The 72,089-nt window shown below is 35.6% G+C and overlaps 1 protein-coding gene across 1 annotated transcript; it reads left to right on the plus strand.

Moving 5' to 3' along the window:
* The first annotated feature begins 33,687 nt into the window (after positions 1 to 33,687).
* On the plus strand, positions 33,688 to 37,515 carry MES11 (methyl esterase 11). The gene is made up of 5 exons (XM_078992818.1): positions 33,688 to 34,213; positions 34,990 to 35,226; positions 35,331 to 35,474; positions 35,568 to 35,699; positions 36,906 to 37,515. Exons 1-5 carry the CDS (start codon positions 33,860 to 33,862, stop codon positions 37,176 to 37,178), a joined length of 1,140 nt encoding a protein of 379 aa, XP_078848944.1. The 5' UTR covers positions 33,688 to 33,859; the 3' UTR covers positions 37,179 to 37,515.
* The last annotated feature ends 34,574 nt before the right edge of the window (positions 37,516 to 72,089 follow it).

Genomic DNA, 72,089 nt, shown 5'->3' on the forward strand with positions numbered 1-72,089 from the left:
CATAAATCAGGCAACTCTAGCTTATATTCATGGAGATACCCAACCTACTCTCTAGCATGCAGTTCTAACAACTCAGGAATAGTTCATTTCTTAATACAGTCAAGTAAGGGTATTTTATGAAATCACCGCTTGGGCTCTAGTTGATTGTACACATTGCTTTATCCTGCTTTTCTCTTAAAGTTCTTTACTCTTTTAAAATATTTTTAAGAAAAAGGTTCATTTATTTTTGAAAACTTTTAATCAATTCCTCGGTTTGAGTCCAGGCATACCCGAGGGTGTGCCCAAATCCCTCAAACCAAGGCCCTAATACCAACTTGTAACAACTCAAATTTTAAAACCTTTTTTTTCATTTTTAAATTCTCAAAACATAGTTCATAGTATCAACCCATCCCAAAATGTAATTGTCAAATACAAAGTATCATGAAACAAAGTCAAGTATCCCAAAATCCACATTAACTCTAATCATTAAGCTGGTGGGCACAATCATCTCGGTGCCTTTCTGTAGTCATGTGATGTACCTGAAACACATTTAATCAACACTGTAAGCACAAAGCTTAGTAAGTTCCCCAAAATACCATATAAACAATTAATCAGCCTCTCATGGCTAAACCTCGATAAGGAACCTCTAGTAATGTGTATCAATGAAGACCCTCTGGTCTCACATCTCGGTATGGACCCTTCGGTCATAGCACAATAGATACACAGAATAACATAACATAACAACATAAGGCACAAAGACAGAATGCATAATAACACATAAACAGATAAGACCTCCATTCAGTAATACAATTAAGACCCTTCGGTCCATAGCATGAATAAGACCCTCCGGTCACATAAAAGTTACCACATAGGTAAGCATAGTGAGAATACTTACCTCTCGCTGGAAAGCAATCAATCTCGCACCCGAACTGCCGGTCTAGACTCCGTTTAGTTATGTCACATTCATCTCAAATTAACAAATAATACTAATAACCTCAAAATGCTAGTCTGATTCTCTCTACAGAATCTTAGGAGGGTGAAAAGACTATTTTTCCCCTCCTTGGCCAAAAGTCCACAAATTGACAAAAACCTTAGAAGTCAACGAAATCCAATACCCAGCGAGTATGCTAGGCATACAGCCATCTACGCTTGAAGTACAACCAACCAACCAAGCATCGGGGGGTATCAGCGCTACGATGCATGTAGCTAGGAGTATGCACGATGTACTCCTCATATTTCAACTCCTTACTTCACTTGGTCTTAATCCGTTAAGACAAATGCTAAAACTATAAATCTGAGCATAATAAGGCCTATTACTTCATAAACTCATGGACTTTAAGCCTTAGCTTGGCTGAACAAGTCCCAGACTCACAAACTCTAACCTTCTCAACACAAAAGTCCACATAACTCACACATGGAGAGGTTTAGACGATCAAGTTCCCATTTTTATGAATCTAGAATACCAAATACACTTAAAAGGACAGGAGATATTATCTGGACGTCACCAAACTCACAAAGCTCCAAACATGGGACATAAAACCCTAAAACTGGACCCAAAACATGAAATAACACAACAATGAGCAATTTTCCAACTTGATACCTCTGGAAGATGCACTAACAAGAGTAGAACTCATATACAAGAGCTAGAAACACAAGATATCCTTCCTTCAAGACTCCTTCTTTACCAAATGCTTCACAAGAACACTCAAATGAGCCACAAACACTTACACAAGCTAGGAAAACAAAATTAAGGTTTGAGTGAGGTTGGAGGCTGGAAATTGTTGCTGAAAATGAGGCCACCATGTTCCATAAATAGGGGAACAAAAGGGAATTAAGGTTTTACTTTGACCTTAGTACGTCCAATGTACCCTCTAGTATGCCCAGCGTACTAGGTGGCCTCCTCGATCATGCAAAGTGCATGAGTACGCTGTGCGTACACATGCGTACGCGCCGCGTACTCAATTGCCACCTTTTCTCAATAAGGACTAGTCTTGAAAAATACATAAAATATTAAGGTTAGAGAACTATACCACTTTTCGAGATGTTACACGTGTCCTTAACCGCTTTTAAATTCAAGTTTTCATAATAAAAACGTCAAAAAAAACATTATTTGCTAATATGAAACAATTTCTCATGTATCATCGATTATCATCAAATAGTTCAAACTTTGGATGAAATCTTTTCCAAAATATAAGATTGAGGTGATACAATCTCATAAGTTTTCCCTGTTTTCACGTTTCCGCAAATTATTTGTATTGTCTCTCCCTTATATATATATATATATATATATATATATATATATATATATATATATATATATATATATATATATATATATATATATATGAGACGGTTCACTTGAGATTTACAAAAAATAGTGATCTTGAGATTCAACCTCATCCATATATTTATCATTTGCCGCTCTAACACTTTAGCATACTGGCAGCAAGGGGTAGGCCTAATCATAAATGATTATATCACAGACATGTATAATCATATATGATTATATATGTTTATACGTAAATGCCTAATCATAAATGATTATACATATATGTATGTTCACAGATTAAGTAATTATATATGATTATGTTAGTTAGCGGTAGAAGAGGTGGTGGTGGTATAAGTGATGGAGGTGAGAGTGGTGGGGTCGGCTGGTGTCATACATGGTGGTTGTGGTGGTGGAGATAGTGGCGGAGGAGAAAGGAACGAACGGCGCTATATAATAAGTTATGATTATAACATGCATGTTGCGTCGGAGGGTTAGAGCGGCAGATATGAAATATGTGAGTGAGGTTGAATCTTAAGATATCTATTTTATTTTTAATCTCAATGGAGCCTACCCCTCTCTCTCTCTCTCTCTCTCTATATATATATATATATATATATATATATATATATATATATATATATATATATATATATATATATATATATTAAAAAATTATTATTTTTCTTTATTTTATGTTTTCGTGATTTTTTATGTGCTATTGGTTTACACAAGATGTCTAGGTGCCTATGAAGATATTTTAAGATATTTGTTTTTGGAAAATTGGTTCTTAATTTCGTAATTTTTATGATGCTATTGGTTTAGATGATGATCTAAATATATATGGTTTCAAAATATGATGTTAGTGAATAAATCTATTTATATTGAAAACTAGTAAAGTGGCCCCTTGCGTTGTGGGGATTAGATTGCTTTTTATATAATTATTAAAACATCGCAATGTACTTTTTTTATTTGTGTATTATAACATGCTATAAAAAAAATCCCAAAACTGGTCCTTGTGATAGAAAAACAAAAATATTATCAAGTTTTTCTCCATAGTATAAAAACATTACAGAAATTGTCCATGTTGTAAAAAAAAGTTTACGTAATTGATCCATATATAGAAAAATATTACAAAATCAGAATAGTATGTTTACTTATTAAGGCATTGTACCTCAAAAGGAACAATAAAGTTGCCTCACTAAAAAAACATACATCCACCTAAATTAATCTCCAACCTAAACACACAAAAAAAGTCATTAGTTTCATACCCATCCACCATAAACATAACCTAGGTAACTTCTGTTGGTATGAACATATAAAAGATTCCTAACCAAGTTGTTCTCCGTAAAAAAAAAGTAAATATGCTATTTGAATACAGGGGTATTTCTGTCATATGTACAAATAATGGGTAATAAGCCTTGTCCATAACCTCGATTTTAAACTCTTGTAAGGATTGTCCAGAATGGCTTCACAACCTCTTCACTCTAGTATAGTTTTATTATTTATCACAATTGATACATTACTTTTACCAAAAAATCACAATCTAGATGAAAGAATGATTGAGTATTGCTTTATTAAACTAATTATACCAAATCTCAAGTAAAATTTTGGAACTTAAAGATGTATTTGTTTTTATTATTAAGTTGTATAACAATTAGTATAAGTTCAACAAACTTACTTTTGACAGCCAATATTAGAACTTAAAGATGTAACTATTGTTATTATTAAGCTGCATAACAATTAAAATGAGTTCAACAAAGCTACTTTTGATAGCCAGAACCCCTGAGACAACAACCAATCCAGTGGAATCAAACGCATGCGCAACAGCAAAGTAAGCACCCTCTTTTGACCAGAATGTGGGCATTGATAGCATTCAACAGTTGATGACAAACCTTTGATTTGATTTCTTGAAACGATCCAGGACACTCACATCCATTTTCTTTTTCCTATGAAAAAATATACCAATATCCATTCTGTTTGGAAATAGTCTGAAGAATTCCGAAGACAACATCCAATGGAAAATAGTACAGAAAACTGAACATAGGAACATATATATATATATATATATATATATATATATATATATATATATATATATATATATATATATATATATATATATATATATATATATATATACACACGCAACTGATCTGGAAAATCCTTGTTCTTACATACCGATATTACACCCCAATGAACAACAAAATCATCAGGAACTTGCAAAGGCAAATTCAAAAAACTATACGTTATGTCGGCAACTGCAACTCAATTCTCGGAACTCCATTCTTGAGTTAAAAAAATCAGGGATTACCTAAATAGAGGCGGAATCCATCATCCTACCGAGTTTGAAAAAGAAATAGGAGATTCTGCTTTTAGGAATCCTTAAAAAACAAAACCGCTGACAATCGGTTATTCACAAAGACATTACAGAAAACCCAAAAATGAAATTTAGGTGATACATAATTACTCGCAAAATCATCGATTGTAAAAGAAATTCACATCCCAGTAATCCCGTAAACCTGATCTACTCACCTTTTTTAGACAAATCAGTAACACCGTAAATTTTCAAACAATTTTTTCATTGAATAAGCACATTAATCTCATTACTTAAATCACAAAAGCTTCAAAATATGATTTTACCAAAACACATGTCCATGAAAACAAAATCCACGATCCTCAAATATATCTCAGTCTCGTGTGTACAATCAAGTCGGCGCCTTCCCGTGATCCTAAGAAGTACCTGAAACACATAACACAAAACACGGTAAGCACGAAGCTTAGTGAGTTCCCCAAAATACCACATGCTCAGATAATAAGCATCTCATGGTTACGACTCGGCATGGACCCTCCAGTTGATGGGTTTTGAGCATTCTAACACTTCCTAAGTGTACATGCAACCCTAATAAACCTTGGATCTATATTTTGTCTAAGATACATGCAAATAATTAATTCTCCAAGGTTTATATCCTAGCTAGCATGGCATGGGGAACATGAATCAAATAAAGCTAGAAGAAATACTTACCTTGAAGTTGTAGTTGATTGCTTGGAGTTTTTGAGTCTAGCACCAATAGTGTGGATGCCTCAAGTGGAAATCACAAATCACCACAAACTTGGAACTTTGAGAGAATAGTCACTACTATCTTGAAATTTGCCTTCACCTCAACAAGTGTCAACTAGTCCCTTTTCAAGAACCAAAGCCTCCTTTATATAGTGTGGAGGATTAGGGTTACATCCCTAAAACCCATGTCTCTTCATTTTCATGAGATCCATGGGTTAAAGCTCCATGGAGTATCCATGGACTTTTCCATGCAAGCCTAGCCCATTCCAAATAAGCTTTAGCCCACACTATATAAATATAGAAGCCCATATTTAATTAGTAATATCTTTTATCTCTAAATTAATCCTAGATTAATTATAGATCACTACTAATTAAATAATATGATCTTATATTAATATATTAGAACTTATAATATATTAATAAATCATAACTTGTACTATTCTCAAATATTATCCATAAATTGTTCGGGTGAAGTGCAACCCAAATGGACCATGTCGGGTCGGGTCAAGTACATACCAAATATAGTTATGAACTTAGACACTATATCCAACAGTCTCCCACTTGGATAAGTCTAATAACTATAGTTGCAAGTATGACTTCAGGAAGCGATCAGCAATCGTAGCTCTTTAAACTCTGTTGAACTAGAACGCGCCATTTAAGATAAGTGATCATATAATCCTCTGTTCTAGATATCAGCCGGACAAATACATGGAACATGGTCTTGCTTATTGTCAAGCATTTGTTCCTGATTTTCCGATTTGTTTGACATAGAACTTAACTGAACATATCAATTTAGTTCTGAACGGGCCCGGTACATAGGTCAAAACAAAATCATCGAGGGGCCCAGATATCAGCTTCTAATCCAAGAAGGAACAGATAAACTTCGACTCATATGTTTGTTCTACCACTCATTGAATTACACACAAAAGCACGTTTTATAACATCGAGTTACCAATGCGTTTTCATACAATCAATGCATAACCAACTTGTAAGTAACAAATCATATCTCTAGGTTTGAAGACTTATATGATATTACCGTCTCACGATCACTCGAGATAGAATTTCATGAAGTGATTCCAGTGAGCGTGGGTTGAGTCCAACGCTTAGATCTTATGAGCACTCATGATTGTTGTAGCCATGTCTAACACCTTAGACCTCTGCAACCAATCATGATAGTCTTGATTCATACCTACTTCCGACATATGACCGACTGTGGAGGTTTGAATAATATGATATACCAAACATAATTATTCTGGAAGTCAAAACATGCAAAAAGAAATAAAGTAAACGATCGACAAGAGATAGCAACACTTTACTCATAAATAAAACACCTTTTATTCATCATCAAATGTCGATTACACTTTACAAATTTCATAATTTATCTAACTACTAAAACTTATATCATCCTTCAGCCCTATGCTCCGAGCATGCTGGAGATGCTTAACCCTACTCAGTCCCTTCGTGAGGGGATCTGCTGGGTTCTCATCCAATGATACCCTCTTCGCCACGAGGATTCCTTCTTCTATTCGATGTCTGATGAAGTGATATTTTCTTTCAATGTGTCTGGATCTCCCATGATCTCTTGGTTCCATGGCTAAGGCAACCACACTATTGCTATCACAGAAAATCTCCATCGGCTCTTTTATAGCCGGTACAACTCCAAGGTCTTCGATGAAGTTCTTTAGCCATATAGCCTCCTTTGCTGCCTCGCTTGCTGCTATATACTCTGATTCACAAGTGGAATCAGCCATTGTCTCCTGCTTGGAACTCTTCCAAGTGATTGCTCCTCTGTTTAAGGTAAAGACCCAGCCCGACTGAGAGCGGAAATTATCCCTATTAGTCTGGAAGCTAGCATCACTATACCCTACAACTCTCAAGTCATCACTCCCACCGAAGGTAAGGACCCAGTCCTTAGTCCTTTGCAGGTACTTAAGGATATTCTTTACCGCAGTCCAGTGTTCCTTGCCAGGGTTCCCCTGATACATGCTAACCATGCTCAAAGCAAAGGCTACATCAGGTCGAGTACACGTCATAGCATACATGATCGATCCTACAGCTGAAGCATAAGGTAGTCGACTCATTTCTGCTATCTCAGCCTCAGTACTAGGGCTTTGTGTCTTACTCAATCTGGCATTACTCTGAATGGGTAACTCACCTTTCTTGGAGTTATGCATGTTGAATCTTTTCAACACTTTGTCCACATAGGTGCTTTGACTAAGTCCAATTAGTCTTTTACTCCTGTTTCTCAAAGTCCTTATCCCTAGGATATAGGAAGCTTCACCAAGGTCCTTCATAGTGAAACACTTCCCAAGCCAGGACTTTACTTCCTGCAGAGTTGGGATGTCATTTCATATGAGTAGTATGTCGTCCACATACAGTACCAAAAAACTGACTATGCTCCCACTAGCCTTGATATAGACGCAAGATTCATCTTCACTCCTTGAAAAACCAAATTCCTTGACTTTCTCATCAAAGCAAAGATTCCACCTGCGAGGTGCCTGTTTCAATCCATAAATGGATTTCTCGAGTTTACACACTCTATTGGGGTACTCTGTGCTGACAAAACCCTCCGGCTGAACCATGTAAACATCCTCAGCCAACTTTCCATTAAGGAAAGCCTTTTTGACATCCATTTGCCATATTTCATAATCATGAAATGTAGCAATGGCTAACAGAACCCTAATAGACTTTATCTTGGCCACTGGTGAAAAGGCATCATAATCAACTCCCGGAGTTTGAGAATAACCTTTTGCAACCAGTCGTGCCTTATAAGTGTGTACATTACCATCCATGTCGGTCTTCTTCTTGAAGATCCATTTGCACCCTACAGTCGTACGACCGGGTACATTTTCAACCAAGTTCCAAACTTGATTGTCATACATGGATTGTATCTCGCTATCCATAGCCTCTTTCCATTTAGCAGCCTCAGGGCCTGCCATGGCTTCCGTGTAGCTGTTAGGTTCATCCAGACCTACTAGTATCTCATCACTAATAAGTGTCTCACCTTCCGCAGTAATATGGAAACCATAATAATGCTGAGGTGCATTCCTAACTCTCGTGGAACGCCTCAGAGGTATAGGCACATCAACTGGCTCAACAGGAGTTTCCTCCTCAAGTTGAGGGCTAGGGTTCGAAGTTCCTTCACCACTTGACTCTTGAATTTCTTCAAGATCAATTTGCCTCCCACTGTTTCCTTGGCTTATAAATTCTCTCTCTCGAAAGACTCCTCTTCTTGCTACAAAGACCACATTATCACTAGGTCTATAGAAGAGGTAACCAAAGGATTGTTGTGGGTAGCCGATGAAAATACACCTCTCGCTTTGAGGTTCGAGCTTATCATGAGTCTCGCATCTCACGAAAGCCTCGCAACCCCAAATCTTGATGTGGTCTAGTTTAGGTACTTTACCAGTCCACATCTCGTGAGGAGTTTTGGCAACTTTCTTTGTAGGGACTAGATTAAGAATATGGGCGACAGTCTCTAAGGCATACCCCCAGAATGAGATTGGTAGCGTAGCTCGACTCATCATGGAACGAACCATATCTAACAAGGTTCGATTACGCCTCTCAGCTACACCATTCAACTGTGGTGTCCTAGGAGGTGTCAATTGTGAGACAATCCCACATTCTCTAAGATAGTCGAGGAACTCTGAACTAAGATACTCACCACCTCGATCGGATCGAAGCATCTTAATGTTCCTGCCCAATTGATTCTCGACTTCCTATTTAAATTCCTTAAACCTCTCGAAAGTCTCTGACTTATGCTTGATTAAGTAGACATATCCATATCTACTGTAATCATCAGTAAAAGTCAAATAATAACGATTAGCATCCCTTGTGGCATGTTTGAATGGTCCACACACATCCGTGTGTACAAGGTCCAACAAACTATCACCTCTCTCACAAGAACCTGTGAAGGGTGACTTTGTCATTTTTCCAAGTAAGCATGATTCGCAACTATCATCTGACTTTAGGTCAAATGACTCCAAGACTCCATCCTTTTGGAGTTGGCCTATGCGTTTCTTGCTTATATGTCCAAGACGACAATGCCATCATGATGCTTTCTCCAAGTTATTATTAGTAGTAGAATCAATACACAAAACATTATTTCCTAAGTTATCTACAACAGATACAGCTTCATACACACCATCACAGGGTAATGCTTTAAAATAAAAAAACATTATTAAAGAAAGCATCAATAGAACCAACTTCATTATTAAATGAAAAGGTAAACCCTTGTTTGTACAATGCATGAAAGGAAATAATATTTCTTGCCATTCCTGGCGAGTAACAAAATTTATTCAAATCTAAACTAAACCCACTACTTAGCGATAAAGTATAAACTCCAATCTTGGTGACAGGTGAAGCTTTCCTATTCCCCATGATCAAGTTTATTCTTCCTTGCTCCACATTCTCACTTCTTCTTAGTCCCTGCAAGTCACAACAGATATGAATACCACAACCGGTATCAAGGACCCAAGATTTAGAATGTGGTGAGTTATTAGATAAGATAGTGTAAATACCTGCATGGTTGGGTTTAACTTTCCCATCCTTCACATCCTGCTGGTACTTTGGGCAGTTCCGCTTCCAATGAGCCTTTTCATGGAAATAGAAGCATCCAGCCTCTTTTGGGTCAGAAGAAGGAGTGATGAAACCTTTCTTGGTTCCACTTGAAGAAGAGCCATCAAGGGTCCGAGCCTTGGTACCCTTCGAAGAGCTCTTCCTTTTCTTCCCTCGACTTTTCCCGATTGCCAAAACCGGAGTAGAGTTTGGAGTAGGAGTGTTAACAACCGACTTCCCCTTAAGACCTTTTTCTGCGGTCTTGAGAAGTCCCTGAAGTTTGCTGAGTGTGACCTCTTCCTTATTCATGTGATATGTCATGCGGAATTGATCATAGCACGATGGTAAGGAGTGCAAAATGATATCTATTGCAAGCTCCTCATGGAAGTTCACATTAAGCTTCAGCAATCGATCCACATACCTTTGCATTTTCTGCATGTGGCTCGTGACGGATTCCCCGTCCTTCATCATGGCTGTTATCATTGAGCAGATGATTTCATACCTCTCTTGTCGTGCACTTTGCTGGTATCTTTCCATCAAATCTTGGTTCATTTCATAAGGGTAGAAATCCTCATAAGACTTTTGGAGTTCCTCTATCATCGTGGCCATCATGATGCATGCTACTTTCGTAGCATCCCTTTCATGTGCCTGAAAGTCAGCGATCTCCTAAGGAGTTGTAGTGGTCTCATCAATCTCCTTAAGCTCCTTGTCAAGGACATATTCTTTGTCCTCGTAGCGGGTAATCATCCTGATGTTTCTGATCCACTCATTGAAGTTGGATCCATCAAAAGTGACTTTCCCACACAAGTTCATAAGGGTAAAGGAGCCACTAGGATTAGAGCCAAAAGCAGCATTGTTTGCAGACATCTGAAAATGAAGAAAGAAGGTTTTAGTTTAGATATAGAGATAGTCCTTAATAAAACACCCAAATGTAGTATTAAGGCTAGGATCCAATCACAATATATTATAACTTAGAAGAGGTATGTCGTAATCCAAGCTATAACATATTCGAAAGGTAGGTGAATGACGATTCACCAATTCCCACCACGAAAACCAAAATATTTAAATATTAGGTTTTTTTGATTGGTTCTTAGAAATTCCTAGATTCTTTGAGATTCAATGAACTTTTCAAAGGCATGTTTCAATCTCGAGTGTGCCCTCCAAGTTTTGTGACTGGGATGCCGAGGATCACAAAACGAGGTGTGAAGTAACCATGCAAATTACTTGGTACCCTTAATAAATTACCCCTCAATCGATGTGTCGGTTAACCACACACGCTCCATCGATACTATGATAAATATTAAGTCACCCTTTACCTACCTTGTTAAGTCCAAGTTAGTGTGTCGGTTAACCACACACGCTCCGCTAAAGACTTAGACAAAGTGTAAAGTGTAATTTCATGGATTAGCACCTTATTCACATTTTTCCTAAAGTAACTAAGATTGGGAATTTAATAAAACATTTAGTTACTTTATAATTTAAATGAGAATTTATAAGTCCTTGTCTTACCCGTTCGGCTAACGACCCTCCACCAGTCAAGCAAGCGGTGGGTGAGAGTGGACACCCATTAAGTTTCCATTTTATAGGCAACAACCTTATACCCACCTTATAGATCGGCTTCGTGAATGAGGCGTACAAGCGCTAAGACGACTTTGTTCTTATACATACATACATACATACATATATATATATATATATATATATATATATATATATATATATATATATATATATAATTATTAAATCATAATAATATAAGTATAAGAGTTGAATTTTAACTTTTAAAATTTTAAGGGTTGGAACTAAAGATTAACTTGACTTTACTTGTCCCAAAACTTGAGGGCAAGTTTTGTAAACTTTCAAAACTTTTCATTTCTTGTAACTTATGAGTTTAATAGAGTAATAAAATGAAGACTCTTCATTTTTCTAACTCTTGTGTTCTTTTAATGGTTTTTAATCCAAGTGACTTTTGGTTTTCCATAACTTGAGGACAGGTTATGGACTCCATTAATTCACATTATGATCAAAATTAATCTACCACATAGGTTACAAATAATTCCTATGATCATCTAAACATCATAAGAACAAGAACATGAATATGAACACTTTCATGAATCAAAATCACACTTAAACTTTGTAATTTTGATAACTAGTTGTTGTAAATGAATTAGCAATGACATTACACCATCTAAAAGAAGTTTTCAAGTACCAAAACAGTTTAGGGTAATGTTTCTAATCCATTTCCAGCAACTAAAGTCAAAAATCTGCACTCTGTCGACCCTACTCGCCGAGTGCATGAACCTACTCGACGAGTAGGTTGAAGATACAAGTGAACTCGACGAGTCCCCCCATGGACTCGCCGAGTCCAGCAGTCAGACAGCAAGTTTTTCGACTTTTTCCAAAATATTGCAACAAGTATCAAACAAACAAACCTAGGCTCTGATACCACTGATGGGTTTTGAGCATTCTAACACTTCCTAAGTGTACATGAAACCCTAATAAACCTTGGATCTATGTTTTGTCTAAGATACATGCAAATAATTAATTCTCCAAGGTTTATATCCTAGCTAGCATGGCATGGGGAACATGAATCAAATAAAGCTAGAAGAAATACTTACCTTAAAGTTGTAGTTGATTGCTTGGAGTTTTTGAGCCTAGCACCAATAGTGTGGATGCCTCAAGTGGAAATCACAAATCACCACAAACTTGGAACTTTGAGAGAATAGTCACTACTATCTTGAAATTCGCCCTCACCTCAACAAGTGTCAACTAGTCCCTTTTCAAGAACCAAAGCTTCCTTTATATAGTGTGGAGGATTAGGGTTACATCCCTAAAACCCATGTCTCTTCATTTCCATGAGATCCATGGGTTAAAGCTCCATGGAGTATCCATGGACTTTTCCATGCAAGCCTAGCCCATTCCAAATAAGCTTTAGCCCACACTATATAAATATAGAAGCCCATATTTAATTAGTAATATCTTTGATCTCTAAATTAATCCTAGATTAATTATAGATCACTACTAATTAAATAATATGATCTTATATTAATATATTAGAACTTATAATATATTAATAAATCATAACTTGTACTATTCTCAAATATTAGCCATAAATTGATCGGGTGAAGTGCAACCCAAATGGACCATGTCGGGTCGGGTCAAGTACATACCAAATATAGTTATGAACTTAGACACTATATCCAACACCAGTCTCATGCGTCTCGGTGAGGACCCTCCGGTCCTCACGACAAGGTATGGACCCTTCGGTCATATGTATCAGTGAAGACCCTCCGGTCTAACAACTCGAGCGGACCCTCCGGTCCTAACTCAATAAAGCTCAAAATAATACATAACATAAATCACAAAGACATAATACAGGAGATCACAATACTCAATATAAACTCATAAGACCCTATGGTCACACAAAGATTACAACTCCAGGTAAAGTATAGTGAGAAAACTCACCTCATAAGCAAGCCAACAAGTAACCTCGTACACGATCTCGAACTAGCCTCCACCTAACATATAGGATAAATATTTCTAATTAATACTTTATTCATGACTCTAAATAAACCAAGTGTTATTCCCTCTCTCTCTCTTTAACTTTTGAAATAGGTAAAAGACCATTTTACCCCTCTATGGTCTCCATTACTCATTTTTGACCAAACCCTAAAGTCAACAGAAGTCAAACTCGAGTCAACAATCAACATTGACCCAACTCGTTGAGTGCATAGATGCAACTCGTCAAGTCCCCTCATTTCCTCAGAATTCTTCATGAAAGTCCAATTCAACTCATCGAGTCGACCCTCCAACTCGTCGAGTTATCGCATGATCAAGCTCATCGGGACAAACCCTTACCGACTCGTTGAGTCAGCTCATCGACTCGTCGAGTCCTTTCAGACCCTTTTCTCATTCAGACATTTTTAAGGTAGAAAGCAACCCAAATCTCTAGATCTAACCTCCCAAGGCTCGAATATCACATAAAGTCACAAGCTTTACGTCCATGCATGGCACTTAGGGCTTGAAATGCCAAAAACATGATCCATTAAGGGTTTTTTCACTCAAAAGGTCTACTATGGTTGAATAAGCTAGGACCTTTGGACTCTAGGGACCTCACAAGGTCAAGATCTGAAGTCCAGATCTCTAAATGAACTCAATACAATCAAAGTCCCAATAATACATGGAAAAAGCCCTAAACTCCATAAACATGATATCTAACCAGCATCATGAGAAAGGTGTGGACTTTTTACCATTCACAGAAGCTCTTGACGAAATAGAACCGGATCTAACTAATAGGTTTTGAGCATTCTAACACTCCTATGGTGTACATGCAACCCTATTAACCTTGGATCTATGTTTTCTCTATTATACATGCAAATATTAAATATTCCAAGGTTTCATCCTAACTAGCATATTATGAAGCACCTATACTACAAAGTTCTAGTTAGATGACATACCTTTTGATGTAGCTTGATGTATTCAAGCTTTAGGAGCTTAGCCCAAATAGTGTGGAAGCCTCAAGTGGAATCACAACTCACCAAAACACCTTGGAAGAACTTGATAGAATATGCATGCACACTAAAATCGGCCCACTCTTATGTCCTCACACACAAGTACCATTTTAGGTGCCAAGTACTCCTTTATATAGCGTGGTGGATTAAGGTTACATCCATGTAATCCCTAATACCCATGTCTTTTCATTTCCATGAGATCCATGGGTTAAGCTCCATGGACTATCCGTTGTCTTACCAAGCAAGCCTAGCCCATTCCAAATCAGCATTAGCCCACACTATATAAATACTTGAGCCCATATTTAATTAGTCATACTTATGATCACTAAATTAATTCCAAATTAATTTAAGATCAATAATAATTAAATAATATGATTTCATATAATATATTAGAACTTATAATATATTAATAAATCATAACTTATGCTATTCTCACAAGATTATCCATATAAATTGTTCGGGTGAAGTGCAACCCAAATGGACCATGCCGAATCGGGTCAAGTATATATCAAATATAGTTATGGACTTAGACATTAATCCAACAGTCTCCCACTTGGATAAGTCTAAAACTATTATTGAGTATGACTTCAAAACCTAACTGGAAATTGTAGCTCTTAAAGCCGTTGTCGAACTCTAACCTTGTCAACGAACTCTGACCTTTGTTTATGACTTGTCCATTAGATAGGGATCATATATTCCTCCATTCTAGATATCATATAGACTGAGACATGAATTATAATCATTATCTTAGTCCATTTACTGTTTCCCGATTTCTGATTTATGATGACTGACAAATTGAACAAATCAAATCAGTCCTGGCTTGGCCAAGCCCTCACATGTGTCATTGATAAATCATCGAGGGGCCCACATATACCACTTTTATCCCGAAGGTAAAAGGAATGGATAAAATTTGACTCATATGGCTTGTTCTACTACTTGTTGAATCATACACAAAAGCACGTTTTGTAACATCGAGTTACATAATACGTTTCGTGCAATCAATGTACAACCAACTCATAGTAACAACTCATATCTCTAGGTTTGAAGAATACAAGATATTATCATCTCATGATCACTCGTGATAGAATCCATGAAGTGATTCAAATGAGCGCGGGTTGAATCCAATACTCAGAACTTATGAGCACTCATGAGTGTTGTAGCACAACTTTGTCCACCAACTTGGACCTCTACAAGCCAACGCATGACAGTCTTGATTCATATCTACTTCCAACATATGACCGACTGTGGACGGTTTGAATAACTTAGTCATTCTGGAAGAATAACCTAGTCATTACGGAAGTCAAAACATGCAAAGTGAAACACGAGAATAAATGAATCTAATATGGTATCAAAACCTATGAATATAAATAAAACACTTTCTATTTATCACCATACTAATTACTCATTATTCATTGTTTCAGTTTTATTAACTTTATACTTGAATTCAAACACTAGGTGTCCCATGCTCCAAGCATGTACACTTTGTTTTTTAAACAATAGCTTTGTCATACATCAAGTATGAACTCTATGTTTGTCTATGATCCTTTTCTTTGTGAACTTAGATCAATTGAACATAATTTCAATGATTCTCTTTTCACACTCCCAAATCCTTGTCTTAAATGTAAGAATTCCAAATTCCTATCATTTATCGAAATTTGTTTAGATTTTAAAATTATATGCATTGTTCCTCTTGTAATGATTATGCACAAAGCCACAAAGACTTGGCAATAATCATTACAGAGTATCCCAATGGAAAGCAATTCCACGGAAACGATATCTCAAATTCAAAGCGCATTGCTTTGAACATGCTTCTTGCATTAAGTTTCTTTAACCTTACACAGATTGTTTCCACCTATAAAGACAACTCTATATATCCATTTTGACTATCACTTCTGAACAAGAGTTGCCTCTTTTCAGACTACGTCAATATGGTCCTTCCAATATTAACGGTATACTTCTAACTGTCCTTGAGCAACCAAACTTTGGTAAACCTTAGATTGTCCTCGACAATTGTTTAATCACTTTAGTCATATCAAGTTCTAGACATTGTTCCCCTTAATTCCCCCAAGGCATTTGAAAAATTCATAAATGATAAATATTATAACACATGTAATCGATCTTGTACCTAAAGTAAATGGGACACGATTTATGATGTTTCACATAAAGACATGGTTCTAGACCAATCTTTTGCCACAATAATTTTTGTTTGCCATATTCTCAAATTTTGACTATGAAAAGGGATGCCTTAATAATCGAATTTTGAGAACGCAATATATAGAATTTTCTTAAGTTGAACCAATATAAGCTCTTTAGAATGATTATAAACTCAATCTAAGCTTTTTAGAATTGAAATGAACTATAATTACCTCTCCTTAATTATAGCAAAACAACTTTTTCAACCCCTGCAACCTCACGAATTGAAACTTTTTGTTTTCTATAATTAACATTGCTGTCTTGCAATACTTATCATATTTATCATGCACCCACTAACATGATGATTATTAGCATAACACTTATGCTCCCACTAGCTTTGACATGTATCCAGAAAACAGTTGGACCTCTAGAAGTCAATACTTTATTGACATTCTTACCAAAGTTTAGATTTCTGATACTAGATTGCTTTGATAAGACTTTATCAAAATCATACACCTTATCATAGATAGCTCACAGGTGTGTCTAAAAAATTTCAGAACTATGAAAGGGGATGCCATAATCATAGTCTCAATTGTTTAGACTTTTTGCCATTTCTCATAAGTCAATGTTAGTGTCTCGGTTAACCACACATGCTCCACTAACGACTTTGAGAACTGCAAATATCATAATTGCTATCTACTTAAAATCTACTTAGTGAAAGAATTTCCTCACCATCATTTTCATGAATCAGAGAGAAACCTTATGACACTTAGATTTTATGGTGTATGTGTTCTTATCCGTGTGAATTTGTCAAACCATAATCACAAGACTAGGTTAGTGACAAATCCTAACTCATATGGATTAAACTTGTGCAATCTTAACTTCTTGCCACCTGGCAGCTCAAGGGCCTGCCATTGCTTCCAAGTAGCTATGCAAACATTTGAGAACATGTAGAACTCAAATGTATAGCCAACTTAATTGGAATGGGCACAAAAATGTCAACATGATAGGTTATAAACTTCTAGTTGTGTGCTAGTGATGAAATACAGGTTTTTATTCTTGATTAGTTCTTGAAACTATATCAGGATCTTTTAGACTCCCACTGTCTTCTTGATGTATAAGACCCTCTGGCCAAATATTCAAGAAGTAGTGTGGATTCTTAATCAAGACAAACACTTCACACAATTAGCCTTAGTTGGTCTTTGTTTTATCCAAAACATCACAACTTACCAATTTTAAATGTAAGAGTATTACATTTGACAAGTGTTTTAAACCTTCTTTAAGACATCTCACTCAAGTTACAATCTTAGAGTACAACTCTAAGAATTTTTTTTGGAATGAAGTATGAATCATCTTCTTGATTTAACCACTTCTACAATTCAGAACTCCTCATAACTATCAGAATGCACTTAAAGGATGAATTATGATAAGGTCTCAAAATGATTAAGATGATCTTAAAACATGATACTAAAGTACTCTCCCATCTTTTCATATTTGAGAAACTTTTATCCTTATTCCTAATTTGATTCTTCTTATTCGTTCTGTCATACATTGAAACTTTTCCAATGTCTCAGAATTATACTTAAGCATGTAAGTATAATCATATTTACTAAACCTCAGTAAATCATGATGAATAGTCTTATCCATATTTTTTGGTGAACTTTGGCTAGTGCACAAGAATGTGTACTTGATCCCTTAGTCCTTCTCTTGAGTCACATATACATGTGAACATAGAACTAGTCTTAATTTTCCAAAGTTGAAAATTCTCATACATTCCACTAAACACCTTGTATGATTCCAAGTTTCGGTCCAATTGAAACTTGGATGATGAGAATCTTTCCTTATTTGGTAAATTTAGACACTACCACAAATGAAGGTATCAAATTCATATTTCCAATATTGCTATAAACATACAAACATCAAGTTTTTCATGAATTCCATTGTAATGAGATAAAATAAAGTAAAACAAACTTTTATTTATTTTAAAATGCAGAAAAACTTTTTCCTTACAATGTATCTTGAAATGAAAACTTTGCTATTACATGTTTCCTAGCAATCTATCATAACTCCTAAGAAGTAGCTCATGAATTCAATCTTCAACCAAGCGAAAGAAATCCATCTTCGCGATCAAATTCAGCATACTCTTTCTTTAAGTTTCCTTCCCTTTGCTTGATCCTGCTAAATATCAAAATGCAACCGAGTCACATTTTGGTATTAAGAATAATCAACTGGGAACTTAACAGATTTAGATAGTGGACTTACCTGAAGCAGAGTCAAACTTTTGATTCTTTTTTTTTTCCAGGTAGCTTGGGCAGCTTCGCTTCCAATTCCTCTTTTCTTCACACTGAGAACATATAGACTCCTTAGGAATGGTACACAGGCTATTCCAGACTTAGACTTTCTCTTTACCTTCTGGTCAACCGGGTTGACCAAGGCCGATCCATTTCCATTGGGAAGAGAAAGTTTTTCTGAACTTCCGATGTCACCATTGTCCATGTCCACGGAAGGCTTAAGAAATAGAAATTCCATCCATATTTTCTTGACTATTGTACTAAATCATTTCTGATTCAGCAGCAATAAGCAAATAAGAAAGATCCATTCGGGTCATGTCGTGATCTGTCACATAGTAGTCTTTCTATATGACTCAGGAAGTGACTGAAAGACCCAGTCAATAGCCAACTTCCTTATGACAATGACACCCAACATTCTCAACTTGTCACTATGTGACTTCAGTCCTAAGACATGAGTGCACACAGGACTTCCAATTTTATGTTTTATTGTGAGTAGGGATTGAGTGATCTTCAATTTTTCAAGTCCTTAAACTTGTGGGTCAGGGAGAATAATTGGAGGAGGTGGAGGAAGAGAAGTCTGACTTCCATGAGCCAAACTCGGGAAGTCATATTCATTAGAAAAGCATGATTTGCGAAGATCATTGTTGTCTAAACCAGACATCAACAATGGGAGAAATTCAAGTAAAGTTGATTTAAGTACTTAATATAACACCCAATATGAAATATTAAGGCTAGGACCCAACAAACTATTTTATAACTTGGAAGAGGGATGCCGTAATCCAAGCTATAAAATATTTGAAGGTAGGTGAATAACGATTCACCAATTTCCACCAAGATAAACGAAAAGTATTATTAGGTTTTTAATTGGTTTTGAAACTCCTAGATTCTTTTAAGATTCATTGAACTTTTCAATGTTATGTTTCAATCTCGAGTGTGCCCTTCAGGTTTTTTGACTGGGATGCTAAGGATCACAAAACAAGGTGTGAAGTAACCATGCAAATATACTTGGTACCCTTAATATTTACCCCTCAATTGATGTGTCGGTTAACCACACGCGCTCCACCGATATTATGATAAATATTAAGTTACCCTTTGCCTACCTTGTTGAATCCAGGTTAGTGTTCCGGTTAACCACACACTCCACTAATGGCTTAAACAAAGTGCAAAGTGTAATTTCATGGATTAGCACCTTATTCACATTTTCCTAAGTAACTAAGGTTGGGAATTTAGAAATGTTTAGTTACTTAGTATTTTTCATTAATACTTTTAATGAAGTGAGAATTATAGTCCTTGTCCTACCCATTCGGCTAACGACCCTCCGCCGATCAAGGAAGCGGTGGGTGACAGTGGACACCCATTAAACTGCCATTTTATAGGCAGTAACCTTATACCCCCCTTATAGACCGGCTTCGTGAATGAGGCCTACTAATGGTAAGACGACTTTTTGTTCTTATACACATATAAATATTATTAAACCTATAATATTATAAAGTATAAGGGTTGAATTTTAACTTTTTAAAATTCTAGGGATTGAAACTAAAGTTTTAATTGTGACTTTACATGTTCCAAAACTTGAGGGAAAGTTTTGTAAACATCCAAAACTTTTCATTTCTTATAACTTATGAGTTAAAGGCTTATTAAAATGAGTGACTTTTCATCTTACATAACCATTGTGTTCTTTTAATGGATTTAATGACTTGTGACTTTTGGTAATCCATAACATGAGGACAAGTTATGGACTCCATTAAAACACATAATGATCAGTAATTAAACTACCAAGAAGGTTACAAATAATTCATATGATCATCAAAGCTCATAAGTTCAAGAACATGCATATCTATAATTTCAAGAATCATAAAATTAACCATATAAAACTTGAAATTTTGATAACAACTCTGGAATTGGTTTACCATAATCATTACTATATCAAAAAATAGTTTTTATAAGTCCAAAACAATTTAAGATAATGATTCTAGACCAATTCCATCACCAAAACTCGAAAATATGATGTCAGGGGGTCCAACTCGCCGAGTGCATGAACCAACTCGACGAGTTGGTTGCATTTTGCCTTGGACTCGTCGAGTCCATGAGTGAACTTGGCGAGTCCATTGTCCAGACAACAAGATAACTTCGATTTTTCAGCAATTGCATCAAGTATATAAGAAAACAAGCCTAGGCTCTGATACCACTGATGAGTTTTGAGCATTCTAACACTCATATGGTGTACATGCAACCCTATAAACCTTGGATCTATGTTTTCTCAATTATACATGCAAATATTAAATATTACAAGGTTTCATCCTAACTAGCATATTATGAAACACATATACTACTAAGTTCTTGTTAGATGACATACCTTTTGATGTAGTTTGATGTCTTCAAGCTTAAAGAGCTTAGCCCCAATAGTAAGGAAGCCTCAAGTGGAATCACCAATCACCAAAACACCTTGGAAGAACTTGAGAAAATATGTATTCACACTAAAATCGGCCCACTCTTATGTCCTCACACACAAGTACCATTTTAGGTGCCAAGTACTCCTTTATATAGTGTGGTGGATTAGGGTTACATCCATGTAAACCCTAATACCCATGTCTTTTCATTTCCATGAGATCCATGGGTTAAGCTCCATGGACTATCCATGGTCTTACCATGCAAGCCTAGCCCATTCCAAATAAGCATTAGCCCACACTATATAAATACTTGAGCCCATATTTAATTAGTCATACTTATGATCACTAAATTAATTCCAAATTAATTTAAGATCAATACTAATTAAATAATATAGTTTCATATAATATTTAAGAACTTATAATATATTAATAAATCATAACTTATACTATTCTCACAAGATTATCCATATAAATTGTTAGGGTGAAGTGCAACCCAAATGGACCATGCCGAGTCGGGTAAAGTATATACCACATATAGCTATGGACTTAGACCATTAATCCAACATTAACATCCCCTTCTAATTCATTGCTTGAAACACTTCTCTTCTCTTCAAAAGATGCACTAAAACACTCAAGGATTAGCTCTATAACTCTCTTATCTCACTACAAACGATTAGGGTTTCACACAGGGGAGTTGGGCAGCTGGTGAGGCAGAAATGAGGAAATAAGTTCTCTTAAATAGGTCCTAACCCCAAAGAATTAGGGTTTCTTCTCGTAGCACCAACTCGGCGAGTCGACACTCAGACTCGTTGAGTTGGTTACTAAACCTACGTGGCCAATTTGTCCCTACTCCACGGGTTGAGGTACCAACTCGTCGAGTCACCAAACCAACTCATAAATAAGCATATATAAATATTATACCTCGGAGTCAGGATTTTACAACTCTCTCCCACTAGAATCAGACTTCACCCTCGAAGTCATGCTCTTGAAATAATTATGGGTACTACTCACGTATCTCGTACTTCGTCCTCCAAGCCCACTCTGATCCTCTGTGGTTCTCCCATTACACCTTAACTAGACGCACCTCCTTGATCCTCAGGGTCTTTATTTTTCTACCCAACATTGCAACCGACCTCTCAATATAGTTCGACGATCATCAACCTGAACATCCTCCAATGGTGCCACTGCAGCCTCATGTCATACAACAATCTCTTTTAGAAGACACTAGAACCCAATACAGGAACTCCCTATCCCGAAAAGGATGACTCCCTTTTCCATTGTGGTTCCAGTTCTGACTCTACAAAACCTAGAAACTCTAGTAGTTTAACTCCCTACACGACCGCCCATGCAAGATATCATCATGTCATTCGCTCATCGAATGACCGACCTCAAAATCACACTTCCAGCTCTAAATATCTTGATGCGACTGATGAAATCAGATCACCGACCATAACAATTTTCGAGCACTCATGCCTGAAATATTAGTCGATCCAGATCGTACACCAAAGGAACGAAAGTGTCACATCTCACAAGGGGCTCATCAAATGCACTACTATCAGAACCCATCTGAACAAAATGAACCTCAATACTCTGTTCTCATACACAAGGAAATGATCGTGTTTGTTTAGAAGTATCCTCGGACCTTTGTGAACATAAGCCCCAACTTCCTCTCACGTATTCCTTTCAACACTAAGCACTAGGTCGACTCCTGACCCAGCCATTGAATCTCCAAAGACTACCTATTTCACATCCGATAAAACGACTTTACAAGATGTCTTCTCACAATAACTATCCCGGTCCATTGTGACACACGAGTCACGAAGTGCGCTTTACTTCGAGCGAATACTACAACCCCTTCTAAAGTCGTCTTACCACCAACCCCTGTCGTGTCGTCTACCACTCACTAGCTCTGTACGTCTTGTGGTCCTTCTCAAACCAGCGACTTGACCCACTCAGGTCTAAGACATTAGATAGAAATCATTACCTCTCGTAATGAAATCTATCTGAACATCCAAAATCTCATCCTGTCTACCCAATACACCAATACAACCAAACTCAAACTCGAGAGTCTGGTTCAACAGTAGAATTGGGACCACTCATCTCCACTCTGATACTCAACTCATGACCAATGATCTACGAATTCACACGTACATCATTTCTCCAATCCTTCTGATGGTGACAATCCCACCCTAACACTCAATTAGTAAGGCCACCAGGTCCTGCCCCTGGTACGGCCACCAGGTCCCCGAACACTCAATTAGTAAGGCTACCCAAACCTAAGAACTCCTCCGCGTCATGCTCTGACTGGCGAATACTACGGCTCCCCGTAGTTACAATATTCTCTCTTATTAACTACGGAGTGCTACGGTCCTCCGTAGTTTTAAGAACTCCCTCATTGACTCATGAATGTTACGGCTCCTTGCAGACTTATGACATTCTCTCACTGACTCGTGAATGCTAAGGCTCCCCACAATTTCACAATACTCTCTCTCTCATCTGTGAAAGCTACGACTCCCTATAGTTTCACAATACTCTATTACTCGCCAATGAAAGCTATGGTTCCTCACAGTTTCACAATACTCTCTTGCTCATCAGTGAAAGCTACGACTCCCCACAGTTTGACAATGCTCTCTCGCTCGCCATTAAAAGCTACGGCTCACCGCAATTTCACAATACTCTCTCACTCACCAAGGGCTCACCCCATGGTTTTCTCTGATAATCTCAAGTGATTACTCCCACTTGGATCCACTCACTCTCTTATCACCCCCATAATTTCATCCTAGAATCATCACCCCACTAAGTTCACTATCGAAAACTCCACGGTCCAACATAGACAGGTACACATACCACCCAGGTTACGCATCACTACTCATGACGACAACCTTCGTGACAAAACACTTTGCAATTCACATTCTTAGATAATCCCGTTTGATGATAATTAGCTAAAGGGCTCCCATTGGAACCATAGTCACTTGATACTCCACTTGCCATCTCGTAAATCAAGCCTCAAAATATTCCAAAAATCTAGGGCATCATACTCAGATACCTAGGTATACCATCACAGAACCTCACAACATCTTGCCTCAACCACTAATCTCCCACTCACAACATCATACTCAGATACCGCAATGCACCCTCTCGGAATCTCACAGTGTCTTGCCTTGACCACTAATCTCCCCTCGCACAACTCGTCCTTCAAAATTCTCCAACTCTCAATTTGAAACACCAATGAATCGTCAATGACTCAAAACATGTTGACGACAATACGAAACCCCATCCTCTATTGCTCAAAAAGACATGTGAGAATACAAATACCGAATCTGAAATTTGTTGCCAACACAACTTCTGTCCTTCCTAAAGCATATAACAACCCATACTATGAACTAGAAATTCTAAATCGTTGAAATTATCCTTAATGATCCAGCCGCCTTGAACTCAAACATTACAACCTCAAAGACTTCCTAACCGTCATAAGGTCCCTAACCAACGGCTACTCGCCGTGGATACACTCATCCTTTCCTGAACACGTACAATATGCATTATCTCGCTCTGCACCTTACCTCATCCACCAATAACCCAAGTCTCATGAATTTGTATCGCAGATCTCCATAACCTGCTCTCTAACCACCCTTGAACAAATCTCTAATATGCTTGATAAAACACCCAGTTCTCCCCCACTCAAGGTTTGAACCATCACCAATTGACATACTAACAGACTACACCACAAACTGTTTGATCAGGTACATCACACTTAACTCTTGGAACGTACTATGTGACACTTGATGATCTTCCCAATAAAGACTAAGCAACTCCAAATATCCCATATCTCAGATGAAATCCTCAAAATCCACCCAACGTGACTGCCTCTAGTCATCCAAAATCCTCGTACTGACACACCGCCGAATTTCCAAATTGTCCCGAATTAGTCACGACTCTCTGTCTATAAATAATGCACTATCACACACCTCGTATCTGATTCCTCGACCAAAATTCCATCACAAGAATGATCATAGGAGCAAGATACCTCACTCTCACAGTCAATACACCTCGTAAACCACGAGAACCACCGCCCCTGATGTACTCCTCTTCATTACCTGGAACTACTGCTAAAATACACCTTACTATACTTGGCTAAGGCATATCCTTGTCCTCATCCATCTCAATCCCCTCTGATAACTCTCTATCACAGTATAAGAAATATCTCGCAATAGACATACCACACATACTCTGGTGGAAATATCTCGACTATACGCTACCCCATAGGATTTACTGCTCTACTCTGAAACTGGAAGCTTGTTATCCTTTCCGCTCCACATGAGAAGCGGAAATGGTGATATTCTCTTCATAGAAAGTGACATCTCAACCATCGGTCGATCACTTAATCCAGACCGCAATCCTCCACATTATGTCTTCTCTACTCATCCCTGAGTCTTGCAACTCCAACTGGCATCCCACCAGGAAAATCTCTCGGGACCTAACTCAATTTACCTCTCAAAGTACGCTACTTTGAAGCTCGTCCGATATGGCCCTCTGGTCCCACACTCTATCATATTAATCCTCAGTTCAAACAATCACAATGGGACAACTGGTAAAGTCAGAAGCACTATCTGCTACAAATCATGGTACTCGAACCATGTTATCTCCTCTCAATTTGCTACGAATCATGGTACTCAAACCATGTTATCTCCTCTCAACCCGCTACTTAGAACCTCTAGAATTCTCCTTGTTTCAAGTATGGTTCCTCTACTTTCAGTAGTATGGACCCAAAGTAGCTGCCATATCTACCCATACTTTCCACATGGATCGTCCCAGATTTCCTAAGTAGCTGCTCAACCTTCTCGATCACCAATCCTATTATACCTAGTCGCTCTCCAGCGAATACTCTCCTCTATTAGCGTACTCATCTGATTAAAGTCACTCCCTAGGCTCTTCCTAGGTTCTCACACTTCTCTGCCTTCAACTGCTGAAGAACTCCTTATGATGCCAACCATTTACCTCGTGAATATCAACATATTCACTTAGTAGTTAACTCCCATCATCAAGAGTTCCACAAAGCATGAAGCTAGCAGCATTGGGGAATCGAATAACCTCCACCAGCACAAAACACTACTCGAGTACACAACTCCACTTTCTCTAGTCACAACTCAAAATGCATCGCCGAACTCAGACTATCTTACCTCTCATGGTATCTAACTACTCTTCTTAGTAGACCCCTTATCCTCATCTAGGTATCTCTCCTAGATTATCCCTCATCTCAGAACTCTCTCTAACTGATTCATGCTAGGTACTCCTACTCAACACATTCACAGAGCAATAACAGATAGTGATATCTCCTAGGCTAAGGCATCACACATCAGGTACCTCTAGCCCTACAATCTAAAATACGTAGCCTATCCTATAGCATGCAATTCTAATACCTTATAAATATCACATAGAGTAAACAATTAAGGTATTTTGGGAAATCACCGTTTAGGCTCTGGCCGATTTTACACACTGCTCCTTCTCGTTTTTCTCTCAAAAACCCTTACTCGTTTTAGAAAAATCCTTTATTTTGAAAACTTTTCTCAAATCCTCAGTTTGAGTCCAGCCATACCCAAAGGTGCATCTGAATCCCTCAAACCAAGGCTCTGATACCAACTTGTAACACCGTAAATTTTCAAACAAATTTTTCATTGAAAAATCACATTAATCTCATTATTTAAATCACAAAAGCTCCAAAATCTCATTTTATCAAAACACATGTCCATTACAACAAAATCCAGGATCCTCAAATATAGCTCAGCCTCGTGTGTACAATCAAGTTGGCACCTTCCTGTGATCATGAGAGGTACCTGTAACACATAACACATAACACGGTAAGCACAAAGATTAGCGAGTTCCCCAAAATACCACATGCTCAAATAATAAGCCTGTCATGGCTATGAATCGGCATGGATCCTCCATTCTCATGCGTCTCGGTGAGGACCCTCCAGTCCTCACAGCTCAGTATGGACCTCCGGTCATGTATCTCAGTTAAGACCATCCGGTGTCACAACCCGGGCGGACCCTCTGGTCCTAACTCAGTAAAGCTCAGAATAATACAAAGCATAAATCATAATGACATAATGCAAGATATCACAATACTCAATATAAACTCATAAGACCCTAAGAAGTACCTGAAACACATAACACAAAACACAGTAAGCACGGAACTTAGTGAGTTTCCCAAAATACCACATGCTCAAATAATAAGCCTTGCATGGTTATAACTCGGCATGGACCCTCCAGTCTCATGCATCTCGGTGAGGACCCTCCCGTCCTCACGAACCGGTATGGACCCTCCGATCCTGTGTCTCAGTGAATACCCTCCGGTCTCACAACTCGAGTGGACCCTTCGGTCCTAACTCGGTAAAGCTCAGAATAATACATAGTATAAATCACAAAGACATAATGCAGGAGATCACAATACTCAATATAAACTCATAAGACCCTACAATCACACAAAGATTACAAATCTAGGGAAAGTATAGTGAGAAGACTCACCTCATAAGCAAGCCAACAAGTAACCTCGTACACGATCTTGAACTAGCCTCTGCCTAACACATAGGATAAATATCTCTAATTAATACTCTATTAATGACTCTAAATAAATCAAGTGTTATTCCCTCTCTCTCTCACTTTTGAAATGGGTAAAAGACCATTTTACCCCTCTATGGTCTCCATTACTCAGTTTTTACCAAACCCTAAAGTCAACAGAAGTCAAACTCGAGTCAACAGCCAATGTTGACCCAACTCGTTGAGTGCATATATGCAACTCATCGAGTCTGTGACAATCCGAAATTTTCATTCGTACGAACTCTACTATCCAACACTTCAATTAAAAGTTTAATACTTTTCTGCTAATTTTTAGCCAATTTAAAGTCTGTTTGAGTATTTTAATTATAATTATTCATGAATCGGACGGATAAAAGGAAGTGACTTCTAGTTAATCGGGAATGTAATGGAACGATCAACACCTTGAATTGGTGTTCATGGCCAAACAAATAGATTTTAGATCGTGAACTCTCTTATGGCTGAAAACTCACGCCTTAAGCATGATTTTACTCTCCATTCTACCATTTCCCTTTTTCCTAACTCAAGAACCAAAGCCATTCTCTCTCAAGTAGCATACCGGACTTCACCCGATTGTCCGAAAATGTAAGTATTATTTGACTTGATTTGTTGTTATAACCTATCTCCTAGTCATTATACATCATTTCATCCATTCAATTGTTGATTTTCATTAGATCTTCAAAACACCAAGAACACACACTAGTGTTCTTGGACCTTAAACACCCAATCGAGCTCCGATCTTATAAGTTCACTTGCTATAGCTTCTTGTATGCTTAGTACGACCCTTATAACACTTGAAAATCATCAAGAAACCATAGAACAAAGGAGTTTATGGCCAAGGATGATCTTGGGCCGTAAACCCCTTTCAAGGTGGTAAATTGGACCTTAGCTCCTTCATATGCCTTGGATGCCAACCTTGATCCTTCCTAGAAGTGTTTAAGACCTTAAACAATAATCAAAACAACTCCCCATAGGAGTTTACAGTCGTAATCACCTAAGGAAAGGGTCCTTAGGCCGTGAACTCTACTAGGTAGTGTTATTGTGCCCTTAATGTTATCCTAAGGCTTGGACTTTATCATTTGATGCCCAATCATGACTTGTAAGACCTCAAAACACAATTTGGCACTTAGTACCATGATTTTACGGCCCTAAACTCATGGGGAAATGGTCATGGGCCGTAAACTCCATAAAGGGGTGGTTCATGGGCCATAAACTCCAATGCCATGTCATACAACCCTTAGGTGCAACCCTTTGGTACCTGTAGCACTTGAATCAAAGTGTTTCGATGACCTAGGGTGTCTTAACTTGATTAATTAGTTATTAATTAACTAATTAGATACATATATGTTTGATTATATGTTAACTAGGATCATTGTGTGTACAAGTCCTCACTTGACACTTATCAATCCTACATCGTTCAGTTCATTCAAACCACCATTTACAGGTGAGTTCATACCCCTTAATTAACCTTTTAAATGTTTATAAATGCTTTATGGGGGGAATACAAGTTAAATCATGTTTAGTTATTATATCAATCACATGTGATTAATAACTAGCCTGCATATGGATTTGTTATACGTTAACTGTTTTACCAATAGATTTCTTCAAATGTTTTCCTTAAACGTTTTTATATGGTTAAAACTCTTTATCAAACTGATTTATACACTGTATGTTTCTTTTCAAACTCTGTTACAAATGTATTTCAAACAAAGGTTTTCTTTATACTTAAACTGTTTATTCAAACAAAATACTTTCAAACCATTTTATAAACTGACATCAAGTCGATCTTTTCTTAAGATATTAATCTTTTTCAAAGGTTTTACAAAACTCCTTTTATGCTTTTATATTATCAAATGCATGCCCATATATGTATAGTTATATAAGAAATGTTTAAAGGACTTAGGAAGGCTAACTCACTCTATTTCCTTTTCCTCGTTGGGATGTGGCTATAGGGTATCGGTTATCCGCCCGAATGTTGTCTAAATATTTGTTATATATCATGTATACATATATAGACATAAAAGTGCCTTCAGTTACTTAAGTACCTTTGGCTAACAAAGGTATACCTTCATTGATACTTGTACATTACTAGTAACTATTATAGGTATAATTAGGAGATACTACGTGCTATTCCTATTACAAGGAATTACACCAGAGTCAGCTCATACATGAGTCTATACTAAATGCTATAGGAAGAGATACGTTTACTTGGATACACTTACTTGGATACACTTACATGGATACACTTACTTGGATACACTTACATGATACCTTTACCTAGATACCTTGTTAAAAGCATGCTTGTATATGTATAGTTATATAAGTAATGTTTAAAGGACTTAGGAAGGCTAACCCGCTTTATTTCCTTTTCCTCGTTGGGATGTGGTTTGGTAGGGTATCGGGTATCCGTCCGAAGGTCGTTTAAATCTTTAGTTATATATCATGTGTACATATACGGGCATAATAGTTCTGAACAGTTAGTACCTTTGGGAAGAAAAGGTATACGTTCATATATCCCTAGTAAACTATTATAGGTGTAGTTGGGGCTTATATATGATTTGGTAATTAATATGGATTTCGACCTAGCGATTCGTTATGGAAGTCACCTTTAGTTCCAAATGTAGAATAGGGACTACTAATCATATTATTACTTACTTACAGCGGGTCTCGTGAGAAGACTACTTACTTACTAAGACGGGACTAACCATTCCGGCACCCAACTATTAGCAACAGAGGTAATGAATATCTATGGATGCCTACGGTTAATACTTATACTAGGGTACCTTTACGGGAATAACCATTCCTACAACCTGCTATTAGCTACAGAGGATAATGATCATCTACAGACTTTCAAGGTTAATACCATTTCGGCAGTCGCGATGTCGGGTTGATCCTAATACAAAACGATAACACATACATGGCTATATTTTCCTATTACTTTTATTTTGTGATACATTCACATAAACGACAAGGTAGACTATATATATTGTTAATAGTAGTCATACAAGGGAAAAACCATCTTCGTTACTTACAAAACAGTCTAGTCTTGGTAGAAGACTACTCTTTATACTAATAGAAATCATAGGGATTTGCTAGGGTATTCAAATGTTTTCAAACTATTTTCAAACAATTCATACTTATACAAACTTTTTCCAAATGTTCACAAGTCTTTACTTTCCAGTTTTACAAATCTAAGACTCATTAATACTTATGAATTCACCAGCTTTATTGCTGATACTCGCTTTCAAAATACTTGTATTCTCAGGTCACAAAAAGACAGGTACGACAACCAGGTTTTGTGAAGACGGAGAAATCAAGACTCCTATTTTATTTTCATTGTTCATTATGTTGTCATATACTATGAAAGAACACACTTGTAATTAAAACTATACTATTAATGCAATGGATGATGTTGTTGGTTGTTTACTACTTTGCATTGTTGTGATACATTACATGACGTCCTCCGCCCCAGAACGTTTCTGCCGTTCCGGTTTTGGGGTGTGATAGAGTCCCCTCGTTTCCTCAAAATTCTTCATGAAAGTCCAGCTCAACTCGTCGAGTCGACCCTCCAACTCGCCAAGTTATCGCATGATCATCGGGACAAACCCTTACCGACTCGTCGAGTCAGCTCATTGACTCATCGAGTCCTTTCAGACCCTTTTCTCATTCAGACGTTTTTAAGGCAGAAAGCAATCCTAATCTCTAGATCTAACCTCCTAAGGCTTGAATATTATGTAAAGTCACAAGCTTGACGTCCATGCATGACACTTAGGGCTTGAAATGCCAAAAACATGATGCATTAAGGGTTTTTCACTCAAAATCTCTATGATGGATGAATAAAGCTAGGACCTTTGGACTCTAGGGACCTCACAAGGTCCAGATCCGAAGTCCAGATCTCTAAATGAACTCAATACACTCAAAGTCCCAATAATAGATAGAAAAAGCCATAAACTCCATAAACATGAGATCTAACCAACATAATGAGAATGACGTGGACTTTTTACCTTTTTGAAATCCTTCTCTTCTCTTCAAAATATGTACTAAAACACTCAAGGATTAGCTCTATAACTCTCTTAGCTCACTACAAACGAGTAAGGTTTCACATAGGGGAGTTGGGTAGTTGGTGAGGCGGAAATGAGGACATAAGTTCTCTTAAATAGGTCCCAACCCCGGAGAAGTAGGGTTTCTTCTCATAGCGCCAACTCGACGAGTCGACTCTCAAACTCGTTGAGTTGGTTACTAAACCTACGTGGCCAATTCGTCCCTACTCGACGAGTTGAGGCACCAACTCGTCGAGTCACCTAGCCTACTCATAAATAAACATATATAAATATCATACCTCGGAGTCAGGATGTTACAGAATCTGGGGATGTGACCTGTTGAGAAACGATAAAGTAGGAAGGGGCAAAAATTGAAGGTGCAAAACGGACCTAAAGTTGATCAATTGAGGGTTCCATGATCTCTATCTCCAAGTAGAAAGTTTATAGATGTTTTCTTGAAGTATTGAAGTTGCCAATATCACTTCCTTATCCAGTAGACACCATCGTTGCTGTAGGTGATAGCAGTCCTGCTGCCTTTCTTCTCTTCCAACTAACTATGCCCCAGTTCCTAGAAATCTTTCCTTACAAAAGTAATACGTTGAGCCCTAACCTCTAACTTGTGGTTTTCTGGGTGACAGCTAAAGATGAAGGTGACGTTGGATTTAATAAAGAAGAAGACAAGTAGGAGAGAAGCAACAGGAGGTTTATAGAAGGGATATAGATAGGGGCGGATCTTTTCAAGGGCTAGGGGGTTGTCCCCCCCCCCCCCCCCCTTTCTGATTTTTTGACATAAGTAGTCCCTATTCTTTAACTTTATACATATTTTGTCCAAAAATATAAAATTTTGACTATGGCCCCCCTAGTCACCAATTTTTATACAAATTATATTTTCCTCCGCCACTGGATATAGAGAGATGTTTGGAGAAGAAAAAAAACGATGATTGTCAGTAGAAAAACATAGGAATATAACATGTGTTTTGGACATGTGTCAACTCATTGAACATCGAAAAGGAAGACGAAGATGGTGGATCTGCTAATGATATCACGTGTAAAGGGTCGTAGGTTAAGGGGATAACAGAAAAAACAAATATATATATATATATATATATATATATATACTAGCAGCGTACCCGCGCAAAGCGGCGGGGCATGTAAATTCTTTCGGTGATATGTTTCCTCTACAAAAATGTTATGTTACAAATGAAAGTACATGTCGAAGACAAAATAATCAAACTATGGTGTTATTTGGGAGATGAAGTCATTTTTTGTTCCTAGACGGTGGACTTTATAGCAGAGAAGGGAACAAAGAGGTATATGCGATTGGAGAGATATTTGAATCAACATGTTAAAATTAAGGATATCTAAAATGGTTCAAAATTTGAATGAATCCGGGCCCAAATTGTTGAGAAATATAAGGAGATTTGATGATAATTATTTGAATTCAAAATGTGGTTAAAATTTAATATTATTTTATTAATGGTTACTTGTACTATCAGCTTCATCATTTGGACGTCTTAAAAAAATATTATTATTATAATCAATCTATTTTTAGAAATAGTTAGATTTCTTTTATAAGATAGTAAATATATATATATATATATATATATATATATATATATATATATATATATATATATATATATATTATAGAAATGGTCAAATAAGATTAATTTACTGTTACTAAAGGAACAAAAAAATTAATCAATATATAATTAGTTTAAGAAAAAAAAACTCAAAAATTTCGACTCCAAAAATCCAAACCCAAATTTTTTAGATATCCGAATCCATAATTAAAATACATATTTGATAACAAAATCCGACAAGAAGGAAACATATTTTAAAATGAAAATATTTAATAAATAAAAAAGCAACGCCCATCAATAAGCAGTTGCAAGCAAAAGGCTACTGCGCTTTCTCACGAACTTCCGCAGCGAAGCCGCTCTCTCTCTTCTCCGCCATTGTTGAAACGCTTTTTCTTCATACATAAGTTCTACTTCTCTATCTCGTTTGATGCATTGAATCAACAAGGTGTCAACAACAATGGGTATATGCTTGTCAACTGAATCGCCACCAAGGAAAAACCATTCGAAACGCGTCACAAATCAATCAACTACATCAGCCAATAGCAATTCAAGCAATCGATGGTCTCGCGTTCGATCTCTGTCTAGTAAGAGAGAGAAATTCGATGATGCTATGATTCATGAACATGCAATCGCTGCCGCTCTCCTTTTCCAGCAAAATGGCGGCGTTTTGCCTTTTGATCGATCAACTTCTCTCCGGCATCCTCCTGGCTCTGCGAACTCCAAACGTTACAATCCTCTCCCTCGGAGTTCTAGTACTAGGCCTAGATCGGTTGCTGATCCTCTGCTTCCTCCTCAGCAGCTCCTTAATCAGGTCTGCTTGCTGTCTCCGATTACGATTTTTGGTTGATTATACGCAATTGATGCTTATTTTGATTTTAATTCACAAACACTATAATATTCCGATTGTCATTCCGGTGAAATTAGGGAGATTCACTTGAGAAACAACCGTCAAATTGCCAAAACATGCAGATCACTGCTGTTCACATGTTCTTTCGTTTATTCATTTTGTTGATCTTAAAAACTCTATCAACAGGCCAAGACGTTTTGGGGCAAATAATCGGATTTTGTAACTTGTTTGTCTTTTTGTAGTTCTTTCATGATCAAAAATCTGGTCTGAGATTTGTCGGCAGCACAAATGTCCACTTCTAATCCTGTTTTCTGTCATCACTTGAGCCTGTAGATTCTGTTCGGTGTCCAAATAACTAGAACTTTGGGGTGAAATCCGAAGATGTAATCTCTTTCTGGTTTCATCAGAAATAGGAGCCATAATCAGCAAACAAAGATAAAAGTCCTCATTTGTTGTATTGCTAATTAAATGTTTGTGTTTCGTAGTGCAAAAAAGTATGCAACTTTTTTAATCTAAATATCTAATCAACATAATTACTTACCTACCTGTGACTCTCATAAATGTTTTGAATTATGTATATGTGTGATTATTTAGTTGTCTGTAGGACATTCTGCTGTCTTTCCTGATGTTAAAACTTAAAACTTAAAGTTCTAGTTACATACTTACATACAGATCATTTATTAGTTTGAAATGGCCTATGAAACTTACTCCAATACTTAAATTCTTGATCATGTTCACAGGATCTAAATCTTGATGAACTGGAGACAAGCCACATAGTCCTTGTTCATGGAGGTGGATTTGGAGCCTGGTGTTGGTATAAAACAATTGCACTTTTAGAAGAATGTAAATTCAAAGTTACTGCAATTGATTTAACTGGTTCTGGAATCGATTTGTTTGACACCAATAGCATCAAAAGTCTTTCACAGTATGTGACACCACTCATAGATTTCTTTGAAAAGCTCACAGATGGAGAGAAGGTTGGTTTCTTACTTTCTTATGATCTTATCCACAAATTCACTTCTATTTTCATCTCTTTTTTGTCTCTTACATCTGTAATCCAAATCATTCTTTTCAATTGTAGGTGATTTTGGTAGGCCATGATTTTGGTGGATCATGTATATCATATGCAATGGAGCTATTTCCATCTAAAATTTCTAAAGCTATATTTATTGCTGCTTCTATGTTGAAAAGTGGTCAAAGTACTCTTGATATGTTCTCACAAAAGGTTTGTTCCTCGATATATATAATTTCTTCTACCCTTTATTCTTGTTTTTGTTATAAGTTTAAGAAGATTTCAATATATAAATTATATTTGCAGGAAAATACAAATGATCTCATGCGCCAAGCTCAAAAGTTCATCTACACAAATGGGAATAATTTGCCTCCAACTGCAATTGATCTTGACAAAATGCTCTTAAAGGACCTTCTATTCAATCACAGTCCTCCCAAGGTATAGCTCAATACTACTGTATTTGACATGTATTGGACTATGACTGTTAATGAGACAAAAAGACGAAAACGCCCTTATCATCCATCATCTAAAATATCCCCAAAAAGTTGATTTATACAAAAATTTATTGCCCTTATTAACACATTGTATATACACAACAATTGCTAGTGATTAGGCATGCCTTTATGCTAACATGCTCCTTGCCATTGTGCTAACGTGCACTTAAATAATGTAATCTATAAAAATGACATGTTTAGTTCTTATAGTTTTAAAATGGTATAATTACATGTTTTTGTCCCTATAGTTATGTACTATTGTGGCCATTTTTAGGTTAATTACAATTTTCGTCCTTACAGTATCAAATATTTTTTTTAAATAGTCCCTGCTTCCTGTATTATAAAATATTTGTAGAAATGGTCCCTGCTTAAATGGAAAATTACAGAAATGGTCCTTATGTATCATAAAACTAGAGAAATGGTCCCCTTCTAATATGGAATTCCCAGAAATGGATCCTATAGAATAGTGTAATTACAAAAAAACTCATGTTTCTTAACAGGATTAATCTCATAAAAGACCTTATACTTTATGTTTTTTTCCGGATTAAACCTTATCTTTATATTTTTCATGAAAAAGACCTTATAGTTTTTCATTTTTTTCCGAAAAAATCCCTCAACTTTGTCTTTTTTTTTTTTCCGAAAAAAACCCTCAGCCTTCTAAATGTTTCCAAATAAATCCTCAACCTTTTAATTTTTTCCTAAAAAAATCCTCACATTTTACAACTTTTTTAGAGAAAAATGACTAAAAAGGCCAGATCGAAAAATAAAAATAAAAAAATGCAAGTTCTTTTTCATAAAAAAAATAAAGTTAAAGTTTAATCTAAAAAAAAAAAACAAAATATAAGGTGTTTAATGAGATTAAACTTAAACCCTCTTACACTTACAAAATTGATCCCTACATTTTTTGAAAATCTCAGAAACGGTCCTTGTTTAATTCAAAAAATTTATTCTATTCCAAACAATGTAGAAATTATAAAGGTTAAATCAATCCAATTTTTCTGTGAATGGGACAACGTTTCATTTTTCCTTTTTTAAAAAGCTTGGATATACAGTGACTCAAAAAGACGTAATTACATAAATACCCTTGTTGAGAAAGTTGATTTGTACCAAAAAAGAAAAAAGTCACTGACCTTTTTGAGATTTGATCCAGGATGTAGCATTAGCGTCTGTTTCCATGAGGCCGATTCCATTCCCGCCAGTTGTAGAGAAGCTCTGTCTTTCGGATTCCAACTACGGAAAAGTGAGAAGATTCTACATAGAAACACCTGATGACAATGCCATTCCAATCGCCTTACAACAAAGCATGATAAACCAATCCCCACCTGAAAAGGTATTCCGTATCAAAGCTTCTGATCACTCCCCTTTCTTCTCAAAACCTCAAGCCCTACATAAATTACTAGTCGAAATCGCAAAACTCACATAAAAAATTTTAAAAATTAAAAAAAACAGCACATAAGACATAACCATGAAAAGTAACATTTGCGTAGGTAGAGCATGATTTTGAGCGCCGTGTACATTGTGTTTTACTTCAATTTTCAATTCGTAAATTAAAATAAATCATGTTGAATTTTACGTATAAGAAATTGCTAGAAAATCAGCAATTTTTTGTAGGTAATATTCGGTGGGTTGTATTTCTTTGTCTTTATAATAATATGTAATAAGGATATGAAGTAAGATTGAGAATTTGAGATAGATGGTAGGGATTATGTTTATGTATATTTGAATTATATAATTTCATTTGGTTTTTGTTGCTGTTATTATTCGTTATGTAATGTAGTTCAACGTCTATCTGTCAAGGGGATGAATTTCACATTTATAGTTAGGTAGATATTTATTTTATTGATTATAAAATTCAGAAAGTAAAAAAATAAAATAAGAAACTTGCTATTTTGTAAATAAAAAAAAATCATTTAAAACCGAAAATAGAATATTTCTCTACTGAAACTTGTCTCCGCTATTTTGTAAAAATAAAAAATCAACTATAAAAAACTTTTAAAAAAAAAAAAAAAAAATCATTTAAAACAGAAAATAGAATATTTCTCTACTGAAACTTGTCTCCGGTGTATTGTACTTATCTTCATCTTGGATTATTGTATTGATAACCGACAACCTTACAATATCTTAAACACATAGACACGCGTGCTTTTTGTTAAAACATTTTCTTTTTATTTACATAAAATTCCAGTACTATTTTTCTGAGTCTCTAGTCTCTAAGTCCTCGCACCCAAAAATATATAAATATAATGTTTATGAAACGAAATGATATATTTGAGAGAGTTTTGAAAAAAAGTAGAAAAACCTAGTAAACCTGTTCGTTGAAATGTAAGTCTAAATAACTTTTTAAAAAGTTAGCATAAGAACTTAAATTTTTTTGAAAAATAAACTAGTTTTGTTGTGCCAAATGTAACCTAGAAATCAATGTTTTAAAAACCGGTTTGAACCAGTCTATTGAACCAGTTGGATAGGGAGGGTCGGGCCAAAACGATTGGAGCACGGGGCAAAATAAAAAATGCGGCCCTTTCGAAAATTTTATGTATTCGTATATTACACTACTTTATACATATATAATAATATATTTAAATTCGTACACAATAGAATGGGGAAAACTAAAAATACAATGCTATTAGAAATACAAAACTACTAAAGTTTCATCCCCTTTGTTTCTTCATTAACTTGTTCAGTTATGTTCTTATACATACGTTTTGACCTCCAACTGAAGTAGATTTAATAACCTGGAAGTAGTTGAAAAAACTATTCAACAACAGAAAATTCTATACATAAATCAAAAATAATAATATTAACATTACAAATCGAAGTTAAGCAATAAAGTTCAAGAATTGTCTCTAATTCAAAAATATTAACATTTGATTATGTTTCTAACTTGAACAGCTTCATAAAAACCAAATTTCAAAAAAGAATAAGAAATTTCAAGAGCTATAGAACATACAGAGATTCACAGTCATATTATCATAAATCAATTTCACCTCTAACAGTCGATTCTGCAAAGTGAACCATCAGATTTCTAGAAATTGAGAAAGAAATCCAATTTGAGGCAGTGACTGGAACTCTCGATTAAAACCTCTAGGCCAAATTCCTAAAATAAATCAAATAACCTGATTACTTCCCATTGATACTATATCAGAAAAAGGAAATCAACAACAAGAAAGGAAACAATAGAGTTTTCCCGTTTTCTGAAATTGTGAAAAGAACGAGACACAATCAGTCTCTTAATTCTAAAATAATATTCGATTCACTAACGGTTGTTATGGACGAATTAAGAAAATTAGAAAAGAATGAAACAAATCGATTAACTTGAAATCTTGAATAAGAAATAGAAGAATGATCGTTAACTCTTTCTTTTGGAGAAGACGTCGTTTGGATTTTCCATGGCAATGTTTGGATTTTCTATAGAAATCTGACTGTTGAAGAGTTACGACGCCTTGGAATTAGGACACATGTCAGGTAAGTCTCATTCTCTCCCACGCTCCATCTTTTGGATTAGTTCCTGATCATAGTATTGGGGTTTGAAATAGTCTAATAGGCTAAAAAATAATGGACTGTTAATATATAACCAAAATAACAAGTTAAAAATTGGGGCCCTGTAGTAATTGGGGGTCGGGGCGGTCGCCCAGCTTGCCCATGCCCACGGGCCGGCCCTGTGGACAGTAACCGGGGGGAGGGAGCGGTTTAAGTATCACCGATTTTACGTTGATTTTGGTACTGAATTGAACCGACCGGTTTTAAAAAAACCCAGTTGAACCGGTCAAAATAAACCGGTTAAACTGGAAAAAAAACACATAGAAAATAACCATTTTCATAATAAACTTTGGTGATTTTTTTCAAATATATTTAGTTTTCTTTAAATAAAAACATATGTTATAAAGTTTTTTAATGTGTTTGTATTCATCTAAAATTATATTGTGTTTCAGTATTATACTTTATTTTCTTTTTGACGTACGTAGATTGATGTAAAACACTAAAACTTATGGTCATGTCTTATTTTAATGTATTTGTATTGATCTATAACTTAGTTTTATGTGTATTTTTAATGTTTGAACTTGTAAACGTCAAATTTGTGATTTATATGTATGTATGTGTAGAAAAATAGAAAAAAAAAATATTAAATTAAAGAAATCGATTGACTCGACGGTCAAACCGGTTAAACCGATTGAACTGGGAATTGGTCACCATAGCAGTTCAACTAAAAAAACATGTTTTTAAAACATAGTCTAGTAACAATATTTTTCAACTTATAAAAGTATACAAATGCATTGAACGGGAAAGTAATTTTGCCATGTAGAACCTCAATTTCAAATAGAGTCACCGATTACTTTCTTGAAGAAAAGGCTAAGTTGTTTAAGTTCTTTAATAATCCCCTAAGTAATGTGCATTTGACGAACTTTTTTGATGAAGATTGTGTAATGCACAAAAGAATTATCAACTTTAAATCTCTAGATAGTCATAAGAGATAAGACATTGGGTGCACGTTGTTGACTTGTCTTCAAGAGTGGGGTATCAATAACGTAATGACCATAACCGTTGAAAATGCTAGTGCAAATGAAAAAGCAATCGGAATTCTAATGAAAAAGCTACCAAACTTGTACGATGGGGGGAAACAATTACACGTAAGGTGTATGGCCCACATCCTTAACCTTATTGTTAGAGATGGGTTTGATCAACATCAATCTAGTATCAAGTGCATGCAAAAGGCCGTTAAATACATTATGAATTCTACACAACGAATTCAAAGGTTCAAAGAATGCATGAAAGAGCTAAATGTAGAATCCAAAAAGTTTTTGTGCAATGATAGCCCAACTCGATGGAACTCCACATATGAGTTATTGAAGATTGCGGTGGAGTTGGAGAAGGTTTTTGGCATGTTTAAAGTCAAAGGTAATTTCATATTCCAGTCCATTGTTTATATATATATATATATATATATATATATATATATATATATATATATATATATATATATATATATTTCAGCATGTTTGCAAATTTTTAGCTAACTTTGAAGAGTCATAACGTGTTCGTTATTTGTCCGATTAGCCCGATTTTTTTTCCAGATTGTAGTTAACAATTTGAACTATAGTTTACACTATTTATACACGTTATTTGGTTGTATATTCAGTGAGTTATAGGTCTCTAAACATTGGATATTAAATATGAGTTTTTCTGTTTAAGCATTATTCCAAATTTTTAGCCAACTTTGAAGAGTCATAACGTCTTCGTTATTTGTCTGATTAGCCCGATTTTTTTTCCAGCTTGTAGTTTACAATTTGAACTACAGTTTACACTATTTATACACGTTATTTGGTTGTATATTCAGTGAGTTATAGGCCTCTAAACATTGGATATCAAATCTGAGTTTTTCTGTTTCAACATTTTTCCAAATTTTTAGCCAACTTTGAAGAGTCATAACATCTTCTTTATTTGTTCAATTAGCTTGATTTTTTTTCAACTTGTAGTTTACAATTTGAACTACAGTTTACACTATTTAAACGTGTTATTTGGTTGTATATTCAGTGAGTTATAGGCCTCTAAACATTGGATATTAAATCTGAGTTTTTATAGTTTCATCATTTTTCCAAATTTTTAGCCAACTTTGAAGAGTCATAAAGTCTTCGTTATTTCTCCGAATAGCCCGATTTTTTTCCAGCTTGTAATTTACAATTTGAACTACAGTTTACACTATTTATACGCGTTATTTGGTTGTATATTCAGTGAGTTATAGGCCTCTAAACATTGAATATTAAATCTGAGTTTCTGTTTCAGCATGTTTCCAAATTTTTAGCCAACTTTAAAGAGTCATAACATCTTCGTTATTTGTCCGATTATTCCGATTTTTTTTCCAGCTTGTAGTTACAATTTGAACTACAGTTTACACTATTTAGACGCATTATTTGGTTGAATATTTAGTGCGTTATAGGCCTCTAAACATTGGATATTAAATCTGAGTTTTTCTGTTTCAGCATTTTTCCAAATTTTTAGCCAACTTTGAAGAGTCGTAACATCTTCGTTATTTGTCCGATTAGCCTGGATTTTTTTCAGCTTGTAGTTTATAAATTGAACTACAGTTTACACTATTTAAACGCGTTATTTGGTTGTATATTTAGTGAGTTATAGACCTCTAAACATTGGATATTAAATCTGAGTTTTTATAGTTTCAACATTTTTCCAAATTTTTAGCCAACTTTGAAGAGTCATAAAGTCTTTGTTATTTGTCCAAATAGCCCGATTTTTTTCCAGCTTGTAATTTACAATTTGAACTACAGTTTACACTATTTATACGCATTATTTGGTTGTATATTCAGTGAGGTATAGGCCTCTAAACATTGGATATTAAATATGAGTTTTTCTGTTTCAACATTTTTCCAAATTTTTAGCCAACTTTGAAGAGTCATACGTCTTCGTTATTTGTCCGATTAGCCCAATTTTTTTCCAGCTTGTTGTTTCCAATTTGAACTACAATTTACATTATTTAAACGCGTTATTTGGGTGTATATTCATTAGGTTACAGGCTCCTAAATAAGGGGTATTAAAGCTGTTTTTTTTTTTTTACAAAAATAAATACTAACATTTACTTTATTATAATTGATCCTACATTTTTTCGAGACGTTTTGACCCCCTCAAAAGAAGATTTCAACATTTGTAGAGCTATAGTTGAATTTCTTGAGAAATTCAAGGTGAAAACCGACATAGTATCGACGTCAACAAAACCGATGACACATCGTTTTTTTGGAGAAATATGTGATGTATACAAACACATTAAGGAAAGGGCGGCTAGTCCCCAAATTTTGTTTGATCGGGAAGGACATTATTGATAAATACGATAAGTATTGGGGCAATCTTGAAAAATTAAATGATTTTTTGTATTTTGCGGTCATATTAGATCCATGATTCAAGTTTGATTTTCTTCAACAAACTTTTGTGAAGTTGATTAAGTTGAAGAATCTACAAAAAGATCTTATGCTCAACTCGGAAGTCATTTTGAAGGCTAAGGTCTTAATACGGGGTCTTCAACAAAGATTTGAGAATTTTTTTTATTTCTACAAATCAAAGTTTGACAATACCGACTCTTCTCAAAATCAAACACATGGTCATGAAGATGTAGTTGTGATTGATGATGAGAATGATTTCATGGGTGATTTAATAGTACAAAATGATTGCCCATCGACATCAATGGTAACAGAGTTGACACGATACCTAAACGATCAGTCAGTTAAATACAATAAAGATTTTGATATTATACTTTGGTGGAAACAAAATGCACATCGTTACCCTATTGTATCCCGTATGGCGAAAGGTATAACTTTATTATTGTATACTTTTTTATATAATCATATTTTAACATTTTCTATGTTTATGCTGATAGATATTTTGGGACTACAAATCTCTACCGTGGCGCTAGAGACGGCGTTTACTACAAGCGGACGGGATATTGGATCCATATAGAACAAATTTGTCTACAAATATAGTAGAGGCTTAGGTTTGCACTCAAGATTGGGTAAGGAAATCAAGAAAGCAAATTGTGGACAACAATGATGAAATTTTGAAAGACGATGATGTCGTGAAAGCTTTAGAAGAGACGATAAAGAACGGAGATGGAAAGGGAAAACAACCAATTAATATTCCCGAATAGTTAATTCGTGTTTGAAGAATGTTATTTTGGATATTGGATAAAAACTTAAGATTCATATTTTAATTTGGGTGTTGAATGTTTAATGTTTAACTTATATACTTATAGATAGATTTTTGGGTGTTTAATTTTTAGTGTTTAATTTGTTTCTTTAAAAAGTTTGTTATGAAATCATAAGCTACAAAAATCATAAAAAAATACAATATTTATTCGGGTTATTCGACTCCTTAATCATCTTGTACATGTTATTTGGATTATTCGGGTTATATACTTATAGATAGATTTTTGGGTGTTTTGGATGTTTAATTTTTAGTGTTTAATTTGTTTCTTTAAAAGATTTCTTATAAAATAATAAGCTGCAAAAGTAATGCAAAATATTCAGGCTATTTGGGTTATTCGACTCCTTAATCATTTTGTACATGTTATTTGGGTTATTCGGTTATATACTTATGAAATCATAAGCTTCAAAAGTAATACAAAATATTCGGGTTATTCGGGTTATTCGATTCCTTAATCATCTTTTACATATTATTTGGGTTATTTGGATCGGAACCGAACCGAAACGAATAATATCCAAACCGAACCAAACCCGTATTGTTTATTTGGTTCGGTTTTCGGTTCATACAATTACCCTTTTTCGATTTTCGGTTTATTCGGTTCGGTTCGGTTCGGTTCCGACCCAAATAACATCCCTACATGGCACTAGACAAAGAGTTGGAACTTACAAATAATGAGAGAGCAAGAATAATATGACACTTTTAAATTATATAGCTTCGTCATGTGCTTGATAAAATAGAAAGAAAAGATGATTATTACAAAATTAGCAATAGAAAAAGAGTTATAAGATAACAATATGAAGTAACCATCTTAAATCTATCAATAAACATATGTTATGATACTAGAGATATTCATAATATTATTTTTCAAACTTACAAGAAAATGCTTTTACAAGGTCGATTTAATTTTGTGTTAGGCGTCACAAAAAGCAAGATTCAAATCAAATCAAAATAAATGACAACCATTGACACTCAAGTCCTACAATGTATCTAAAAATATAAATAATTAATAAAATCTGATGTTAATAAACAATAAAAAAAGATTAAAAGTGTAGCCCTAAAGGCCTCTTGTCTCGTTGATTTTGAGAGTCTTATATGAAAAATAAAAATGAGTCCTTAAATATGAACTTTTTTATATACAAGCAAAGTTTGTGAATACTACAATAACTTGATAAAAAACGTTCGATGTTAGCTAGTCGGTGGGTTAAGGTTAACGGATTAATCGGTTAGACGGAGATTAATCGGAGACCATTAATTGCTCATATTTTGATTTTTTAAAAAATTAAATATGACTAATATCATATCAAAGTTCGTAAATAAAACTAATATCATAATAAAATAGGTTAATGTAATTAATACAACAATAATCATACCTAAAATAGTTCTTATTGAGATAGAACTTTTTGAAAGTGTTAAAATTTCATCGTTTTATATTGTTTCACTCAATATGTATGCAAAGATTAATCGTTAGGCGCTCTCTAGTCGGTCGAGTAACACCTATGGATTAATCAGGATCTAACCGAGATTTTTATAATAGTGATATAAAACTCACAATACTAGGTCGTTTTGTATTATATAATACATTCTAATTGTCTAATGTTCTTATAATATAACTTCTAACTTGATTTATTTCCATAATTTTTATAAATTACACATTTATCTTCATCTTACATAATTTTCATTTTCAACTATAATATATGTAGCCTAATATGTATTCGACAAAAAGATGTGATATAAAAAAAAGATAATAGTGAATTTCAAGAATCTTGACAGTAAATCAAGTTAGAGGTTTATGTTTAAGAACATTATAATAAATATATCAAACAAAACGACGTATTATGGTGTGTTTGGGTACCTAAGCTTATATACTCTTAAGGGTATATTCACTTTTCCTATATATATATATATATATATATATATATATATATATATATATATATATATATATATATATATATATCTTACATAATCAGGTGAATCACGAGGCTTTCATAATATTTTTAGAAACAAAAATTGATTACCAACTCTTCATAATCAATACTCTAAAATATATTATTCCTAATAATTATAACTATCAAGTCTCTTTTTAAAACAATAAAGTTAATTAATCATCTAAATACTTTTATTCAATTATATATATATATATATATATATATATATATATATATATATATATATATTACATAATCAGGTGAATCACGAGGCTTTCATAATATTTTTAGAAACAAAAATTGATTACCAACTCTTCATAATCAATACTCTAAAATATATTATTCCTAATAATTATAACTATCAAGTCTCTTTTTAAAACAATAAAGTTAATTAATCATCTAAATACTTTTATTCAATTATATATATATATATATATATATATATATATATATATATATATATATATATATATATATATATATATATATATATATATATATATATATATATATATATATATATATATATACTCTAAAAAATTAGAGCCCCTTATACATGAACCTTATAGGATCGCGCACATCATACACCTTTTAAAGACACCCACCGCCCTAAATGAATGAATTTGGGTCACTTTGTCATAATGAGTATTGGCCATTTTTAACAACTCAAGCAATACAACTTAAATAAGTCCAAAGAAATTTGGTGCGATTTTAGATGTTTTGCTTTTGCCTTTCATTGGTGGGCCACAAACAGTATGTGGAATTTGCAGGCTCATGTGTTTTGGATGTTTTTGTTTTATATGAAAATGTGGCATCTAACAAATGGAGTTGTTTAAATGTTTGATAAATTTACTTATATAAAATTATTATGAAGTAAATTATTATTATATGTAAAAGGACTGAATAGTAATTTTATAGCATTATTTTAATAAAAAATTTTAGTTTTTTTTATAAATATTTGTTGGTATTTTCAAACCAAATATGTTTCCAACCTACAGATGGAGGTTGTCATCATGATTTGCATCTCAAAGGTAGATGGTTTGATTCTTCCTCTTGCAATTTTTAAGTCGAGTAAAAAACTAGACCCGGTTAAACTACCCATTTGCTCGGATTTGAATTGATAACCCATTAACTTTGTTTCTTTTAGCTCAAAGAGAATGATAGCAACCTTAACACATTGTCACATATAGGGATGTCGATTACATATGAACAAAAAAACACTTAACCTTTAAGTTCACATGCAACCTAGTTTGGATCTAAGTTTTCACAATTGATTGCAATAAACAATGAATATCAAGAAACGCCAGAGAGGGACTATGAAAATCGAAAATCATATAAAGATTAGGGTTACATACCTTTTGATTATTATAACAAATAATCAAATTGAATCCTCTTGTAGTTCCTTGGAAAGCAAACACCAAAAGTTTGAATGCCTCTAATGGCTTGTATTTAAAACCCTGATAACTAGAAAACTTGAAGAGAGAAGAGGCTAAAGCAATTTTTTTGGCTCTTGAGAGTATAAAGGAGTGAACGATAATATGAGACCCTAGGGATCCTATTTATACCTGATAATGAAAAATTTGATAACCCTAATTTGAATATAATAATATCTTGAATTACATAATTATCTAACTTCTTATTTATCTAATATGATTACTCTTGAAACCCTAATATACATGGCTAAAACCGGTCATGCATAGAAGATTTTAGAAACCCTATTTTGCTCAACTATTGAAAAATTACAGCTTAGCCCCTGAACTTCCATTTACCAATTAATTTTTGATTAATTCTTAATTAATTATTACTATTTATAATTAACATATTAATAATATAATATATTAATAATTCTTTTATTAAAATTCATTAATCATATAATAACTTAACAAATCAACATCTCTCTCAAAAAGTCATTCTATTCAGTTACTAGTTATAAGGGCAAACCAAAAAAGAGTTTGCTTCTATTTTAAGAATATTCCAATTTAGTTATTGGCTTAGAAACCTTAATCTGAAAATCTCACACTTGGGATAAGTTTGTAACTATAATTACAAGTATAAACCTTGAAGTAAACAACAAAGAGTGCTTTCCAAAGCCACAACCAAACTCTAATTCAAACTAGTTATTAGCCCTAAGATAAGTGATCAGTTATTTCTTCATTCTTCTTGATATCATATGAACATGATACGTGGATTATAATCAATCTCATTGTCCAAGATTCTTTTTCCCGATTTACCGATTTGTAAAGACTTTATTGGACTTCAAATTGACATGAGACATGGACTCATGGATATTATAACAATTGTATATGCAATGTCTTAACCTCAATCGACAATCTGCTATCATTTCATGATAGTCTTAATTCACTACTTACTTCCAAAAGTATGAACAACTGTGGAAGTTCAAATAACTCAAATTACTCAGGATGTAAAACATGCAAAATGAAACACAAGAATAAATAATTGAAAAAGGCAGTTCAATAATGATAAATAATTCTATATCATTCAATCACCAAAACAATTACATTTATTTTGTGACAAATTTCAAAATATAACCTAACTACTAAAACTAATATTATCTATTAAGCCTATGCTCCTAGCATGTTGGTAGTGTTTGACTATGCTCAGAGCCTTTGTAAAAGGATTTGCAACATTATCCTCTGATGATACTCTCTTCACTAGAAGATGCCCTTCTTTTAACCGATGTCGAATATAATGGCACTTTCTGTCAATATGCTTGGATCTAAATGATCCTTTGGTTCTTTTTTCAAAGCAATCGCGCCTTCATTATCATATAAGAGTTCTATGGGTTCTTAAATAGTTGGAACGACTCCGAGATCTCTAATAAAATTCTTCAGCCAAGCCGCTTCCTCTGAGCTTTACTCGTTGCAATGTTCTTTGACTCATAGGTGGAATCAACCACCGTGTCTTTCTTGGAACTTTTCCATGTAACCGCTCCCCCATTCAATAAGAATACCCAGCCAGACTGCAAACAAAAGTTGTCTTGGTCTGTTTGAAAGCTGGTGTCAATGTAACCACTCACTCTTAACGTATCAATGTCACCAAGAACTAGAAACATGTCTTTTGTTCTTCGAATATATTTAAGAATATTCTTCACCATAATCCAATGGGCTCTGACATGATTTCTCTGAAATTGACTAACCATGCTCAAAGCATAAGATACATCAGGGCGAGTACATGTCATTGCATACATGATCGATCCTACAGCCGAAGCATATGGGACTCGACTCATGTCAGCTATCTCTTCATCAGTACTTGGACTTTGAGTCTTATTCAACTTAATAGTATTATGAATGGGTAATTCTCCCTTCTCTGAATTCTCCATACTGAAACGCTTTAGTATTTTATCTAAATATGTACGCTGGTTATGACTAATAAGGCGATTCTTTCTATTCCGATGAATCCTTATTCCTAAAATATAGGCAGCTTCCCCTAGATCCTTCATAGTGAAACACTTTCCAAACCAAGTCTTAATTTCTTGCAAAGTTAGAATGTTGTAAGGAGTATGTCATCAACATACAAGACTAGGAAATTCATTATACTCACACTAGCTTTAACATAAATGGATTTTTCAAGCTTACACACCTTATCAGGAATCTTGATATGTACAAAAACTTCTGGCTGACTCATGTAGACGTCCTCAAATAAATTCCCATTAAGGAAAGTAGTTTTAGCATCCATCCACCAAATTTCATAATCATGAAGTGAAGCTATAACAAGCATAATCCTTATAGAATTTATTTTGACTACTGGTGAAAAGGTCTCATCCTATTCAATCCCTTGGCTTTGAGTAAATCCCTTAGAAAACATCCTAGCTTTGAAGTTGTGTACTTTCCCATCCATGTCAGTCTTCTTCTAGAAGATCCATTTACACCTGACTTCCTTTTAACCATGTATATGATTAACCAAGTTCCATACTTTGTTATCATACATGGAATGAAGCTCACTCTCCATTTCCTCCTTCCATTTAGCAGCCTCAGGCCCTGCCATCGTTTCCTTGTAGTTAGCAGGTTCATCCAAATTTACCATTATATAATTACTAACAAACGTATCACCATCAGACATTGTATGAAAACCATAGAACTCAGGTGGCATGCTCACCCTACTGGATCGACGAAGGGGTAATGAGTTATCAATCGGCTCAATTGGAATTTTTTCCTCATGTTGAGTGTTAGTGTTATTTGAGGTTCCTACATTGGTTGACTCTTGAATTTATTCAAGACAAATAACAATCCCACTGTCCTCTTTGAATATAGCTCTCTCTCACGAAAGACTTCTCTTCGAGTAACAAAGACCATGTTCTTACTCGGTTTGTAGAATGAGTATCCAAAGGACTCATGTGGGTAGCCAATGAAATAACACCTTTTGACTTTGGGTTCAAGTTTTTCATGAGTCTCTCGTCTTACAAGTGCTTCCCTATCCATATCGCATGACATGTTTTGGTAGCCTTCTTTGTCAGAACAAGATTCATGATATGAGTGGCTGTCTTTAAGGATACCCCAAAAATGAATAGGAAGAGAAGCTCGACTCATCATGGAGCAAACCATGTATAGTGAGGTTTTATTATGCCTCTCAGCCGCACCATTAAGTTGTGGTGTTCTAGGAGGAGTCGATTGTGAAAAAATTTCACTTTCCTTAAGATATTCGTGGAACTCGATACTAGGATACTCACCACCTCTATCAGATCTAAGCATCTTTATCATCCTGCCCAATTGATTCTCGACTTCGTGCTTAAACTCTTTGAGGTTTTCAAAGGCTTTATATTTATGTTTGATTAAGTATATATAACCATATCTACTATAATCATCCATAAATATCTCGTAATATCGATTAGCATCTCGTGTGGCAGATCTGAATGGACCACACACATTCATATGTATAAGTTCCAATAATTGTTCACCTCTTTTAAATATCCCATTGAAAGGTTCCTTAGTCATCTTGCCTAGTAAACAAGATTTGTATTCATCTTCTGTCCTAAGATCAAATAATTCCAACACTTCATCCTTTTGGAGTTGGGCGATGCATTGCTTGTTTATGTGCCAAAGACGATAATGCCACAAACATGCCTTGTCTACACCATTAGACAAATAAATATGAAACACACTATTGTCTAGGTTATCAATACAAGTTACCCTTTCATACAAATCATTACAAGGTAAATCATTAAACATAAAAACACCATTATGATAAGCAGAAATATATCCAATGTCATTATCAAATGAATATATAAAACCTTGTCTGAACAATGCGTAAAATTAAATAATGTTTTGCGTCATATTTGATGAATAACAACTATTCAAAAAATTAACCCTAACACCACTACCAAGCACAAGTTCATAAGTCCCAATCTTGGTAACAGGTGAAGATCGCCTACTCCCTATGATCGGGTTTACCCTTCCATGCTCCACTTCATACCTTTCTCTTAGCCCTTACAAATAAGAACAAATGTGGAAACCATATTTCAAGTCCTGCAACTATTTGGGGAAACTTCTTCTGTAATGACCCTTTTCGACACAATGGAAGCAAGTAGCCTCTTTGGGATCGCTGATCGCAATGATATCAAAGTTGGGCTTCTTTTTGGACCCATGCTAAACCCTCCATCATGTGCCTTCCCTTTCCAGTTAGATTGTGAAGGAGCCTTCCTTTTTTCCCCCTTTTCCATATCCAATTACAAGGACAGGAGCACTTGTCACATAAAGAGCATGATTTTTCTTCATCCCCAACTCATCAGTTTGCAACAAGTTGTGGAGTTGGGTCAATGTCATCTACATGTTGTTCAAATGACAATTTAGAACATACCCATCATAACTAAGAGGCAAGGAGTTAAGGACCATGTCAATGGCCAACACCTTTTCAAATGACACATTGAGCCTTTCTAGCTGCTCCACGTATTTTTACATTCTTTGTACATAGGCATAGACAAATTCTCCTTCTTTGAGCTTGCATGCCATCAGAGACTTGACCACTTCATAGCATTCTTGTCTCACTTTCTTGTGAAATGTTTCAGCAATATCGATTCACATCTTATAAAATGCCAATATTCCTTATAGGAATTGGCCAACTCAAGTGCCATAGTGGCCACCATGATGCAAGCAACCTTAGTGGCGTCATTAGAATGTTTGTTGTAGGAAGAAATTTCCTTAGGAGTAGAAGCGGAATGTTTTATCTCAATGAGAGGATTTTCGATTACGTATTACTTATTCTTGTACCTAAGAGTCATCTTCAGGTTATGCATCCAATCCTCATAGCTAGGACCAGTAAGCTTCTCCTTTGAAAAGATCGAGAGAATAGTTAAGTTCGATAGTGGTACTTTGAGTAGTAGCGAGATCATCATTTCTAGAAATCTATAAAGAGACATAGTTTTAGTTAGTGATATAAATCCTTAATATTATAATCCAAAATAAATATTCAATGCTAGGATCCAAAATACAATTCACAATAAAGAAGAGGGATGTCTTAATCTAATTGTGAATTTATTAAGGTAGGTAATACAAATTTACCAATTTCAATCTAATATGAAATTCCTATATCAATTGAGATTCATTGAATCTTATCAATGACATGTTTAATCTTCGATTATTCTCTTCAATTTGTGACTAAGATGTCAAGGATCACAAATAAGATGTGAATAACAATGCAAACCCGCTTGACAACCTCGAGGTCATTTATATCTCAAATTAATGTGTTGGTAAACCACACACGCTCCATAAACAATGATAATTTTCAATTTGTTCATTTAACTTTATAATCCTCAATTAGTGTGCCAGTTAACAACACACGCTTCACTAACAACATATAAAGAGTGATGTGCGTTTTCATGGATTAGCATACACTTCACATTTTTCCTAAAGTAACTAGAGTTGGGATTTTAATAAAAAGGTTCTAGTACATCATACTTTTAAGAGGTTATGACCTATCAACCTGTTCGACTAACGACCATCTGCCAAGCAAGGGAGCGGTGGGTAAGAATAGACACCCATTTAATGGTTATTTTATAGGTCGTTTCCTTATATTCCCCCTTATACATAGCTTCGTAAATGAGGCCTACTATTGGTTGACTGACTTGTATTATACATATAATATATTAAACTTTTAATTATATAGTATAAGGTGTATTTTAAAACTTTTCAAAATACTAGGTTTAAAACTAATTTTCGAAATTAAATAAATAATTAATTAATGTTAAACAATCAATGATTTACCAATTATCCTTTAATTAGTCAATTAAATTAATTTAAATCAATATGGATATAAATAATTATATTCAGTTAATCAATTAATAAAATAATTCATATTTAAATCATCAGGGATTAAATAATCATCTTTAATTAAACAATTAATAAATGAATTTAAATTTAATCATAATCTTTTAACCCTTCTAATTTTTGAAAAATAAGGATAAGGGTTACCAAGTTTTAATTATAAAAAAAGGACCATTTTTAGAGTACGTTTGACAAGTGTTTGTTAAAAAGGACAGGGAACATTTATGATGTTATTTTTTTAATTAAAAGAAATTAAGGCATTTAAAATTGTAATTATGGAAATTAGAAACCCTAAGGGAAACCCTAGCAGTTTCAAAATTAAGGGGGGTGGAGGTTAGGGTTTCAAGAACCCTATCCTTCTACGAAAATTTTAAGCCATTACTGTTAATTTCCATAAACCCTAATTTTGATTAATTCACTATTTTTCAAAATCGAATAAAAAACTAAGGTTCTAATACAACCGATGAATTTTCTAGGTTATAAAATTTACATAAAAACGGAAAACACTTAACCCTTAAGTTCACATGAACATAGTTTGGATCTAAGTTTTCTCCATTGATAGAAATAAATAATGAATATCAAGAAACCTTAGAGAGAAGCTATGAAAACTAAAAATCACATAAAGATTAGGGTTACATGCCTTTTAATTATTATAGCAAAATAATCAAATTGAATCCTCTTGTAGTTCCTTGGAAAGCAAGCTCCAAACGCTTGAATGCCTCTAATGGCTTGTACCAAAAACCATAATAGCTAGTAGACTTGAGGAGATGGGAGGATAGAGAAAAAATTCAGCTCTTGAGTGTATAAAGGATTGGACAAAAATATGAGATCCTAGGGTTCCTATTTATAGTTGATAAGGAAATATTGGATAACCTAATTAAATATAATAATAATATCTTCAATTAGGTAATTATCCAACTCCTTATTTATCTAATATGATTAATCTAAAAACCCTAATATACATAGTCAAAACCGTACATGTAGAGAAGATTCTAGAAACCCTATTATTCTTAACTATCGAACAATTACAACTTAGCCACTGAACTTCCAATTAATTATAATTAACTCGAAATTAATTCCAGTTAATTTCTGATTAATTTTTAAGTAATTATTACTATTTAAAATTAATATATAATCATATAATATATTAATAAATCATTTATTATAGTTTATTAATCATATAATAAATTAACAAATTAGTCTTTCTCTCCAAATGTCATTATATTCAGTTACTGGTTATGAGAGTAACCCAAAAAGGATTTTGCTTCTATTTCAAGAATATACTAATTTAGTTATTGTCTTAGATACCTTAATCTAACAAAAAAAGTCCCATGGGACCCTATTCCCATAGAGCCCCTCCCATATGGGGGTATTTGTCTAAAAAAATCATAGGCGGGGTTGGGGTAATGTTAACCATCATTTTAATTTCGGTGATATGGAAGGGTGGGCAGTCCCATCCCGATACCCCTATGGGTCTTGCTTAATGGATTATATATATATATATATATATATATATATATATATATATATTAATTATATAAATTTAATAAATAATAGAATGACTTTTGAGCTCCTAGGATTCAGCAAAAAAACATGCTTTTAAATTGTTAGTATACTGTTTTTATAACATTTTTTTAACATGTAAAATTCTACTATAAATAACTACTTGTTAGCAAAAATAGTTTGTTTTAGCCAAAACAACAATTTCTTTTAGCCCCAAAAACAGGTAGTCCAAAATCAAGCGGGGGCAAGCTTAATAAGGGGAGTTCAGGGATAGAGGCAGATGTAGGGGAACTAGGAGAATTTGTGGCGAGGGTGGGGGATGCAACCCTCGTCACATTTTCTCTTGTTGACATCCACATAAGCTTTTTTGAGATTTTTTGATGTCACGTAATGTGACAACCCAAAAAATTCTATTATGTACAACCATCCACTTCAAAAGATGTCAAAACTGTTTCTGCTAACTTTCAAGCTTTTTGGAATAAGCTTGGGTGGTTTAAAGTTAGTGCTTCAAGAGATAACTGGAGAGAGGATGCCGTAGTGCTTATTGTACATCGATTAGGTTCCAAAAACCCATAGAGTTTGGAGTTTACGACCCAAATGGTATTAGGTCCGTAAACCCTAATGACTATATAAGTGACACTTGGTTATTTTTCTCACTTTTTCACAATTCCAAGATCCAAACTCAAATCCTCTCAAGTACCATCCGAATTTTATTTCTTGATCTTCAACTTGTAAGTGTTTCAAGCCCTAATTAGTTTATATCCACCTTAATCTAGTGATCTAACACACTTTCATCCGTGAAATCATTCCAAAAGTGTAGATCTTCAAATTCACCAAGAACACACACTAGTGTTCTTGGACTTTTAGCACCTTTTCAAGCTTCTACCTTGTAAGTCTTCTATCCTAGAGTCTTATAAGCTTTGTTACACTTCTAAACACCAAGAATACACCTAAGAAACCAAGGATCAAGGGTGTTTATGGTCCAAGAACATCTTGCGCCATAAACCCTAATTTTGGTACCAAAGTGTGCCTTATCCTTTCCTAATGCCTTGGAAACTAGCCTAGATCCTTACATTGATGTGTTTAGGACTCAAAACAATCAAAATACCATCCTCCATATGTGATTATGGCCGCAAACACATGTCAAAGTGGTCCATGGGCCGAAAACCTAATTTAAGAGTGTATTGATGCCACAAACACTCCCTAAGACTTAAACATGAAGTATGGATGCTTAGTATGACTTGGAAGGCTTCAAAACTCAAAATTGTCAAAGTGTAATGAGTTTACAGCCGTAAAATCATGGGTTTACAACCGTAAACTCAATGAGTGATGGTCATAAGGGCTTAAACTCATGTTTTGGTCATTCCACTTCCCTTTGATGAATCACATGTGATTCCAACACTTAATCAAGGTGTTTCATAGTCCCAGAAGGTGTTTCCTTTCATATAGTTGTTTATAAACACTATATTCATGTCAATATGTGTCCCAATATGTCATTTAGGACTTATTGTGTCTCGGGACTTCATTCGTGGAACTTCTCATCCTTACACGCATATCCGATTGAATCACCCACATCAAGTGAGTTCATACCCCATAATGATTCTTTTAACTGTTTTAAACTGTTTAAGGGGGGGGGGGGGGAATACAAGTTGAACACAATGATAATTGTGTAAATGTTTGTTGTTAAACATCTTTCAAAATGTTTCTTATGTTATTTATAAGTTGTCAATACATTTCAAAACTCTTTAAAGTTATGTTACTTTATAGTTACACAAAACTCCAATTTTAAAGTACCAGCATAACTTAGTAGATAAATGAGTCTTTTCAATAATAGTCAAAGTGGAACATTAGTAAACTATAATAGGTGTAGTTTAGGAGAATGCTATTCGTTACTTCTAGTACAATGAAGCACACAAAGAGTCAGTTCATGCAAGAATCAAACAAACAGTGAAGAGAATCAAACAATACAATACATAACATGTAGTAAAGAGATACAGAACAAAACAGAACATAACAAACAAGTTAGGTTGCGATAGCATGAGAATACACAAACAGGATCTAATTATACCAATGAATCACTAACTCATTGTTTTAAACAAAAGGTGATAGTTATATTGGGTATACATGATCATATAACTTTAATGTGAATTACACGGCTTGCAAGAATTTGCAGGGGTCACGTTTGGTTCCCTTAATCTCTTGATAAGGATAGCATTTAGTAGGGGTTCTAGCCTTCACATTATGACCGTAATAAAAGAAATATGTTTTTAGGCTATTTAGTACATCCGTATGTCATTATAAACGACATCTGTGTACTTACTTTCTCATTACTTTCATAAAGTGACAGTACCACTTGAAAGTTGAACTATTTTCTAGTCGATATAGTTATAAACTAGGGAAAATATACTTTTTTCAAATCGACAAAGGAACAGTCGGGTCTAGCACGCAACAGAAGATGCCTTGGTAGAAGGCTATGATTAAAGGATAGGACCATAATGCTAGACTTATGATTCCTTAATGTATACATCACAGGATATATATATATATATATATATATATATATATATATATATATATATATATATATCAATAGGTTCTGACAGCTAATAGGATGTGTGCTCTTCTCTTCATTTCCTATCCTTGTTTGGTTGTGGGCTTGGAACAAGTTCACCCAATTAATCTATTATCTACCCGATCCTATATATATATATATATATATATATATATATATATATATATATATATATATATATATATATATATTTATGCTTAGTATACATTAAGTCATCATAAGGGTACCAGGTATGGATCAGGTTATAGGACACAGAGTCGAAGTACAGTTTTTCTAGTATAAAACTTACTTTTCAAAGTCAGTACTTTTGGTCTACAAACTAGAGATTTCCTAGATAAGGGCTTAATCCATTTTATTAAGTCAGTTCAATTCTAAAAGACTTTAGGTGAGTAACTCTATAATACCTTAGTTTATACACCATGTTGATATATAAAACTAATACCGAATAGGCAGTTAAATGTGTGTTTTCCGCCTTACCTCTTGTTTCCCGTTAGGTTGTGGACTTAGGGCAGATTCACTCCATTAACTTTCTACCTGATATCAGATTATATATAGCAGTATAAACAAAGCTATTATAAAAGTAGTCACTGTGGTCGATATTTTACTATAAGAAATATAGGTTTTCTTAAAACGACTTTTCATTTGATATAAAGGAACCATTACAAATAACTCCATGAGTAACAAGTGATTACACCAGGGTTATTTATGACAATTATCTAACAACCAATGGAATGTGTACTATCCGCCTTACTTTCTGTTCCCCGTTGGGTTGTGAGCTTAGGGCAGATGCACACAATTGATTCTTTGTTTACTCTAAGTTATAAATAACTTGTAACCACTTAGTACCCATGGAAGGGCTTGTAGTGTTATTTTACTTAACTTTCATTCAAGTAGGAAATATATGATTTTCTAGAGGAATAGGTGAACTTTTCAAAATAGAACTTACAACTTACATCACTTTTACATATACATTTTCCACAACTCTTTACAACTTACTCACATCACTAAAATCTTATGAACTCACCAACTTAATTGCTGATCAACTCTTTCAAATAACTTGTATTCTCAGGAGACTATTAGATAGGTGCTCGTGTTGGGGATTCAGAAGATGGAGCATTATAGCTTTAAGTCTTGTTTTGTTATTTGTGTATGAATTCTATGTTTTGTGAACACACACATTGTAAACACTTTCTTTCTAACTGAAATGGTTGTTCATTACTTGCTTACCATATACATATCTCGTGATACTAAACATGACATCCTCCACCCCTGAACGTTTCCGCTGTTCCGGTTTTGGAGTGTGACACGTAAGCTTAACATATTACCTTGTAAAGATTGGGGAGTGGTGGTATAGTAATTTAATAGGTTTGATTTTGAAAAAAAAACATATGCAAAGCACCGATCAAAACCTAATTTCTCCACTTTTTTCTCGCCCCTTTTCTTACTATAGGTTCGGCGAGACATTCTTGGCGACCCCTTAGCGAGAGTCAGGGGGCCGGTGTGGTGCATGCATATACGAGGGAGTTAGCAAGGGTTAACACCTCCTATTTCCCATAACCTTAAAGTTTTAGCTCAAACTTTAAATTTATTTTTGATTTTGGTTCCAAAAACTTTTTTACTACGAATATGAGTTATTATCATTGTAGCGTAACCAACTTACATGTTTTGGTTTAAAAGGTTCCTTATGCTTATTTTATTTATTTATTTATTTATTATTATTATTATTATTATTATTATTATTATGTTGCATTCTAGGGGTACGAACTTATATTTTTAAGGTTTAAAGGGTGCCTTTGAGAAAAGTATAGGGGTAACCTAGTGAACCTCTTTCTAATTAATAGGTTTAAAATTAATAAGATGCCACCTCATCAATTAAGAAGACACGCCCCTTCATCAATTAAGATCTCTCTCTCTCTCTCTATATATATATATATATATATATATATATATATATATACACCCCTCTCTCGATCTCTCCTCCCCATGCCGTCGGAAAATCCTAATACCCCGTTTCGTTTCGTCGTGGGATTGATATTTTTAAATTAGTTGAGAAATTTTCAATGGGGGTAAGGAATAGAAAATGTTTTCATAATTTCTGTTGACAATGCAGGTGTGAATGATGTGGCAATTGAGTTCTTGAAAAAAAACTTTTAAATTCCAACAAGTGTCTTGTAAATTGGTAATGGCTACACATTCGTGTGTTGCCTATATTTCAAACTTAGTGGTGCAAGATGGCATAAAAAAGTTGATAGGGCGGTTGAAACACTTTGATTGGCGGTTAAATGGATTAGACAATCGACTTTTAGAAATTAAAATTTTACCAAGTTTGCTAAGGTTGGTAATCTCAATACAACGAAATAGTTAATGAGATATCTCCCAACAAGATGCAACTCTACTTACCATATGTTTGAAATTACCCAAGCTTACGAAAAAACTTTTTAGAGATGTAATCTAGAGGAATTTGATTTCGGTTCAAAATTGAAAAGGTGGGTTTGTTGAAGCATTCATCAAGCGATCAGGAAAAAGGTTTGGCATCTATCTCATTTTAAAACCTTTTTGTGATGTTTACTTTGAGGGTTTCCGGAACACTTCATGTAACCTTTATTGATAATTAATTGGAGTGTAAGAAAAGTACGTGCAAGAAAGTATTGAATACTGATCACAAATGTTTAATATTGTGGATTTGTGGAAAGTGAATAGTCCTAGATTCTCGAATTTATCATTGATGGCTAGAGATTTGTTCGTCATTCTCATCTCAACGGTGGCTTTAGAATCCATTTTTTGCACTAATAGGAGGGTTTTGGATCCAATTATGAGTTCTTTGACTTCTAAGATTGTTGAAAGTTTAATTCGTACCAAACATTGGTATCGGGGCAGCATAAGTGACTCAATCAATTATGAACAAGATTGAGAAAAAAAATCAACAATTTGACAAATATATATGTTTATCGATTATTAATTCAATGTCTGTAAATGTTATATCTTTTCCTCTTAATACTAAAATTATTTGATTTTTCATATAAAATTGAGCCAAGTTGGTACATCTAATTAGAAATGTATATGATGGCCATTTTGGATGTTGATACATTTTTATTTTGATAATATTATGTAGTTTGTTGTGTTTTTTTTTTTTTTTAATTTAAATGTTCATCTGTTAATGAATTATTTTGGCTCTTGTTGAAACTTTGAATATATTTCATTTATTATTTGATTAGTCGGAAAAAAGGAACATAGTGTATTTTACCCTTATGTTATGCATGTGTTTCGACTGTCGAGAATTGGGATGTCAAAAACCTCCGTGGGATCCCGTTCCTGTAGGACCCGATACCATACAGGACTAAATTTTTAAAAAAATGGGAGCCGGTGCGGTGACGGGGGAAAAATTAAACCTCGTTTATTTTTGGGACCGGTGTCGAGAGTCGGTATTTCCGTCCCGTACTCCTACTGGGGCCCTGGTTGTAGATTTATGTAAAAAATATATATTTAATATTAAATACATATACAAAATAGATTTTATAATTTTAAGTTTAGGTTAGGTTTCAATTTACCATTTCTAATTAATGGATATTGAAGTTGTAGTGAATTGATCATATATTTTTGGACATGTAAGTATTTTATATTTATAATGTTGGATTTGTCGTATTTTATATTTGCAAGATTGTTGGAATAATCGTTTTGTAATGTTAGATTCGTAATGTTGGATTTTTAATTTTTTAGTTTTTTTAAAAGATTAGATTTTAAGCTTTTAAAGTTATTTAAAATAGTATTTTTAGCCTAAATCAAAGCAATTTTTTAGAAAAAAAAATCGAATTTTAAGCCTATAAACAGGGGGAACGGGGGCGGGACTGGGGGTGATGGAGATAACTGAGGGCGGGACCGGGGGCTATGTAAATGAGGGATTCGGGGGTGGGATCGGGGGGCGGAGGCAACAACTGATTTCGTGGGTGAGGGTAGGGGTAACTATTTTCGCTCTTGTTTGGTCCCGTTGACATCCTTAATCGAGAAATGCATGAATGAAAAGAGTTAGACACACTTAACATCATGTAGGGGTTTTTTTTATTTTTTTTTAAACTGCAAATCTAACCAACACCTTAAATCCATCTATGTCTATGATGAGACTTGAATCATCAACCTCAAGTAGGAGGATAACATCGGATGCCGCTAGACATCACAATATCACATACAGGCTTGTTGCATTAAAAATTCTTTCTAATAAATAAAGAACTTTTTGCCACATGTCATCTTCTCCTTTAATTTGCCACATGCAATTTTTTCTCATAGTTTTTGATTTATTTGTTTTCCACATGTAATTTGGTTATTGGTTCTATTTTATTTTTTTACTGAAAATCATTGATTTAGTTAATTCAATTCATTCTTAAAACAAAGTATAATAAATTCCATCAAATTTACGTTTCAATATATTTATTTTCCTTTTTTATTTTCATTATTTACATAAAAGCAACTTTATTCAATTTAAACTTATTTTTACATAAATTTACATTCATTTATATACTTATTCACCTAAGCTTTATATATATATATATATATATATATATATATATATATATATATATATATATATATATATTTATTACTTTTTAAATTGCCTAAGGTTTACTAATTTATATATTTTTTTAATAAACTATATATGGGTATCACACCCAGTTACATATATATGCCCTTATTTATTAGAACTTGCTACATAATTAATGAATAATATTTAATTTAAATAATAATCTATAATTAATGAATTAAATAAAGAGGTCAAAAAATTCGGGTATCTATTTCTTTACCTGGTCTAACCTGAAACCTAAATACCATAAATTTAATTCGATTCGAGTATCGGTTATACTTTTAGTCAATAATTATCCGAAAAAATCGACTCGTAAAAGCTGAAATCAATGGAACAACAACAAGCCTATTTTTATGATGCATGATTGTAGTTATATGTTGAAATATATAAATATGTAACATATGTTGACTATTGCGGTAGAAAAACTTCATGCGGTTCTTAAACACATTCGTTAATACATAATATATTGTTACTTGTATGTAAATAAAACCATTTTTGGAGAACACCCCCCCTGCATTGCAAATGTTTTATATATTGTTGAATGTTTTTATTTATAATATAAAATATATATATATATATATTTTCATCAATACCATCACATCAACAATAGCGGTCATTGACAATCCCATTGAAATATGCATGAGAGGTAGATATTGACAGTTATGTTTCAAAAAGAGTAAAATGGCCGCATCATAGAAATGACCTCCACGAGCCAAAAAACAAAAACTTATAAAATAGGCAATGTAACACCCCATTTATTAAATAAATAAATAAATAAATTGATGAATGTATAGTAGCCCTAAAATCCATAATTATATAGTAAGGTGTTGGTCACGAGGGTTAATTGTTACAATTGCAGAAGTCGGGGGTTAAAAGTGTAAGTTCCAGACTCATTTTATAAATATTTATGAAGATAGGGGCTCCGTGGTAATTATTGGGACTTAGTTTGAAAGAAAAAGATAAGAGAGGGGTCATTGGTAATTTAAGGACTTCATTTGGAATAAATTTGTAGAAGGCGGGGCTGATTCGTAAAATTCGGATTTGAATTGTAAAGAATCTTAGAAGGCGTGGTTAAATAGGTAAATTTTGGGCTAGGATGGAAAGAAATATTTTGGGGAGGGGCTATAGTTGCCATTATGGAAAACTTCTAGAGGGGAACAGGTATTTAAGGGTTTTGTAACCCTAACCCTAATATGGAGAGCTGTAGCCGTGACTTCCTCTTATGCCTCCCTCACCGGCCGCCACCCTACCCCCTTGCTTCTCCGACCACCGAATCACCATAGGTGCTTTCGCATCACTGCCGAAGAATAAGACCATCGTGGGATGTGGTTGTTAAGTCGGTAGCGATGGGAGGCGGATCGTTGCCTCCATCTCCTACCATGTCAAGCGATGCGCTGCCACCTCTATTGAGATCGTCAACCACCGGAAGTCGCCATAGCCTCATTGCCGACGAAGACGAGGTTGCGTCACAACCCACCTCGTTGCCGATGAAGAATCGATCGTTGCTTTCATTCTTGCCGTTCTTTTTCTTCTTATTCGCTCCATCCGCCGTTGTTGGCTCACCCCTGTTTGCTCCGGTGAACGTCGCTACCCCAAAGGGGTTGTCATGTTCGTGTGGGTGGGACTTTTTTCGTGTAGAGTTGTGAGGAACCACCATGGTAGCCGGCCATGGTGGCTACTGCCGTCAAATGCCGCCGTCAAACCCCCTTCATGATTGATGAAGAACTGTTCGGTGAGTGTTTATCTTGGTGTGTGTGAGTGATGTCGTGTGTGGGTGAGAAACCCTTGGCCGGAATCTGAAAAGAAGCCACCACCACCGTAAGGTGGTGGCTGCCGCCACGTACCACCGCCGGTGTTGGGTCTATAAATATTTGTTTATACTTTTCTTTTCTAGGAAAATATATTTTTATGTAATTTTGTGACTGTGTACGACTGCACATGTGTGTGCGGCCGCACACCCTGTGTACGGCCGCACATGCGTGTGCAGCTGTACACTCGTGTGCTGTTGGTGGCCCATGTCTCATATATATAGGGTAAGCAGTGCATAAGTGAAGAAGGTTGAGAGGATCTTAAGTGTGTGAAACTTAAGGTGTGTTCTAGAGAAAGAAAGTGAATCTTGTGTAAGGAACTTAATTCATATCATCAATACATTCAAGATTCAAGTTATTCTTCTTCTCCTTCTCTTCTATTTTGATATAAATCATCCAATTGGTTGGGATTCCGCACCATCAATTGGATCTGATTGATACACAAGTAGATTGGGGACGCTAGGGTGGCTGTGTGTGTATGTATTAGTTAGTTGGTGTGTGTGTATTAGTTAGTGTGTGTGTGTTTATTTTTGGATTGAGCATTGTAATTTTAATTAGCGAAGATTAATGAAAAGAACCATAACCACCAGCGTAAGGTGGTGGCTGCCGCCACGAACCGCCGTTGACCACCACTACCCGAGGTGCTAGTGGGTGGTACCCCGCAAGCAAAACCCTATTGGACCCAACCAAAGCCCTAATGGGCCTAATGAAGCTTAATGGGCTTAGTGAAAACCCTAATGGGGTTAATGATATTCTAGCGGGCCTAATAGGCCCAATAAAGCCCTAATTGACCCAAAAGCCCAACAAATTGATAAATGGGATAGTATTTGGATTGGAAAACCATAATGCCAATAAAACCCTAATTTGGGAAGTAATCGGGTCACACAAAAATTATTTAATAACTTGTAATATTAAATAATAATTGTTGGCAAAAATTAATCTAAGCAATATTAGACTTAATGAATTAAGTCCTTAGAGGATTAAGTCCTTAATGGGTTAAGTAAGAAACACTTAACACTAATCGTCATTTTATGTGAAACCCTAGTTTCACTTGGGCCTTGAGTTGGGCCTTTTCGATTGGGTTCGGTAATTGGCTTATTAATGGGCCATCCAAGAATAATAAAATGGACTAGAGTAATTAGTTGGGCTTTAGGGTAAGGCTTATATGAAGGATTGGACCCAATTTAGCAAATTGGGCCGTAGATGAGCCATAGTTTAGGCCTAAATGGTTGTATGATATTGGGCCATTAGAATGAGACATGTTGGACTGGACTGAACAATTAGGCCTTAAGGGAAGTCCATGTGGAGGTTTGGGTCCAATTTGGAAAATTGGGCCATGTGTTGGGCTTTGATTCCTAATTTAATTTGGGCCTATGGGTTGGGCCTTGGGATTGAATGAGCCAAGCTTGGGGTAATGTAGTAATTATCCAAAGAATGTACTATTGGTTATGTGTTGGGACCTAATTATTAATTCGGTGATGTTTTGATGTTGACAGATCGGGATTCTGTCATCCAGTAGCCGAGGTTGTGTCTTCAGGATTTCAACAGTGTGAGGTGAGTTTTCCTTCCGGTAGGAACGAGTCTACGGCCAAAATTCCGACCCGTTTAGATAGCAGTAGTTCCAGACTGTGGTCCGATGTCGGGGTGGTCCCGAGAAGTAGTTCAATATGCTTGGTTTCTTTGTGATTCAGGCATGTCTATGTGTTATGTGTTCCGGACTGCGGTCCGATGTATTATGCAGTATTTGTGTTATTGTTATATGTTATGATGTTATGATTATGTTATGCTATGTTTAGTCAGTTCCGGACTTCGGTCCAATGCAGTGGGCGAGGCCCTAGTTAGTTTTGGACTTCGGTCCGATGTAGTGGGCGAGGCCCTAGTTAGTTCCGGACTTCGGTCTGATGAAGTGGGCGAGGCCCTAGTCAGTTCTGGACTTCGGTCCGATGCAGTGGGCAAGGCTCTGGTCAGTTCTGGACTTCGGTCTGATGCAATGGGCAAGACCCAGCATGTGCTTTATATGTTATTGTATGGTATGTGGTAGTTTGGGGGAGCTCACTAAGCTTTGTGCTTACAGTTTCAGTTTTGGTTTCAGGTACTCAGTTTTCAAAAGAGGAGCTCGGGAAGATTGCAGTGCACACACCATCTGTTCATCCTGGGATATTTATACTCTGATATTTTGACGATTGTTACGATATTTTGAGATACACTGTCTATGATTTTTATATGATGTTCGATGACTATGGTTTTATTATTAAATTAAAACGAAATTTTTAGACTGTATTTTTGGGATGTTATAGGCAAACTACAGGTAGTTTAAGTCAAAGTAGTAAGAAAGCGTGAAAAATCATGGATGATTCCAAGACTATTAATTATCAATAAATCTCCACAAGTATATATATATATATATATATATATATATATATATATATATATATATATATATAGAGAGAGAGAGAGAGAGAGGTTCAAAATATATTGCATAACCACATAACTATTTCTATAACCTTTGGATCATATCATAGTAGGCTTAGTTACAAAAGTACATGAGTGAACTTTGACCTGCACAATACCGAATCACATAACACCAAGGGCAGAATAGGACTTATGCATCTACACCATCACACAGATTATCTCATTGCTGTAACATCTAAAAAAAATCATAGAAATTTAAAGTTTTCAAAAAAACCCATTAACCATAACGTGTTTACAAAGGACCATTGTTTAAACATATAATTATAATCAGGGTATATGTAACATTCATAAAACTCTCAAAAACTTTAAACTTTTAAAATTTACTCAAAACCATCATTGTTTACAACTTGTTTTCAAAATAAGTTCAACATTAGAGAAATTCCAAAATTGTGAAATAAGACATGACGAGGTGCATGATCATGCCTTCACCTTTCCGTGATCCTCTGAAGTACCTAAAACACAATCCAAAACTACAAGCCCAAAGCTTAGTGAGTATCCCCAAAAATACCAACACAACACAAAAACAAGGATAACACAATAAACAACATGCATACAAAGCCTTCAGTCTGATTGGAATGCCCCACTGGTCTACAGTCTATCTGGTACGCTCACAGAACCTACAACATGACTAGAATGCTACCTCGAGCCTTCAGCATATCTGGAACGTCCTTCGGGCCTTCGACCTGAATGGTACGCCCCACTGGCCTTCAGTCTATCTTGGACGCCTTGGGCCTGTTGGCCTTCAGTACAAAGCAGGACTACCTCAATCTAACCATACATAATTTGTCGACATATACGTTACACATAAACATACAAAAGGGAACCAGACAAACAAGCAGATCTATGACATCCCCATTCTCATGGCCAGAAAAGACCGATTTTTTTTTTTGTTTATGCTTGTTTGAAAATCAGAGTAATATTTTACATAAAAGTGTTGCGGCATTTGTTTCCAAAATAAAAATATGATAAAGATTTATCAAATCATTTCCGTAGAAATGTATTTCACTAAAAAGACTCGGAATGTCTTGTTCGATACAGATCAAAAGTATAAACAGTACAATGTAAGCCTTACTACATTATTTCATATCTACAAGCCTATATCCGTAATCCGTAATCCAAAACATCACATCTATGCTCGAGCACCACTACCTGTAATACATGAAACTGAGTGGGTCAGGCTTGGGAGCCTGGTGAGCACATAGGGTTTTCAACCCACAATAAATAAGTTTATTAATTTCATCAACCAACACTAAGCCGATTACCCATTCCCGTTATCCTCACATTACATCCCTAAAACACATATCATAAGGGACCTAGACTAAGGATCAACATCAGTATGTACACTAATTCCAAGGGGATTCCTCAACAATAAGTGTCCTTAAGGCAACCACGAGGGGGATGGAGTACACCAGTGAACACATCGTTCACAAACACCTACATGTTGCGAGCCTGTTAGCGTTCCACTGGACTGTCTAGAAGTGTCCGTGGTGGTCATCCATATTCCGCTAGAGGACATAATCAACAACAACAACATCGAGGCCTATAATAATTTTATCACACATCATCTTAGTACATCTACCCATGTTTACCCCAACATTTTTGTAGATATAAAAAACATGTACAATTTATATCATTTAAACCATGTATAAAAATCTTTCATCAGCATAGACAGCAAGTATTCAAACAATATGCACACATAGCTCATAGTTTACATAAATTACTTCATATCTATGTGTAAGATGAAAGTAACTATGCACTCACCTATTAAGGTGGTGATTCCGAACTTAGACAGCGCTTCGTTACTCTTGAAACAATTTTTTTTCGGCAAAAACCTAGTATCATTACCACTCGGGTTTAGTCTAATATTCACCGAGACTAATTAATAGTCTAGCTATTATTACTATTATATAAGCGTTAAACAATACTTATATAACCCATAATAATATCCCAAATAATTACCATAAGGTCCTAATAACTTTACTATAATTAATTAAAAGTTATATTAAAAATAACGTAGGTATAGCTCACTTACAACGGGTTTTATAGAAAATCGGGCTTTGCTTGGAGCAGCGTTTTCGAACCGAAAGACCCTTTTTCTCGGGACTCTGGGAGCCTCAGGGCTTCCTTTGGGTGCTAGGGGGTTTACCTAGGCTTAGGGGAGGGTTAGGGATGGTAGAGAGAGAAAGTAATGAGAGAGAGAAGTGATGTTGGTTCATGGAACTCGGCAGCCCTCATAAGGTATTTATAGGCGCCAGCCTCGGAAGTACGTTGGGCGTAGTCCTCGACTACACTAGGCGTAAGCTCGCTTCATACAACAAGCGTCAGATAAGGGCTAGGGCGACGTGGACTCTTCTGGACCAAGCAAGGCTAGACCGCGCAACGTATGGACTTCGTACGCGAGGCGTACTCGTACGCGGTGTGTAGGATGCGAATGTCGGGCGTATGCGAGGCCAAGTGTCCTTATCAGATGCGAGACCATGGGGAGCAATGGAAGGTTGTGATGCGGCCACATCATCAATTTCGTATCAGCTTCGCAATTTCATACTCCAACTTCAAAAATTCGTATCTTTTGCATACAAGCTCCGTTTTCGATGTTCTTTATATCCACGCGTAACCGCGAACATACTCTACAACTTTCATTTAGACTTTGTCGGCTACTTTAGACTTTATTTTTAAAGTTATGTTATTAACAGGCCGAGACAGGGTTGGTCTGTTAAAAATCCATAACTTCTTCATTTGACGTCCGTTTTCGTTTGTCTTTTTATAGTTACGCTAATATTAATGAGATATTCTGTAACACCGGATTCCTGGTATGATTCCTGTTTATGTATTTTTCACATTTTTCCTTGGACTCGGCGAGTTGGAGGCCCGACTCACCAAGTAGGAGCGATTTTGGCACAGGATTTAAGTGAGGGACTTGGCGAGTCGGGTCCCAGACTCGGCGAGTCCATGCAGGGCGAGTAAAACCCTAACCAGGGTGTTTGCACCTTATTTAAACACTCTAACTCGGCCTCCCTTTTCCCTAACACTTCCAGAGAGCTGTAGAGTGAAACCCTAGCGCCCATATTGTTCTTGTGAGTGATTTTTGGCTTGGTGAACGAAGTTTAGAGCTTAGAAGAAGAAGGAGGAGGTTGAAGAGTGCAAGGAGGGGAAGTATATCCGAAACCTACATTGTGAGAAGCTTCCATTCAGGTAGAATAGTTCATACCTTGATCACTAGTTCATTAAATCCCCTTTTTGTCCCTAATTGATGGCTTTTAAGCCCTAAAACCTCAAACCCCATGTAGTTATGCTCTATGTTCTGAAAGGACTTCATATCTGGACCTTATGGACACCTTAGAAGTGAAAAGTCTCTATGGTTAAAGTGATTGAGGTCCCTATTGAGTGTATGACCTCATAAATAGCTTGGAATTGCCTTTTGGAGCTCATAGGGCCATGCATGCACGTAAAGTTTGCAACTTTACGTGATAAGCATACCCTAGGAGATTAGATCTATGGTTTGGAACCGTTGCATGTCTCAGATTTGGTCTGTTTGGGAGGAGGGTTGAAAGGACTCAGTGAGTTCTAGGAAGATGGTCTTAGACTCGACGAGTTGGATGAATGACTCCGCAAGTCCTTTGAAGATTGCCTGGAACTCAACGAGTTGTTCTTCAAACTCGGCGAGTCATATGAACTGTTACTGAGTTAAGAGGGGTTTAAGTGTAGAAGGTCCAACCCTTCGTAGCTGCACGCGGGATGAGCAATTTAACGTGTAGCAATAGTCCCACAAACCCAAATCCTCAATATGGATGCTCTATTGAGGATTTGGAAGTGAGTAGGAGAGGGACTCGGTGAGTCTGTGCCATGACTCGGCGAGTCCAGTCAACTGGAAGTTGACTTTGACCAAGTAGTTGACCTTGGACCAGGGGTAGGTCAGTCATTTGACCTAAGGGTATTTAGGAGTGACTAATATATGGTTATGGATTTATAGCCGGAGGATTGTCGGTGCAGCAGTCAGTCGTCTAGAAAGCAGACTTTCAGCAGCTACTTTTCGAGGTGAGTTACCTTCTAGTAGCGGTGGGTCTGCGGCCACAATGTCGGCCCACCAGTAGGAGTTGTATGTTAGATGATTGTCTTTGTGATATCATCTAGGTTTGCTACTACCTGATATGTTAAATGATGGCATTATATGTTATATGTGATAGTAGTAGAGTTCGTTTGTTAGGATCGAAGGGTAGGCCACCCAGATATGTCTGACAATATGTGATGGTATGTTTGTATGCTGGCATGATATGTTATATGTGATAGGGGTAGTAGGAGGGGAATAGTCCTCAAGTGCGGTTGTTAGGACCGACAGGTGGGTCAGCACCCCAGAATAACCTGACATGGGTAGGTTAGCACCCAGAACGGTTTGATGCGGTAGGACGGCACCCCAGAATGGCCGCACGGGTAGGTTGGCACCCGAGAATGGTCATACCCGGTAGGTCAGGCACCCTAGAATTTCCCGAAAATATGTATGCTATATGATTGTATGGTATGTGGTACGATGGGTGAACTCACTAAGCTTTGCGCTTACAGTTTACAGTTTTGGTTTCAGGTACCTCTTCAGCGAAGGGGAAGAAGCTGGCGCGGTAGTGGCACATGATACACACACTCCCGTTTTCTGCATCATGAGATATTCTCATTGTATTATGACATTATTATGATTTATGTTTTGGGTTGCAGACACGTAATATGTTTTAAGAAATGATATGGTCGAATGTTGTTTATTTACAAATGTTTTACAAAGTGTTTAATTGAAAAAGATATTTTTGTACTTGAAAAATTGGGTCATTACAAGTTGGTATCAAAGCCCTGGTTTGAGGGATTCAGACACACCTTTGGGCATGTCTGAACTCAAATCGATGGATTAAAGGATTTCAAAAAAGAAAAAGTTTTCTAAAAGATTAAGTAAGTAGTTTTAATAAAGAATGAAGTGTGTGATGTTCGCGACCGGCCAAGCTCAAGTAAGCATTCCCCAAAGTACCCATACGAGTTTAAATTATGTCTATCAGTTTCAGTAGAACAACATGCTAGAATAGGACAAAGGATCTAGGAGTGATGTCTTATGTTCCTGATTTATGTGCTTCAACTTATGTGAATTACATGCTAGTGTTGAGTAAACAACAATAGGATAGCCTGTTTACGTTATGCCTGATAGTATGAGCTTAGCATTGTATACTCGTACATTTTCTCTCTATGATAACAGACTTGCTTGAGTAGTTTACCATCATCCAAATGTTGATTGCTTTGTGATTTGTGGGACTCTGAGCGATAGGAGTTAGTCATTTGGTGAATATGTCACATCACATGTGATAAGGGTTGAATAATCTCAAAGTGCTAGACTTGGCCCTATTGCGCAGCTCTCGTTTGAGTCTAACCGTTGTAGGGACGAGTCTTTTACTCGAAGGATTATCTGAGCCTCATCACATGTGGTGGTAGCCAGGTAATGGCTAATTGGCATTGGAAGGAGGCCTTTAACAGCTGAGGACCGGATAGGTTGGAGTCAGAGGTTTTCCCTATGCTAAACCTAGGATGAGAGTACCAGAGATCAGCAGTGGCAAAAAGGGATCTGGTGGAGTCAAGGAAATCCTTGAAGAAGGTACGAATATATGTGGAAGGTAGTTTGGGCCCATACTACTGAAAGCAAAGGATCCGTACCCGAACCGAGGAAGGCTGAGATAAGACCAGGGAACTTGTAGTAAATGTGATCCCTCAAGAGGTATTAGTATCACTAACAGTTGTTATTTATGTATTGCAGAATGGTGGTACTACGTTCGAGGCCAGCAGTTGGTAGTTCAGGTGAGGGATCCGGTTCGGGATCAGGTTCCGAGCCAGTAGATGAGGGGCTACGCGAGTTCATCGTGTTAGAGATCACCAGAGGCATCCTTGAGCCAACCCCCATCATCTTCGGGTCGATCAAGGAAGGGATAGTTGAGCTGATGGCGGATCACCTCAAGGCGTTCAGGAGTGACCTGACATCTGGCCAGTCAGGATCTCGCACACTGTCCTTCAAGGACTTCATGGGTAGTGGTGCCCCGGATTTTCATGGGGCAAAGTACCCATAACTGCCAAGCGATAGATTGCAGACATCGATTTTGCACAGTTGACTAGCTTCTGCCCCGAGGGGTCGAAGGTGAGATATGCAGCAGGGTGTGTGAGAGACAGAGCTAGAGACTGGTGGGAGTCTATTGGTGATTCAGTGGGAGCCTTGTCTATTGAGGCTATGACATGGTCGGATTTTGTGACCCGTTTCCGAGCAGAGTTTGCGCCAGCAGTAGAGCTTCAACAGCTGTCCAGAGAGTTTTTAGACATGAGGCAGACTACGGAGACTGTGGCGGAGATCACCGCCAAGTTCCAGGAGAGGCATTGCTAGTGCCCTAGTATGCGGGAGATGAGGATATCAGGAGGACCCACTATCATGACATGCTACGAGCTGACATCCGGGAGCATGTTAGCGCTTCAGCTTGCCCTACCCTGGA

Source organism: Lactuca saligna, chromosome 4 (genome assembly GCF_052625555.1).
Source record: "Lactuca saligna cultivar CGN05327 chromosome 4, ASM5262555v1, whole genome shotgun sequence".
In the NCBI taxonomy this organism is placed as follows: Eukaryota; Viridiplantae; Streptophyta; class Magnoliopsida; order Asterales; family Asteraceae; genus Lactuca; species Lactuca saligna.

Coding starts and splice junctions, on each gene's coding strand:
- MES11 (XM_078992818.1), top strand. CDS start 33,860: ATGGGTATATGCTTGTCAACTGAATCGCCACCAAGGAAAAACCATTCG. Junction 34,214..34,989: donor CTCAGCAGCTCCTTAATCAG/GTCTGCTTGCTG, acceptor TCATGTTCACAG/GATCTAAATCTTGATGAACT. Junction 35,227..35,330: donor AGCTCACAGATGGAGAGAAG/GTTGGTTTCTTA, acceptor TTTCAATTGTAG/GTGATTTTGGTAGGCCATGA.